Source organism: Leptonychotes weddellii, chromosome 3 (genome assembly GCF_054177405.1).
Source record: "Leptonychotes weddellii isolate Sample4059 chromosome 3, ASM5417740v2, whole genome shotgun sequence".
NCBI classification, from domain to species: domain Eukaryota; kingdom Metazoa; phylum Chordata; class Mammalia; order Carnivora; family Phocidae; genus Leptonychotes; species Leptonychotes weddellii.
Genome location: NC_138371.1, coordinates 165,310,257 through 165,382,345, shown reverse-complemented (window position 1 = coordinate 165,382,345; position 72,089 = coordinate 165,310,257). Strand labels below are relative to the sequence as shown.

The window sequence follows — 72,089 nt, the reverse complement described above, 5'->3', positions numbered from 1 at the left end:
ACCTATGGAAGATTTGGAATTAAACAGAAAAAAATGCTTTATCCTCTGAGACTGAGAAAAGGAAATTGGCTATAGAAATTTTATAGATTGGCTGATGTTGGGGGAGGCATGTTTGAGGTCACCTAAACGGCTTTAATTTTCTTTCTTTTTAAAGATGTATTTATTTGTTTTAGAGAGACAGAAAGAGAGAGAAGCAGAGGGAGAGGGAGAAGCAGACTCCCTGCTGATCAAGGAGCCCGATGCGGAGCTCAGTCGCAGGACCCCGAAATCATGACCTGAGCCAAAGGCAGACACTTAACCAAATGAGCCACCCAGGTGCCCCTCAACAGCTTTTATTTTCTGAATGAAACAGGATGCCAGGTCATCCTTACAAGAGGGAGGGGTCTGGAAACACAGAGGCTGGAATAGCGTTAAAGTTTTGAAATAGCGGTTGGGGTGCATCGGTTAGAATCAAGTCAGGAGACAAAACCACAGCAATAACTTGAAAAAAGAGAATTAAATATAAAGAATTGTTAACCTACTTCATGATAACCCCAAGATACCACAGAGGAGCCAGCTACCACCTCTCGGGCTAGACAAACAAAGGGAAATGCCTGGAATAATTAAAACATTACAACTTAGAGGAGTGGTCCCATGGGACTGGGACCCAGTAGTCAGAGGAGGGGATGCTGGCCGGTTGGTGATGGTCAGGAGCGATGTGTTGCAGGTCTGCAAGTGTTGGACCACCTGGAAACTGGATTCGGCTGCTACTGCAGGAAGGCACTGCCTCTCCTGGGGGAAGAGGCATTGCTGGGGTGTTGCTCAGAGGAATCACAGGCAGAAAGGAGGTCACTGTGCCCTCCTTCTTCCTCCAGGCTTGCAGCCTTCCTGCAGCACCCCGAACTGGAAGAGCCCAATGCGTGGTTTGCGGGGTCTCAATCTAGCACCACAAAGCCAAGTAGAGAGGCATGGGTTTGGAACTGAGAGACAATGATGGTCATGGGCCACCTCTCAACCATGTGAGTGACATTTAGGGACTAAATACACTTGTGGGTCTGTATACTGGCTGAATTTCTTTACTCCCTTGTCTGCAAATCATTTCTTGTTCTCCTTTGCCATGTTGGAGATTTCTTCTCATTCCAGGGGTCAGCCCCTGATTCCCTTGGTTGCTTAACCTCTTCCAGAAAAGTCTTGATGGACCATCTGGTTCAAAAGGAACCAAAGGGTTACCCCATCAACCCAACAAATGGAAAAACAAAATGTGGTATATACATGTGATGGGCTATTATTCAGTCATAAAAATGAAGGAAATTCTGACACGTGCTACAAAGTGGATGAACCATGAGGGCATTATAGAAGTCAGTCCTAAAAAGACAAATACTGTATGATTCTGCTTATATGGGGCACCTAGAGTAGTCAAATTTATAAAGACAGAAAATAGAATGCGGTTGGCAGGGCATGGTGGGGTGGGGAAATGGGAAGTCCGTGTTGAATGGGTACAGAGTTTCAGTTTTGCAAGATGAAGAATGTTCTCTAGATGGAGGGTGGTGATGGTTGCTCAACAATATGAATATACTTGATGCCACTGAATGTGCACTGAAAAAATGATTAAGATGGTGAATTTTATATTGTGTGTATTTTACCACAATGAAAAAAAAATTTTTAAAGATCAAAAACAAGGTTACAGCTGGAGGGAATAGGTGGGTGGGTGTGACCTGGTGGGTCACATGTCTCTATTTTGTGGTTCATTCCTCAACTCAACTTCATGAGTGGCATTTTCCAGGCCTTGCTTCATAAGTTCCAATGAGCTTATGTCCTCATTTCCTTGGCTGCACACATACCCCAGATGTATAAGCGTAGAAACAGCCCTCTCTCCTTGTACCAGGGGATGATACTACTACCTAATATATGTTTTTAACCCAAATTGTCTTTTTCTTTTCTTAGCATTTCTTTCCAAAGATTTTATTTTGCAGTAATCTCTACACCCAACGTGGGGCTCGAACTCACAACCCCAAGATGAGGAGCCGCACACTCCACCAACTGAGCCAGCCAGGCGCCCCACTAATAGCTAATATTAACTGAGTATTTACAATATGCCAGTCACGTGTACTAATCAGAACAAACTTCCTTTGCAGACACTCTTCTCATCTCCGTATTACAGATGAGGAAACCAAAGCTTAGGTTGTGACTAGCCTCAGGTCGCCTAACTGCGAAGGGGAGAAGCCAGGACTGAGCGTGCGCCCCAACCGCTGTACTCTACCGCCCCCTAGTGGGCCCTGGTCTCGCGGCGTTTCCCCGACACTGCACTCCGGGAGGAGCACCCCGGTGTCCCTCCCACTGGGCAAGAAGTCATTTTGCAGTCGTTATATTGTGCTTTCAGGGAGGTCCAGAGACCCCCTCCTCCCAGCCCTGGCACCACACTGGCTGTGTAGGGCAAGGGACAGCAGTGGCTGAGTTTGGCGCATGCCTAAGCAAAGCTCCTCTGGTGCTCAACCCCCAGGAGCAGCCCTGGTGGGGGGATTGTCCTGTGTGGGTTACAGTGTTCCGTCGCTCCCTGCAGGAACCTCTCTGATAGATGTGACCGTTTTCCTAAGCCTCTCTGTTTGTACGGATGCTTGGAGCCATAAAGAAACTCCTGGATTTCTAGATCCCAGCTATACAAAGTGTTTTCTAAAGTCAGCAACTCTCCAAGTGTCTCTCCCGATCTGAGTGGGCTGCGTGGGGTTGTGAGTGGGGGATCTACCCCTTGAGAAGTGCCTTTCCCACAGCACACGGGCCCCTGGGGGTGCCTTCGGCATTTCTGGCCGGTAAGGGTCCCGGTCTATCAGGTGAGCAGATACCGTCTGTTGTTTGATCCAGGATTCCCACATTGCATTGGGTGGTTATGTGTGTTTAGTCTCTTCTAATCTACAGTAATCCTCCCTCCCACCTGATAGTTTATTGTTTTGTCTCGTGGAACTCTTTGGAAGAGTCTGGGTGAGTCGTTTCAGATGGTCTCCGATGCGGAATTTGTCTAATAGTTTCTTCATGATTGGATTCAGGTTAAATATTTTTGGCAAGAATACTTTGTAGATGATGTTTTGTACTTACTGTCTCACATTACAAGGCAGAAAAAACCTCCTTTGGGAATTACACACTCAACAAATACATATTGATAGCATGTTGCATGTTGAGTTGCGAACTCTGCTATGCAATGAGGATGCGTGGGTGCCGTTGATAGATTGTGAGGTGAGAGGTTTAAACAGAACCAAACAAAACCACAACAGCAGGCTTAGCAATTGGCAATCGGTTTGGCTGCACATAACAGAAAATTCAACTCACAGTAGCTAAACCAAATAGAGGTTCAGGTTTTGGTTTCGGTTTTAATTTTGTATTTTGCACAGCTGCAAGTCCAGTGCTGATATGATAGCTTCACCATATTCTCTTTCTCTCTTTCTATCTGCCATCATTAGGGGATTGCTTTAGTTCCCACGGACCCATGACTTCTGCCCTTCAGACGTTTGACCTCCTGCCGGGCAGGAAGGAGAAAAAGGGCATGCCTACTGACTGCTGTGCTTTGAAGGAGTTTTCCCAAAAGCAGCTCGGAGTGATTCTGCTCATGTCTCATTGGTTAGGATTGTGTCACATGGTCAACGGCATATGCAAGGTTGTGTGGGAACACTGCTACCCTTAACAAAAACAGGGCTCCTGGCCCGGTGGCTCAGTTGGTTAAGTGTCTGACTTTGGCTCAGGTCATGATCCTGTCCTGGGACCGAGTCCCACATCAGGATCCTTGCTCAGCGGGGAGCCTGCTTCTCCCTTTGCCTCTGCCCCTCCCACCCATGCGTGTTCTTTCTCTCTCTCAAATAAATAAGATCTTTAAAAACAAAAAACAAAAAACAAAAACAGGACTCTATTAGTAAGGAAGAAGGCGAGAATAGGTATTAGGTAGGCAATTGGCAGTCTTGGCCATGGAGGATAACAAAGACCTTTAATGGCTGGGGAGACAGCTACACAGATTAAACATGAAAATTGGAAAGTTCCCACCAACTTAGGGAAAACCTGATTGTTCTGTAGCCATGGTAACAAGTAGCCACTAGAACTGGTTTTATATCCATTCAATCGATCGATGACAACTTGCCCCAGTGAACATATCTTTACAGGCTAAACAATTAGTTCAACCCCTATCTTATGAAAATAAGCCAGAGATTGGCTCACTTTATTTATTTATTTATTTTAAAGATTTTATTTATTCATTTGAGACACAGAGATACAGAAAGAGAGAGGGCATGAGCAGGGAGAGGGGCAGAGGGAGAGGGAGAAACAGGCCTCCCGCTAAGCGAGGAGCCCGATGCGGGGCTCGATCCCAGGACCCTGGGATCATGACCTGAGCCGAAGGCAGACGCTTAACCATCTGAGCCACCCAGGTGCCCCTTGAGATTGGCTCACTTTAATAAACACACCTGAGTGCCTACCAATCAACAATAGCTCGGCCAGCAACTACACTTCTACAGATGACGTTAACCCACTTATGCCTCCGAAAGTCTCCCAATTCCTGAGCTCATGTTCCCAAAACCCTATGTAAGTGAACACTGTACTCCACACAGAGAGACTGAGTCTGGCCAGCATAGCTCTCCCTTACTAGATAAGCAATGCGTTCAGCTTTGTTTTCTTATTTCAGGTATCAAGTGTGGTCCTGTTATAATAAAACCAGAATCGTATTTTTTAATTTGTTTGTATCCTCCATGGAGGACGCATTCCCCAAGCACAGTCTTCAAACATCTCCCTCCGTAGCCTTAGTGGACAAGGCTCCAGAGCACGCAGAGATGTCTGCAAGCATCCAGCAGCACAGGATGATGGAGAAAGGCAAGACAAAGACCCAGAGCACCTGGCATAGGGGAACCATCCAGATGTAGACAGTTATAGGTGATCTGTCTGTTTAGAGCAGACCTCTTGCTTACTGTTCAAAAATAGAGGATAGAGGCAGGACACTAACTCAACAGTTTAGGGCAGGAGTAGGAACACTAGGGTCTGTGGGCCAGTCTGCCTCCCCTCCTACGCACCTGCACCCCGCCCCCAGCCTTGTATTTAATATTTTTAAGTGGTTACATTTGGGGAAGGGAAATAGCCTTTTTGTTGTGGTGCTGGTGGTAGTAAATTATATCTAACACAAAATTTACCATTTTAACTATTTTTATGTGTACAATTCAGTGTATGTTCTCAATGCTGTGTAACAATTACCACTATCCATTTCCAGAACTTTTTCATCACTCAACAGAACTCGGTCCCCATTAAACAATAACTCTCCATTCCTCACTCCCTCCAGCCTCTGGTAACCACTGTTCTCCCTTCTACCTTCTGTCTCTACAAATTCGCCTATTTTAAGTACCTCATATAAGTGGAATAACACAATACTTGTCTTTTTGTGTCTGGCTTATGACCCTTGTAAAATATTATTTCGAGATTTATCCATGTTGTAGCAGGTGTCAGACTTTCCTTCCTCTTAAGCTGCATAATATTCAATTGTATGGATATGCCTCACTTTGTTTATCCTTTTGCCTTACTGGGGAACACTTGGGTTGTTTTCACCTTTTGGCTACTGTGACTAATGCTGCTAGAACACTGCTACCCAAGCAGAAGTGTTAGTTTTAAATTTATATGAGCAACTACACAATATTCTCTCTCTCTTGCCTCTTGGCATTCCAAGTCTAACATCGCTACTATCTGGCACTCCGCAGGAAAAGTTTGCCAACCCCTAGTTTAAGGGATGGGCTCAGGACAGAGAGTGATCCTGGCAGAAGTCCATTCATATTGGCTTGTTGAATGAGGAGGAGAGAAGAGAAGAGTTGGTATTTGCTGGGAATGAACACGTGGGGCTTGCATTTGTTTGCTAGGACCGCCATAACAAAGTACCACAGACTGGGTGGTGGGAAACTACAAAAATTTATTTCCTCACAGTCTGGAGGCTGGAAGTCCAAGATCAAGGGGTCAGCAGGGTTGGTTTCTTTGGGGGCCCCTCCCTGGTTTGTAGATGGCTGTGTTCTCCTTGTATCTTCACATGGTCTTCCCTGTGTGTGTGTGTGTCCGTGTCCTCATCTCCTGTTCTGAGAGGGACACCAATCATCCCATTAAGGTGGGATTAGGGCCCACCTGAATGACCTTATTCAGCCTTAATTACATCTCTGAAAGCCCTATCTCCAAACACAGTCACATTCTGAGCTGCTGGATGGAGGTTAGAGCTTCAACCCCAAAATTTTGAGGGAACACAATTCCGCCTCTACCAGAGTCCACACTCCACCCAGGAGATACCAGGCCTTTAAAAGACCAACAAATTCTTAACGCAACCTGGTAGCGACGGTGTTGGAAGTGAGGAAATACACTGATGTGCTCCCGCCCTCATAAATATTGGCTCAGAAACTGGGTAGGTCTGAGTCGGCTGGTGGAGAGAGCTCACTGCCATAGGGTTTGCCGAGGACAAGAGCAAAGGACTTCCTTTTTGACAGAATGTATTTTTGTAGCATTTCCTAGATTTTTTTTTCTTGTGACGATAGAGAGTATCGAAAAAAAAGAGAGAAAGAAAAGCCATTATAATTTTAGCAGCAATTAACCTGAATTCGGGTAGGAGTGCTTCGGCCCTGCTGCGAGCCGGTTACAGCAAAGTTGTCCAGCCCAGGTTTTCCGTTGGGAATCCTGCTCCCACACCCCTCTCTGCCCTGAGGACATCATTACCACACTCACTCCAGTCCACAGTTCTCTCTTCTCTATTTCAAAAAAAGTTATGACTAGAGGACACTTTAAAGGAACATGACCAGATAGACTTTGGGGCGCAGAAGTGATCTGCCACTCAGTGGAGGCAGCTGGGGCCAAACTCATGTCACATTTTTCTTTCTTCTCTTTGGCTCAGAGGCAGAAAATACTACAGTTTCTGACCTCTGACATGAAAAGAAAAGAAAAAAGAAAAGAAACCCAGCCCATAAGTCCCCATACATCAACCCCCCACTAACAGAGCAAGAATAGACACTTTGAAATGTTTAGAACAAAAACTTTCACACAGACTGACCTTGGTGCATTTGAGGACACCGGAGCGGATTCCAGATGAATTCGAAGCAGCAGCGGCAATAAATGATCCAGTTGCAAGAACTATCATAAGACAATCCTTTTGAAATGCTGTGAAGCCAGCAAATATTTCTAGTGCCCCCAAAACCGGTTTGGAAAATGTAGAATGGTTTGTTTAAGGTAGTGGTTCTTGACAGAATAGAAGAAGCTACTTACTTCCAAACTAGATTTAAGTACAGTGGATTGGATATTAAAAATAAAAGATTCAGGGGGCGCCTGGGTGGCTCAGTCGTTAAGCGTCTGCCTTCGGCTCAGGTCATGATCTCCAGGTCCTGGGATTGAGCCCCGCATCAGGCTCCCTGCTCAGCGGGGAGTCTGCTTCTCCCTCTCCCTCTGCCTCTCCCCACTGCTCCTACTCTCTCTCTCTCTCTCTCTGTATCTCTCTGTCTCAAATAAATAAATTAAAAAAAAAATTCTAAAAAAAAATAAATAAATAAAAGATTCAGGGGCGCCTGGCTGGCTCAGTCGGAAGGGCATGTGACTCTTGATCTCTGGGTCCCGAGTTCAAGCCCATACTGGGTGTAGAGATTACCTAAATAAATCAATACAAATAACCTTAAAAAAATAAAACATGAAAGACTCAGGCAACCAGTGTATAATTTCAGACACCCAATGCCGTTAGCATACTGTGTGTTCTCCTTAGATGTACAATGCCCTCCTCTCCAGAATATTCTCTATTCTTTGTCCCCTGGGACTGCTGTTTTCAGCAGCATTTTCTTCGAATACATTTCCTTGAACCCTCCTGTTCCCACCAGTTTTTCCCTGTGTGGACCTCATTTGCTTCTCTCAACTTCCAGATTCTATATCGTCTCCTATTTGGACCTCACATTGCCTGTGGAAGGAAGTACTAATGCCTCCAAAACTGAGTCCTAGACTTAGAAGCTGGTGCGTCGCCGTGGCTGATCTAGGTCCGACCCACGGGGGAGGTCGCTCCCGTTGTCAGGTGCCTTTATACAGTGTCCGGCACGTAGTTTGGATCTGTGCTCAGTAAGGTTAGATTCCATTATTGTGGAGACAGGCTAGACCTAGCAAGACTTTAGAGGGTGGCAGTGGAGATGAACGGGTAACTAAACACGGAATAGAAATAGAAACAAGCTCTAATACCACCATGGCTTCCCCTTTGTCCTCAAGGCTCATGGTCCATTCCCTTTACATACGGGATCCCAAAGAGAGAATGCTTCTGGCTTGTCTTCTTATGTCGTCCCAGCCAATTTCCCACCATCAGGTTCCTCCTGGACACCTTGGCCTCTCTGCAATTACACCTAGAAGAAAAGGCCTCTTTTTCTCGCACAGGACCTCCCTCCTGATTCTAGTTTCTGGTCTGAAAGAGTTACCTGCCTCCGAGGTATTTGACTCCATGGAAGGATGCATCTCCTTTCCCTGCCTTCCATTCTCAGGTGTGGTTCCTAAGTGTAGAGGCGGTTGGCTTCAGCGCTAGCAGTCGTGCAGTTGTGTGAGATCTTGCCCACGTGGCACACTTGGGGCATCCATGTAGTCACCTATGCCATGAAAGAAGGTGGCTCCGTTACAACCAGGACTCACGCTTTGCCATTTGAAGGGTAATATTAATACCTACCTTCCTGGTTGATTTGAATTGGTTTGAGAAGATGTCTACTAACTTGTCCCAAGGACTTCAAATTCATGGAGTCACACAATGGTAGAGGGAAGAGAGACCTGGACATTCCAAATTAGAATCTCAACTATGGAACTGAAGTAAAGTGTCAAGGCTCCCCCAAAGGGAGTCTTTTGAATTTGCTAACTTCTTCTACTTCAGTGTGATGGATTCATTAACTGAGATTAGACTGTGAAGCTTGAGTCTGGGGAGAGAAACTGAAAAGAAGGGAAAGGAGAGAGGACCATAAGGACAAAGGAATAATCAAAAGGCAGCTTCTGGAAACAACGTATCTGCTTCCTAATTTGTCTTCATCCCTGTCCTAAGACACCAGGGATGGTTTTGATAGCTTCCCCATCACCAATATCCTGACCTTAATTAAGATCATGTAAGTCTGTGTGCTCTATTCTCTTGCATAAAGACTGCTGCCCACCCAGTCTTGGTATGACTGCCATTGCATGAATAATATCAGTTTACAATTCTCACACTCTTACCTCAGGCCGACTCCTTCACTGTTGAACTCTATCTCCTCATCTTCAACTATTCAAGAATAGATGCAATTCTTAATAGTCTCTCCTGAAACAACTATTTTCACTTCTTATTAGATGCTTAAAAAATATTTTGTTCAAAAATATATATCTTTTTATATATATATACTATTTTTCTGTTCCCCATTACGAAGACTCTCAGACTGGCTGGTACTTGCTGTGCTCATTTCCTCACCTCCCATTCTTTCTTCCACCCAATCCAGGTGGGCTTTGGACCCATGACTCACTGAAATTGTTCTCAGTAGGCTCATCAGGGACATCTACCTGGCAAGAGCCAACGGTCAGTCCTTTGTCCTTAGCACAGTCAACCTCTCAGCAACTTTGGACATTCATTCCCATCTTTTTAAAAAAAAATTATTATGACATCTTTCATGCATTCAGAAGATATAAAGATTAATATAATAAACACCAGTGTACCCACCAGTCAGCTTAAAGAGGAGGAGGAGGGTGGGAGGGATGGGGTGGCTAGGTGATGGACATTGGTGAGGGTATGTGCTATGGTGAGCGCTGTGAATTGTGTAAGACTGATGAATCACAGACTTGTACCCCTGAAACAAATAATTCATTATATGTTAATAAAAAAATAAATAAAAAATAAAATAGGAAAAAAAAAAGAGTTATGGCTGGGACCCAAATGCAATTAGGAATAAAATAACTATCTTTTGCCAGAGACCATGACTAACCTGATATTTTAAACTGTTTCCTACCTATTGTTAATGCTCAATAAATATTAAATATTAGAGAAAAAAAAAGAACATTTCTGCTAGAAACTCTGGTGTGTCTTTCTCCGATTGCTTGTCACTTGCTACCTCCTGGATGAACCACTCTCCTTTTGCGTTTATTAGTTCCTTGCTTTCTTACATTGTTTCACTACATATGTGTATATCTCTCACTACATATGTGTATCAGTTTTAGTTTTATGAACTTTACATATGGTTACTTAATGCACATATTTCTGTGCTTAGCTTTTTTTCTCACAACATTTTTTTAAAGATTTTATTTATTATTTGAGAGAGAGCATAAGAGGGGGAAGGATCAGAGGGAGAAGCAGACTCCCTGCTGAGCAGGGAGCCTGATGCAGGACTCGATCCTGGGACTCCAGGGTCATGACCCGAGCCAAAGGCAGTCGCTTAACCAACTGAGCCACCCAGGCGCCCTCTCAACATCATTTTTATGAGATTTATTCATGATGCTACTTGTAAGCATAGCTTGTTTACACTGCTATGCAGTGTTCCGATGCATACTGTATTAGTTATCTATTACTGTGTGACAAATTACTCCAAAATTTAGCATCTCGAAACAACAATAAACAGTTTCTATAAGTCAGGAATTTAGGAGAAGTTTAGCTGAGTTATTCTAGCTCAGGGTGTCCCATGAGGTAGCAGTCAAGATACTGGCTATGTATGTAGTTATCTGCAGGCTTGATGTGGGCTGGAGAAGTCATTTCCAAGATGGCACACTCGCAAGACTGAGAGTTGGTGCTGGTTATTGGAAAGAAGCCTCAGCTCCTTGTCATGTGGATATCTCCATAGGGTTGCTTGAGTATCCTTATAACATAGCAGCTGGCTTCCTCCAGAGGGAATGAACCAAGAAAGCAAGGCAGAAGTCACAATGACTTTGATCATTTCTGAAATATCCCATTGGTTATATAGGTCAGCTCTATTCAGTGTGGGAGGCAAGTACACTTGAATAGAAAGCACATGAATACCAGGAAGTGACACTGGAGGCCATCCTGGAAGCTGGCTACCACAATGAATGAATTAATCTAATTTTAGAATTAATCTATTGTTAATGGCATTAATGTTATTTCCATTTTATTTTATTTTATTTGTTTGCTATTATAAACACAATTATTATGATCATTCTTGTTCAGGATTCCTGGTGCACATGGGCAATAGTTTCTCTAGAGGGAGATTGCTGCACCATAGGGTATGTGCATCTTTAAATCTATAAGAAAATACCAAAATTGCTCCAAAATTGCCCAAAAGTAGTTTACCAATTTATACTCCCACCAGCAGTAAATAATATTTCCCATGCTCCATATACTTGTCAATACTTGGTATTGTCAGATTTTTAAATTTATGCCAGTCTGATTAAAATTTGCATTTTTCTAAATTACTAATGAGGTTGAACATCTTTTCATATGTTTATTGCTCATTTAGGCTTCCTCTAATGAGAAATGCCTATTTATGTCACCTGGTCATTTTTCTGTTGGGTTATATGTCTTTCTCTTACTAATCTGTAGGAGTTTGTATATATATATATATATACACACACACACACGCATATATATACACACACGCATATATATATATACATATTCTGAGTTACATATATACACACACACATATATATATACATATTCTGAATTATTAAGAAGCTTTTGGTGATTATATGTGCTGGAAATATCTCCTCCCAGTTTATGCTTTGTCTTTTTACTTTAAAAAAAGATTTGGGGGCGCCTGGGTGGCTCAGATGGTTGAGCATCTGCCTTCGGCTCAGGTCATGATCCCAGGGTCCTGGGATCGAGCCCCGCATCGAGCTCCCTGCTTGGCAGGGAGCCTGCTTCTCCCTCTCCCTCTACTGTTCCCCCTGCTTGTGCTCTCTCACTCTCTGTATCAAATAAATAAATAAAATCTTTAAAAAAAAAAGATTTTATTTATTTATTTGAGAGAAAGAGAGAGAGTGAACAGGAGAGAGAGGGAGAGAGAATCTGAAGCAGACTCTGCTGAGTGCAGAGCTGGATGTGGGGCTCGATCCCATGACCACGAGATCATGACCTGAGCCAAAACCAAGAGTCAGACACTCAACTGATTGCACCACCCAGGCACCCCTGTCTTTTTACTTTTTAATACTGGTTTTCAATGAATAGAAATTTAAAATTTGTTCATGTTTTCCCCTCTGTGGTATGTGCTATTTATGTCTTTTTAAAAGACATTCTTCCATTGACTGAGGTCATAAAAATATTTGTCTATACTTTCTTTGAAAAGGTTTTCAGGTTTGCTCTTCACATGTAGATCTCTAATCCAAGTGGAACCTGTTTTTCTGTTAGGAATTTAATTATAATGTTTGTTTCTGTATAGATAACCACTCGCTCAGTTTCTTTCTTAAAACCCTTTCTTCACTTGGCTTCTGGGACATCACACACTCCCTGTCTTCCTTCCCCCTGACCCATCGCTTCTTCTTGGTCTTCACTGCTGCCTCTTCTTCCTCTTTGCGGCCTCTAACTGATGGAGTGACCTGGGAGTGTCCTTCTTGTCTATCTCGATTTCTCTCAACATTCTCTCTCTAGATAATCTCCTCCAAGTCCATGGCTATAAATAACATCTGGATGTTGAACACTCCTAAGTTCTTATCTTTACCCTCTTCATATCTCCACATGGCTCACTCCTTGTCATCTCTCGGGGTTCCCATCAATGTCACCTCCTTAAAGACCATACGATGCAAAATACCAGTACCTGTAACTCTCTGCACACTTACCTTGCTTTATTTTATATCGAAACATCATCAGTCACCTCCTGACCTTGTCTTAGAAATCTGTCCTATATTGTTTGTCCAACACTCAAATATATATGGCATGGACTTTGAATTGTTTGCTGATGCATCTAAATGACTAAGCACAGTGGCTGGTGTATCCTAGAAGCACAATAAACATTTGTAGTAAAAGAAGCAATGATAACCATCATTTAATATAACACTTGACCGCCTGTGGAGATCATTTATATGCATGTTTCTCCTAGCATCAATTTAATCTTCAGAGGATGATTTTTTAAAAGATTTTACTTATTTGAGAGAGAGCACACACACACACACACACATGCTCGTGTGAGCATGAGTGGGAGAGGGAGAGGGAGAAGCAGGCTCCCCGCTGAGCAAGGAGCCCGACGCGGGGCTCGATCCCAGGACCCTGAGATCATGACCTGAGCCGAAGGCAGACACTTAACTGACTGAGCCACCCAGGCGCCCTCTCAGAGGCATGATTTTGCCTATGTTTGTGAATATCAGCAATAATACTTCTGCCTTTGGAGGTCTCTTAAAATGTTTTACCCAGAACACTTGTTATTCCCAGTTCTATGCAGTATTAGGTGTGTGACTGTCACTTGAGAAGACTGAACTGTAACATCTCTTAGATGACTTCAGGCCTTGACCTCTGTCATTCAGTTTTTCACATAAAAGGGATATAGTTGTGAGAAAGCAATTCAAATGAGTGCACCTTCAACAGTGTTTGAATGTCAAATCTCAAAAAAACCCAGGACTGTTAGATTAGTGGTTCTCAATCACTTTTCAGCCAGAATACAAGCCCATGGGCTACTCTTTTATACAACCCTAAACATTTTTGCTGGAAGCAAAATACTACAGTATTGGAATAATCCTACAAAACATTTTTATTCACCACACTGCCAGAGTCACATTCCCCATTTACGCACAGGGTTATCTAACAGACATGGTCTTGCTTCAAAGCCCCTCCAGGAGACGTACAGACATTATCCAGACCTCTACCCACCTTACATTATTGCTAAGCCAGTGAATCTATGTAGCTGAACCATAAAAATACACATTTGGCAAGTTTGAGCAGCCAGAGAAATTTATTCACTTCCTATGTCTACTGAGGGTTTTTGAACCTAATACACCAGAATTTGGTCTCTGCGTTCAAATTACTAGCACTCTGACTCATTCCACAACACAGATAGAATGAATTGGCGCATATCTCTCCCTGAGGACACAAAAAGGGAACTTGAGGCTGATATTAAAATAGATTCCTCATTCTCTGAGAACTCAGTGGGCTGTTTATGTTATCGAAAGTTCTGGCACTGTGGGTCAGGCTCTACTGGGTGCTGACAGCTCACCATCTCAAAGGACACGTTCAAGACAATGTGGGAAAGATCCCGGCACTTTGCAGAGAGGCAGGGGGGCCCTTAGGCCTGTTGACAGAGCTGTTGAAGGCGGGTGGCAACTGTAAAGCAGGAGCCCTGAACAGTCAAAGCTTCTTATCAGCGACGCAGCTAACTGTCCTCACAGAAATCTGCAGAGGTGGCTGGACTTAATGACACTGACAGATGGTGAAACAGAAACTGAATCAAGAGGAGTGCTTTGCCCCAGGGGGCTACAAAAGCACAACACTAATCTTAAATAAATCCAAAAACAGTAGCTGTGTCTAGTGCTCTAGATATTTAGGGTTTAAAGATTTTATTTATTTATTTGAGAGAGAGTGAGAGAGCGAGAAGCAGAGGGAGAAGCAGGCTCCCCGCTGAGCAGGGAGCCCAACTCGGGGCCAGATCCCGGGACTCCAGGATCATGACCTGAGCCAAAGGCAGCCGCTCAACCGAATGAGCCTCCCAGGCGCCCTGTTATTCAGGGTTTAGACACGAGAATCCAAAGTCCCAGGAACTTCATCAGAGTCTAAGAGGTATGATGTACATTAGTCCGGAGAGGCTCACTGCCATATCATGCAATAGCCAAATCTAACTGGCTTAACCAAAAAAGAGTCACAATCCAAGATGGCAGGTGTGGGGCAAGGAGCTCTGCTCCACATGGTCACTCAGGGACTCAGGCTTCACTTACCTGGTGGCCCTTCCGTCTTCTGGAGCCCTAGACTCCTCTGAAGATTCTCTGCATCCAACCAACAGACAAGGGGAGAGGGACTCTTGGAAAATCCAAGGAGAGATTAGGGACCACATTCTACTGGCCAAGACTAGTTACATGACCACCTCTGTACAGCAGGGACTTGGGAGGTGCAGTCTAGCTGTGTGACTGGGAAGGAAAGGATAGCTTGATATTGGTGAGCACTAGCAGCCTCTGTTGCAAGCATTTGATGAATGAAAAGAATGAAACCAGTTTTGAAAACAAACTTGTTAGGGTCGCCTGGGTGGTTCAGTCAGTTAAGTGTCTGACTCTTGATTTCAGCTCAGGTCATGATCTCAGGGTCGTGAGATGGAGCCCCAAGTCGGGCCCTGCACTCAGCACAGAGTCAGCTTCTCCCTCTCCCTCTGCCTGCCGCTCCCACTGCTTGTGCTCTCTCTCTCTCTCAAAAAAAAAATTAATAAAATCTTAAAAAAAAAAAGAAAATGTCTTCAATTGCTTAGATTTTACATAGTCAGAAAGCATAAATAATTCTCTGCAAGGTGTGAATGAATAAAGATAGATTAATCTTCCCAGAATTAATCTGTATTCTTTGCAGAGTGATGTCAGCTATGTGGTGGAAAAGTCTTCTACTATCTTCCCCAGAAGGAACACCAATTTTGACAGTTGCCCACGGATGAGCGTGCTTTTGGGGAGGTCCAGGAGTTTAGCAGAGAAGCTCCAGCACATCATTGAAGGAAAAAAATCAGGAGTGGACACATGAAGATGGTAAGAGGAACAGTTTTATTTTACCCACATTGCTCCTCTTCCAAAGTGGAACAGCTCAGTGTCAAGACAGACCTTGTCAGCTGGCTGGCAACTTCTCCCATAGGGGAAAGTGAAAGTATGTGAGTGAACGCTTGGCTTCCCCAGCTGTGTGGAGAGACCCACTTCTTTCTCAGTCCATCCAGAATACTGAGGTGAGCTGCATGACTGGGGGGAGGGGCTGGGAGAACAGCAGCCTGGGCTCTTGGAGGGCAGCAGAGGGACATGGATCCTACTAAGCTACTAACTGCTTCTAGAAGTCCATCAGGAATCCCACCCAGGAGCCACTGGGGACACCTCACCTGCAGATCCATACAGATACAGCAGTAAGGGCAAGATCTCTTAAAGTACTACCAGCCTGCAAAAAACACTGGACTTCAAGGCTGAAAACCAAGGGTTGGCTCTGTCCTAAGGCGAGCTAGTGCCCACACCTGTGGAATGAAAGCTAACCATTTTGCTTTATTTCAACACAGCAGAAGCAGAATGCTTGTAGATCATTCATCCTAAAACTTCTTCAAGCCATGTTCTTTCATGTACATGCACCTTCAAGGGGTCCCTTTCCCTCAGAATCTGAGATGTTTATGCTCTGGCCCCAATCAGCTTTTCCAGGTTGACCTCCAAGAACTCTCCTGCCATGTTTTGTGTTCCAAATACACCTGATACTCTGTTCCTGCACTCACTCCTCACCCTCTGCCTCTGTGCCCTCCCTCCTCCCTCCTCGGAGAATGAACCCTCTTTCATATTCACCGGTGGAAATCCCATCAAGGTCCAGGAAAAAGGCCTTTTCCTCTGAAATTTCCCCTCATCTATCTGAATCTCCACAACACTTGGGGACCCTCTCTTCTGTCAAGTACTTCATTACTTATGTTCATTGTTTCCTCTCTATCCCTAGAAGAAGTGATGTTTCTCTCAATGGTGTATGTATCTCCTTCAACTTTCTGTTCCCCCATACAGCCTAGTAAGATGACTTTCACCTAGGAAAAATACACGAAACATTTATTACATGTTTCATGGACTTAAAATGAAGCACATTAATGATATCAATATTTGTCAACAAAAAACAACTTTCAGTTACGACACTTAACTGTGTGTCTGTCTTAAGAACTTTTCATGTATTATATCATGTAATCGTCATGTAGATATTTCTATATAAATAATATTTATATTTATTTTCAGTTTGCTTGACTATTTTATAACTATTTTATATTTGGCTACTTTATGTATAACTTAATAACTCACTAACTTGTAATGTAGTAGTTCCAAAATTAAAATTAATCATTAGAGCAAATACAATATAAACTTTCCCATTTAGGTAGACTCATGTTTAGGAATTTCATATTTTTTTGTTAAAAAAGGCTTTTTAAAAAAGATTTTATTTATTTATTTTGAGAGAGAGAGAGAGAGCAGACAAGCAGGGGGAGGGAGAGAGAGAATCCCAAGCAGAATCCATGCTGAGTGCAGGGCCAATGCAGGGCCGATCCCACAACTCTGAGATCATGACTTGAGCTGAAATCAAGAGTCAGATGCTTAACCAAGTGAGCCACCCAGGCTTCCCTGATTAAAAAGGCTTTGATTTAAAGTACATTGGTAGTGGGGCACCTGGCTGGCTCAGTGGGTAGAGCATGCAACTCTTAATCTTGGGGTCAGAGTACGAGCCCCATGTTGGGTGTAGAGTTTACTTAAAAAAAAAAAAGTAAATTGGTAGTTAAAAGAATCAGTGTATATTAATCAAATGATAACACATAGGAAAGTGGTGACAATTAATAAAGAAATGGATTGTTTGTAGATTGTGCCCATAACAACAAAAAAACCCAGTATTTTTTCTCATTAGATCATGATTATCCACTATTTTTTGAAGTGGCTTTTAAGGAGAAATTGTAGTGAATTCCTGCTCTGTGAGAAGAATTCTTTTCCTGCCCTATGATTCCCATTGCTAACATAGAGCACAGGCCAAATTTTTGACCTCTTGCTCTTGAAAGCATTCTCTTAATCACATTCTTAGTTATTCTGTCAGCAAGTCAGAAAATGGATTTATATTTAACATGCAATCCACGGTAGTACTCCTTGAAACTGTTAATTTTTATAGTCAGTCAGGCCTAATCACCAAGTTCACTGTCTGGTCATTGCCAAAGAGGTTGCTCACTCCTTCCTCCCCTTGCTCACTCATTATAGCTAGGTTTCTCTTTCTTTTATTGTGGTATAATATATTTAACATAAAACTTATCATTTTAACCATTTTTAGGTATACAATTTAGTGGCAGTAAGTACATTGGCGGATGGTTCTGCAATCATCACCATCATCCATCCCTATGACATTTTCATCAGCCCAAACTCTGTACCCATTAAACAATAACTCTGCATTTCTCCCTCCCACTGGGGAACAACCTGGCAACCACCATTCAATTTTCTGTCTCTGTGAATTTGACTATTTTAGGTACCTCATGTAAGTAGAATCAAGCACTGAATATTTTTAAATCGTCTCCTTCCTTAAAACAAAAACAAAAACAAAAAACCCTCCCAAAAAACTAAAAAACTCATGTATTATATAATAAGCATTTTTGATTAAACAAATTGGTTGAGTTTATTGAAAAAACTAAATAAATCCCCTCCACCCTGGGGCTCCTGGGTGGCTCAGTTGGTTGAGCATCCAGCTCTTGGTTTCGGCTCAGGTCCTGATCTCATGGGTCATGGGATCAAGCCCCACATCGGGCTCCATGCTCAGCAGGAGTCTGCTTGGATATTCTCTCTCCCTCTGCCCCTTCTCCAGCGCACGCTCTCTCTCTAATAAATAAATAAAATCTTTTTTTTTTTTTTAAATCCCCTCCATCCCTCAAAAAAAGATTGCAGATGAGGGATTATTTGACCTGTATGTGTACCAAAGCTTCATCAACATAGGCTAGCACCACTTAGAGTTTCTAGAAAAGTTTCACTCCCTGGTCATAGGGGAGATATCCCAAGAATTCTGGGATTTCCCCAATCTCTAGGAAAGAAGATTATGCTTTTTGATTGTGAAAGTAAAAGGTTTTGGTTTTGTTTTTTCCCATCCCTATCAATTTAGGAGAATATTTGCTGAGGGGAACACATTTTTTTTTTTCCCCACATCAAATCAAATGACTAAAGCTAACTGGTTAAAAATTTCAGTGGTTTTTTTTTTAGAGGTAGTCCAGTTTTACTAAAAATGAATGATTGGTTTTTAGTTGGCCTCAAAAATGTCATCAGAAAATGCACAGATATTTCCTTTATTTTATGTAACAATTGTTGGCATACGGGCTTCCTTTTAGTTTCTAAATGTAAATGTAGACAAAGGGAGCTATTTATTTTGGTTCAAACACCTTTTTTTTTTTTTCCCTTCAGTGTTGAAAAAGGAAGTCTACTATGTGGTTATCTCATGATACCTCATGAGCTTGGCCTGACATCTCAGCTGCCCTTTGACCCCTGCAACCATTGCAACAGAAACCACCTGGCCTCCCTCAGGTGAGAACTGGCAGCCCCCTGCCGCAGCTCCTCCCAGCGCTTCTCCTTTTCTGCCCTGAAAATGTCTCCTTGGCACTCACGTATGTGCAACCTGGAAGTATGGGGGGAGGGGGGCGCCAGCGGTCATTTTCTATGTCAGTTTGGTGGGACACAGTAGTCCCCGATACTTGATCAAACATTATTCCGAAGGTTTCTGGGAAGGTGCTGTTTGATGCGATGAACATTTAAATCAGTGGACTTTGAGTAAAGCATCCAATCAGCTGAAGCTTTCAAGGGAAAAAGACAGACTCTCCTCCCCACAAGAAGGAATTCTGCCCGCTGGTGGTCCTGTAGATTTATACCACAACTCTTCCCGAGTCTCCAGCCTGCCAGCCTACCGCACCAGCTTTCAGATTTGCTAAGTCTCCACAATCACGTGAGCCAGCTCCTTAAAATAAATCTGTCTATCGTCCAGCTAGCTAGCTAGCTCCTGTTGTTTCTGTTTCCTGGAGAATCCTTAGAAAGCTGGGGAAGAGAAGTTAGTACCTCATGGGACATCCCTTGATCCAATGGGAAACAGGAGCCTTGGATAAACGCTTCCCCCTTATAAATGACTCTCAGGTGCTCAATATGGCTCCTTAGAAGGTCTCAGCGGGATCCAGCCTCAGTTGGTCACTAATGTGACCAATAAAACATCTTCCAGTTGGTTCTGCCTTCTCCCTGATTTCTCTCTTCTTAGCTGCTTGCTCTTGCCTGGGGATCACTTCCCAAGACAACCTACCCTCACACAAACCCTTGCAGAGATAATGTCAGCCATGTCTCTCTGTGCTTCTTTGTGTCTCTGTCTCTCCCTCTTTGTCTCTCACACACGCACCAATTGAACTGTCCACTCCACTTTTCTCTGTGTTGGTTTTGCTCTTCAGTAGGTTAAGCTTACCTCAACTGGAGTCAAGACACCCACAATTTCAGGCTTGTGTCTTACTAACTTAGCAAGCCCAGGGAAGAAGAGCATGTTTCCCCCAGTAGTGCTAGCAAAACTCCTGGCCTGATGCTTCCTGATTCTGATTCCCCGGGCCTAGGTAGTGGCCCAGCTCTGAACCAATCATTGGCTTCAGTCAGGAGCCTGGTGGTGAGGTCAGCCCCACCCAACCCATGTACTTTGAGAGCAGGAAAGGTATGCCCATCCAAAGGGGGTCCATATAGGAAAGCAAATCCACAGACTGAGGAGACTTAATTCCTCTTCGACCTCATCTCTGCCTAAATTCATTCCCTCTTGGGGCGCCTGGGTGGCTCAGATGGTTAAGCGTCTGCCTTCGGCTCAGGTCATGATCCCAGGGTCCTGGGATCGAGTCCCACATCGGGCTCCCTGCTCCTTGGGAGACTGCTTCTCCCTCTGCCTCTCTCTCTCTGTCTCTCATGAATAAATAAATAAAATCTAAAAAAAATAAAAAATAAAAAAAAATAAATTCATTCCCTCTTCCCCTCAAGACAGCCAGGAAGCAGTTTCTATTCCTTTCCTGATTACCTCCTGACTTAGCGCCAGGAGCCGGAGGACACTGGATGTGTGGGCAGACCTCCCACCTAAGTAGTAAGTGTAGGACTTCCTCAAAATGACTCCTTCCCCTTCATTGCCTTACAAGCATAGGACTTCAGAACGATGGTGCCCCACTCAGGTCTCCCTGCCTCGTGATCTACCTCACCTCTCTCTTCCTCTGACCCTTTCAGTTTCCCAACACCAACTGAGTGTCCTACAGTTCAATTCATTTCTGACACTAACTACCCAGCGTTAGCACAGACCCCACACGTTAGGAAGGGCTCAGTCCTACAAGACTGCTCCCGCTTCAGACACCAGCTTGAGGTCTTGGGGGCCACTTGAACTTCTGTCCAACTCAGCTGCAAATTCAGGGGTTCTCACAATGCCCCCCTCATGTTTGATAATTCACTGGAACAACTCACAGAACCCAGGAAAGTACTAGACTTGTAATTATCATTTGGTATAAAGGATTCAAATAAACAGCCAGATGAATGGGGTATATAGGGTGAAGTCTGGAGGGGTCCAGAGTGCAGGAGCTTCTGTTCCTATAGGGTTGGGTTATTCCACCCAACAGGTACATAAATTGCTCACCATCCAGGAAGCTCTTCTAAACCTTCGTGTTCAGGGTTTTTTAAATCAAGGTTTCATTATACAGGCATGATTGATTACATCATTGGCTTAAACTCAATCACCAGCCCCTCTCCCCTCCCAGCCATTAAGGGTAGGGCTGAAAGTTCTAACCCTCTAATCCTATAATTGGGTTTTCCAGGCGGCTGCCCCCATCCGGAAGCTGTCTAGCTCCCACACCCACCCCAGTCACATCATTAGCATAGCAAAGGCACGCCTAGCTCTCAGGAAATTCCAAAAGTTTTTGACGCTCTGTGCCAGAAAACAGGGACAAAGACCAAATCTTATTTTTATTATACCACACTCTTCTTTCAGGACTGCCTGCCTAGTGACCCACCACTTGCCATCTGGAGGAAGATTCTGGCTGCAGAGCAATGGAGATGGTGGGCTCCGGACTCGTGTATTGGGAACTCCATCTTCGACCAATGATCAATGTAATTGATTTCCTTTTCTTTTTTTTTAAGATTTTATTTATTTATTCATGAGAGACAGAGAGAGAGAGAGGCAGAGGGAGAAGCAGGCTCCCAAGGAGCAGAGAGCCTGATGCGGGACTCAATCCCAGGACCCTGGGATCATGACCTGAGCTGAAGGCAGACGCTTAACCATCTGAGCCACCCAGGCGCCCTTGATTTCCTTTTTTAAAGTGAATAAGCAGACACACTCATCAAAGTAAGCATTAGTCTTAGAAGCAGAAAAATGTTCACCTTTAGCCCAAAAGGCTGACCTATAACCTGCATAGTTTTCGATAAGGATTAAGTAAGTGCTGGTTGCTACATTCTTAAAGGATCTCATGATGTCCTGCACGTCTCATCGATAGTTAATGTCAAACTGAACGATAAGTTCCAGAGAAATCTTGTGGAAGTGGTTTTATGAGTAGAAATTTGAAGAAACATTTATGATCTAATACTCCATGCCTGTTCCCTCGCCCTTGAGCACTAAGCAGAAGACCACCAGCTTCACACAGCAGAAGTGCGGCTCTTTCGCCCCTGGGTCCTGTCCCCGTGCTACTTAAACTTATTAAATTGCACCGTGAAATGTCTCAAGAATTCTTGACTGTCGCACTCAGTGATCCCACAACATTACTAACTTTATTAGGTTCATAAAAGAGAAGTATATTCTCATCAATGTGACTTTGAGCTTGGTTACCCCTTTGTGCTAGATATGGAGAGTCAGATCCTCCTTCCACCACTTCAAGGAATTTTAGATTGAAGAGCTTCAAAGTTTAGGGTAAGATTCCCAGATGTGGGAAGCAGAGTCAGCAAGCAGCTGACTCTGTTCTATTAGAGTCTGTCTCCAATGCAGAGGGTCACCTCACCTCACTTGGGGTCATGCACTTCCTGGGCAGCTTACAGCCAGTGATGAGTAATGAAGGCCCAGTCATTTCAACTCAATGCAAGACAACTCTAATGGGCAGCATTCACTCCAGAGCCACCTGTCTGGTTGGCCAACGCCAAGGTTTTGATGGGTCTACACTGCATTTCAACTTCTTCCTTCCTTTCTGCCTGACCCGATTTTTTCTCCTCTGAACAGGTGTCATAAATATCTTGTCCCCCGAACTCCATCTCATATCTTCTTCTAGAGTACTGACCCTGTGACACCTTTGTAAAACCCTACACCTGGTGTATTTGTGCATCCTTCCCAACACTGGTTTCAACAGTAAGTGAAATAACTAGGATGGCCCTATCCTCCCTATCTGGTATTGGTGATCTCAGCTCCAGTTAGAGTCCTTTTGACCCCCAATTTTCTCCTTGGTTAGGATTAAACCACTCAAGATTTATTGCGATTCTCTTTAACAAGGATAATCTTAAGTGGTTTTTCTTCCTTTGAATGGCTCTCCTTCCTTTTCCTACTCAATGTGGAGTTGCTTGTGAGGAAATTGGATTCTTTTTGTTTGTTTGTTTTTAAATAATTGATCAATTTAAAGGATTATAGTCTCCTCACAAACAAAAGTTTTTGGGGGACTGTTTTCCTCAGAGACCTTCACTTCCTTGGTTTCCCCTCTCACCTAAACACAGAAGCTCTTCATCTAAAACTCTTGTCCTGGGGCACCTGGGAGGCTTAGTTGGTTAAGCATCTGACTCTTGATTTTGGCTCAGGTCATGATCTCAGGGTTGTGAGATCGAGCCCTGTGTTGACTCTGGGCTCAGCAGGGAGTCGGCTTGAAATTCTCTCTCTCCTTCTGCCCTTCCCCTATCTCATAAATAAATAAATAAATCGGTAAATAAATAAATCTCTTACCCTAAACTTTGAGGCTCTTCAATCTAAAACTCTTGCCCTAATCTTTCTCTTGATAGGCAGTTAGCCTATTAATCAAGGTCCATCTCCAACGTCATCACCTGTTGTACATGCACATAAATTCTGTGTTCCAGCCAAGTCCGTCTATTTAATCTTTGAGCATTAGGCCCATTTCTAAAAACCTATATCCATGCTCTCCTCCTCAGGCTGCTTCTCTGCCTGGGTGTACTCCCCTGTCTTTTCATTCCCACTTCTAGTCCCCCCTCCTCCATGAAGACTCCCAGCTTTCACTTATTTCTTTGGGCCCTGAACACCTATATTTAGGAGTCATGTGCTACCTTGAACTCTCTCTTACTCTTTTATGTAAATGTCCTTTCTCCCCATCTCGACTGCATACGTACTCCTGTCTTCTGGAGAGTCTTATGCTCTCCATGAGTTTGCCACTTTCTCTGACCCCCTATATCACCCGCATGGCAGATGTGTCCGTCATTATTGCTGCATAGTGAGCCATCCACTGTCCTGTGGTTTGACTGAGCTCAGCTGAAAGTTCTCACATAAGGGCTTTCATGCAGTTGCAATCAGATAATGAGCTGAGGTCTCAGCCATCTGTGGTCCCCATTCCCCATCTCACCTGAATTGCAACCTTCAGGGGATCCCTTGCTTGGTCTGCCTGAAGTAGGGCTTGCTGCTCCTGTTCATCACTGTGTAGTCACATGGCTACTGTCATACTTGGTCTCACTTCAAATACCAGCATATTTGATCAGCATATCAGGAAGTAAAATAGGCTTCATGAGAACAACCAGGGACCAGGCAGAGTTGGTAATTTACCTTCATCATTGAACCCAGCTCTTAGTTGGCAGCTGCTGTTCCTCATGTCCAATAATGCTGTGCACTAATTTTACTGTCAAAGGGATGCATGAAAAAAGACAGATTAAAAAGCTCTCAGAGATTGGCTTAAATTCCAAGAGGAGGTCATTCTATATAACATTGTTTTCTTCCTCTCAATAACATTTTCTTTCCATTGTATGCCAACACCCATCATGTGGCATAGAGGTGTTAATCATCTGTGTGGAATTATGTTTTCAAAGTCTCTGAAAAAAACCAGCCCTCTCCCCTGCCCCCACCAACTGAGCTCACAGACTATGGCCCTCTGGACATGTACAAACCAGTCTGATTTTTTTTTGCTATTGGGTTACCAGCCAAGTTGCTAAAGTGACTTGACTTGTTGGTTAAATACCTGTGGATTCAGGGAAAACTAGTCAATCTCATTTAAATCAATCCTAGACACAGAGATGTTTCTCCAGGGATTGCATAGTGAGTGCTGAAGTCCCCAGCAGAGAGGACAAGCAGTCGCTGGGTGAGGTGATGACATTGCAAGTGTTATGTTTGCACTCTTGGTCTCTAAGTCACTACCTGTGAAAATATGCGGAGTCGTAATGACTGTTTCAGACATGCCAAGTATAGAGTTTGACTCAGCATTTCACTTTGATGGGAAGAACCTCAAAAGACAATGAACGGACAAGACCTGAATGTATATCACGTTACGAAACCAGGCATGTAGAAGCATGTTTCCAAAACAGGTTAGAGACTTGCTCCCTCTAAAATTTTGTCCATCTCAGTATGTGGCATCACTGTCCATCTAGTTATTCAGGCCAAAGCCTCAGAGTCAACATCTCTTTCCCTCACCATACCCACCCCACTCCACCCTCCCTGCCATGTTTGCTATATCAGCCAAGCTCTAGCCTCACAATCCCTACATTCTCAAACCTACCACTCATCACCACATCCACCAACATCACTCCAGCCCAAGCCAGCTGGCCCTTCTACTTGTACAACTGCAATAGTCTTCTACCTTATTCATAGATTCAACCAAAAAATATTTTTTTAATTTCCGCAAGACAAAAAAATACCATAATAAAATCAACGACAAATGACTAAACAGGAAAAATCCCTCTCCCCCCTCCACAAAACCAAGTTTAGATTCCTTAATATATAGTTAATAGAGTTTATTATTATTATTTTTTTTTTTTAAGATTTTATTTATTTATTCATGAGAGGCAGAGGGAGAAGCAGGCTCCCAAGGAGCAGGGAGCCCGATATGGGACTCGATCCCAGGACCCTGAGATCATGACCTGAGCCGAAGGCAGATGCTTAACCATCTGAGCCACCCAGGTGCCCCTATTACTATTATTTTAAAATACAGTTCATTATTTAAAAGTAAATATTTAAATAGAAAAATGGGCAAATTATTTGAGCACTTTGTAATAAAGGAAATATAAATAATTCATAAATAAATGATAAGATGCTCAGTCACACCCTAACAAGAAAAATGAAATTCAAAGTTTAATGAGATCCTGTTGATACTTATAAGATTGGAAAAATTCACAAAATTTAATAATGCCCTGAGGCTGATGGAGGAACTGATGGTGGTGGGAGGGTAAATTGGCCCATTCTCTTTGGAGGACAATTTAAAAAGTGATAGCAGATTGTCACATGCATTTACTTTTTTTTGACCTGGCAATGCTACATCTAGAATTTTATTTTACAGATATATTTGCACAATATAAATGCAAATACATATTGAAGGAACAAAAAAACCCAGCCAAATGCCCACTGGTAGGGAACTAGTTAAATAAGTTGTGGTCTATCCATGGAGTGAAATTCTATGCAGCTGTGAAAAAGAATAAAACAAAATGACTTGGTATTGGTAAGAGAAAATTTCCTAGAAGTATTATTAAATTGTAAAAAGCAAGATGCAGAAGAGCATACATAATATGCTATCATGTCTTAAAATATGGGTGTGGAAATATACATATTTTCTTGCATATGTATTGACTGTTTCTGGAAGAATATACAAGACAGTGGTAACAGTGGTTGCCTCTGGAAATATGATCAGAGAATTAGGGGTAAGGAAGAGGAGACTTGCTTTTTACTATATTTCCTTTATGACATTCGAATTTATACTACATTAGAGGATTACCTATTTTTCAAAAAACCATAATGTATCATTTAAAATTTTTTTCCCATAAAAGTTTAAATGATAATTTTATTTTGGTAATATAAAGTTAAATTCTGAAAGATAAAGAGAAAAAACAAGTTTTATCTTGTTATTTTAAAGGAAAGCATTAGCAATGTTTTCTGGAAAAGTGTGAGATTTTACTTAAAGAAATAATAAGAAATTTCACTTCTATTATGTCTTTCTGTTTTCAGAATTACTACATATAAACTAATACTTCAGACAAAATAATAGCTAAATTAATAGTGTTTACTGTGAGCAATACTGTGTGAAATGCTTCAAAATTATAGTACTGTTTTCATCTCCCTGTTATAGATAAGGAAGGAAAGCTCAGAGAGATGAATTAACTTCCCTAAGGTCACAGAGCTAGGAAGTTACAGAGCCGATGGAAACTTACGCAGCCTGACACCAGAGCCCACATTCTTAACCACTGTACAGTTTATTTATTGTGTTATTAATGACTCATTTGTTTCACACAAAACAACACTTAAGGGTACATAATTTCCAATTCAAAACAAATACTTATCAGAAAAAAGCATCTAACTTGACCATAGGAAATAAAAACACAAGTGTTGTAAATTCTTAAGTCCCATAAATAAAGCCATGATACTGTTTCTGATTTTATGGTCAGTGATTCAGAAAAATAAAAATATCGTATTTTAAGACACTTGAATAACAATTGGGAAATATGACAGCTGGGTTATACATATAGTACACATGATCCTTTGTTTATATTCTTTTTTTTTTTTAAGATTTTATTTATTTATTTGAGACAGAGAAATCGAGAGACAGAGCACGAGCAGAGGGGGAGGGGCAGAAGGAGAGGGAGAAGCAGACTCCCAGATGAGCAGGGATCCCAGGACCCTGGGATCATGACCTGAGCTGAAGGCAGACATTTAACCCACTGAGCCACCCAGGTGCCCCTGTGTTTATATTCTTGACCTTCATGAAATCGTTTGTTTTTATTTTAATTTGAGTTAATATTAGTTTATATCAATGTAATATTTGTTTCAGGTTTACAATATGGTGATTCAACAATTCTATGCATTACCTGGTGCTCATCACAAGTTCACTCCTTCATCCCCATCATCTGTTTCACCCATCCCCCACACCCCTGCCCTCTGGTAACCATCAGTTTGTTCTCTACAGTTAAGAGTCAGTTTCTTGGTTTGTTTCTCTTTGTCTCTTCTTCCCCCTTTGCTCATTTGTTTTGTTTCTCATGAAATCTTAAAGTAACAAAGAAAATGCTTTAGGTCAGTGTTAAGGATTGAATTGTGCTCCCCCCACCCCCCATGCAAGATATGTGAAGTCCTAACTTCCTATTATAGGTTGATTTGTGTTCCCTCAAAATTCTTATATTGAAGTCCTAATTCCTATTACCTCAGAATGTGACAGTATATGGAGAAAGGGTCTTTACAGAGATAATCAAATTAGGGTGGGCCCGAATCCAATATGACTAGTATCCTTAAAAAAAGAGGAAATAGGACCCAGACACAGACATGCACAGAGGGGAGATGGTATGAAAGGACACAGGGAGAAGACAGCCATCTACAAGCCCAAGACAGAGGCCTGAAACTAATTCTTCCTTCAGGGCCCTAAACAAACACTAGCCTCCCCGACCCATGAATGTGACCAAATTTGGAAACAGGGCCTTTGTGGATACAGTCAAGTAAAAATGAGGCCATACTAATTAGGGTCCCAATCCAACATGAGTGGTGTCCTTATAGGAACAAGAGATGACACAGACACAGGAGAACCCCATGTGAAGACAGAGGTGGAGACTGGAGTGATGTGTTTACGAACCAAAGACTGCCGAGGATTGCTAGCAACCCCAGAAGCAAAGAGAGAGGTGTGGAACAGATTCTCTCCTAGACCCTTCTGAGGGAGCCTCACCCTGCCTGGCTCCTTGGACTGCAGACTTCTGGCCTGCAGAACTGTGAAAGAACTCACTTCTGTTGTAGGAAGTGCTCCTATGAGACCATTAATGGAGGGTGAGGGGAGCAGACCCGGAAGAGGACGCAGAGTGCTTGGCTCAGTTCCACAGGCAGTGATGTCACCTGGCCCCTGGGGGACTCTGGACTGTAAACGATGGCTGGGGCTGAGCTCACCCTAGACAAGGGGGCTAGAGTTCCTGCACCAGCACCCTACCAGTCACAGGTTACAGACCACCCCCAGGGACTTCACCTGCAGGCAAGTGGGATCCAGGAACTACAAGGGAGTTCTCCATAAAAGCACAGCACATGTTGCTTGTTGAAATCAAAAGCACCCCCAAAGAGGGGAAGAAAAAAATGGTAAACAGGAATTCCAAGGGATCCAGGAAGAGCAACAGCATCATCCAACCTGTCGAATTATCTACCCGTGATATCTGGAGTCCAGAAAGCCGGATGCTGATGTCCAGTCCTGCTATCCACTTGGGTAACTTTGGGGCATACATTTGCATCTTGGATCTTAGCTGACTTTTCTGTTAAAAGGAGATAATGTTAATGCTTTTACAATTTGTTTTTTCATAAAATGTTTGCTCTTTGGGGTTGATATTCAGATGGTATAACTATGTATTGGTTGCTAAAACATAAATGGTTCTGTATTGGGGGATAAATAGCCACTCCCCTTACTACTTTGGTCCCCTCCCTGGAACCCCTTGCATTTCCCTACAACCCAGCAATGAAAATGCTGGGCACAGCTGGGCATCTCCCTAACATTAGGGCCAGTGTTCTTTCTAATTAGTTGGCTGTTAAAGATTTTGACTATCATCCCCAGATCAAGCATGTGCTGTGTGTCTAATCCAGTGATCACAACTGTGAGGAACAGAAAAGAATTAGACCGTCTCTGCCTTCGAAAAGTTTAAACTTGGGGTGCCTGGCTGGCTCAGTTGGAAGAGCATGCGACTGTTGATCTTAGAGATCACTTAAAAATAAAATCTTAAAAAAAAAAAAAAGGTTACACTTTAATTGAGGTGGGGACAAACACAGTTTAAATAATTAGGAATAATTATGCGCTAAACTCTGTGTTTTAGTCCACGTGGGCTGCTGTAACAAAAATACAATTGACTGGGTGGCTTAAACAACTATTTCTCATAATTCTAGAGACTGGAAAGTTCAAGGTCAAGACCTCAGCAGATCCAGAGACTGGTGAGAACCCTCTTCCAGGTTAATAGAAGGCTGTTTTCTCACTGTGTCCCCGCACGGCAGAAAGGGTGGGGTTGCCCTGGGTGAGTGGGTGGGGGTCCTTTTATAGGGGCACTAATCCTAATCCTGAGGGCTGAGCCTTCACCTCCCTAAGGTCCTACGTCTTAAAGCCATCACATTGGGCATCTGAACGTCAACATATGAATTTTGGACAGGCACATTCAGTCCATAGTATTCTGCAATTCTAACACTAAAAAGTGAACATTTTCTGGAAGAAAAAATTGTCAAAACATAATGCAAGGGCACGGTATTAATCTCCAACTTTCCTGACTGGTTGAGTCCAGCCATGACCCTCAGGTTTCAGTAAGGCTCCAGGATATTCAAATTAAAAATTCATCAGTCAGTGGTTTTGTTAATGCAACTTCCATCACTTTATTACATTTTTCACAAATTAATGAGCTCTTTTCACATTGTGTATACTGATACAACTAAACTGAATACACAAGGAACCTGTAAAGTTCTCTAACCAATATTTTCTGTAATAGGCATGTTACTTTCTAGCAAAAAGAAGCTTTCTCAGGGGAAAAACAAAATAGCTAGTGCAAAGACACCTATGATTTCTTTCAGTGTATTCCAGGCCACATGGGTGCAAAAGGGAAAAGGAGATGAAAGAAGATCCACCATCTTCCCAGTGCAAGGCTTTGAAATGCAAATGCATTTCCACTTGACCACAGACCAAGAAGATGAGTGTTTGATGACACCACATTGATTGACCATCTGGGTTGTGTTTGGTCCAAGTCCTCATCTCAGTTTCTGTTTCCTGAGATACAAAATATGACCCAAACCTACCCATGAATTTTGCCTAACTGGTAGTGTTCTCAAGGCCTAGTGAGAACCAAAGATGGCAATTAGAGCCAGAGAGTGATGAGTTAGAATCCAGGACCCTTCAGGAGAAGCAACAGGCATTGGGGAAAACTTCTGTTCTTCTTCCTGGTATTTTGGATAGGGTTTGGAAAATAATTTGAGAAAACTATGAGCCTCTTCACATAATTTCATGTTTACATCTAATTGTTTTCATCATAAATTTGACATTTCTAGAATATTAAAAATACTGAATATTAAAATCTTAAAATAGTCTTAAACCATCACATCACTCATTTGAATAAACCTAATGGAATCTAAATGCCATAGCAATCTAATAATCACATCGTTCATTTAAAAACACAGATCATCTTTACAGTTGGACAGTTCTCGTTTCTTGCTTCCCTTCAAACTTCTATTTCTTTTCTACCTCTTCCTTAGTAGTTTATCTTAGTGTAATTTTTTTTCTTTTTTTTTTTTAAAGATTTTATTTATTCACTTGAGAGAGAGAATGAGAGAGAGAGAGCATGAGAGGGGGAGGGTCAGAGGGAGAAGCAGACTCCCTGCCGAGCAGAGAGCCCGACGCGGGACTCGATCCCGGGACTCCAGGATCATGACCTGAGCCGAAGGCAGTCGCTTAACCAACTGAGCCACCCAGGCGCCCTTAGTGTAATTTTTTTAAAAAAGATTTTATTTACTTATTCATTTTAGAGAGAGAGAGCACGAGCATGAGTGGGGGGTGGCGGGGAGAGAAGCAGGGCGGGGCAGAAGGAGAGGAAGAGAGAATCTGAAGCAGACTCTGCACTGAGTGTGGAGCCTGATGCGGGGCTCCATCCCAGGACCCAGGCAGATCACAACCTGAGTGGAAACCAAGAGTCAGATGCTTAACTGACTGAGCCACCCAGGTGCCCCTTAATGTAATTTTTTACGCTTGAAAGTTTTTCTATTGCTCACCCTTTCATGATGCTTTGCAATAAAAATCTATAAGTTTATTTATTTATGTATTTATTTTATTTATTTTTGAGAGAGAGAGATTGAACTGCACAGGGGTGGGGAGGGGAGGGCAGGGGCAGAGGGAGAGGGAGAGAGAATCTTAAGCAGGTTTCACACTCAGCTCGGAACCCACTTCGGCGCTCAGTCTCACAACCCTAAGATCATGACCTGAGCTGAAATTAAGAGTCAAATGCTTAACCAACTGGGTCATCCAGGCGCCCCCGTATATAAATTTAACTTTCTGTCACCATAAAATTGAAAGTGATAAAAATTTCTTTTGTATTGAGTTGATATTATAATTACTCTTAGTCCACAATTGATTAATAGAACAAAAATATATTACAGACTTTGATAAATGATAATTACAGTTTTATTGAAAATGTTGCCAAAAACCAGAAACAGCCTAGATGACCATTTATAGAAGAATGGATAAACCAACTGTAGTGTATTTATACAGTGAAATCTTGCTTAGGAATAGAAAGGGACGAACTACTTATACATGAAACAACACAGATGCCTCTTGAAAGCCTTATTCTAAGAGAATCTAGACACAGAAGAGCACATGTTATATGATTCCCATTTATATGAAGTTCTAAAACAGGCAGAACTAATCTACCATCGAGGAGCATCAGAACAGTGGTTGCCTCTGGGGCAGATTTGGGGCAGGGATGGGCAAGAAAATGATGTCAGGGAATTTCTGGGTGATTGTAATGCTCTGTATCTTGACAGGATTTGAGTGACACATGTGTATACGTTTGTCGAAACCCACAGAATTGTTCCCTTAAGATCTGAGCATCTCATTGTATGTTTATTTCCTCAAAAAAAAAAAAAAAGGAAACGACTGGCAACAAATGTTGAATTCTAACCAATGACATGTATGCCGAAGTATTTCGGGTGAGAATTTACTGATGCCTGCAATTTACTTTGAAACATACCTGGATTGATAAATGGATAGAGGGAAGGACAGATGGATAGAGCAAAATAATTCTAGAATCGAGGCAATGGGTATATGTACGTTTACTGCAAAATTCTTTCAACTTTTCTATATGTTTGAAGATTTTTGTAACAAAATATTGGAAAAAATTAATTGAAAATGCACCTCTTACTGAGATGGGTGAAATATCTTCAGCCATCTATTTCCCTTCATGTATCCAGGGAATATTAACTGTTGCTAGAATTAACGCTAGGTTTAGCATCTGCTTCATGCATATTTTCCTCTTTTTTAAAAGATTTTATTTATTTATTTTGAGAGAGAGAGTGAGCGAGAGAGAGAGAGCACATGAGCAGGGGCAGAGGGAGAGGGAGAAGGAGACTCCCCTTCTGAACATGGAGAGCCCAACACACGGCTCGATCCCAGGACCCCAAGATCATGACCTGAGCTGAAGGCAGATGCTTAACTGACTGAGCCACCCAGGCGCCCCCATATTTTCCTCTTTTTAAAATGTAAGCACTATGAAAACATGTAAGTAGATGGGGAAATGGAGGCAGGTGGAGAGAAGGTATCCAGTTGAGAGAGAAGAGGGTCTGACCAGTGTTGGTGGTGTGGAAGGGGGACCCTGATATTAGAGACACTGCAGAGGTAGAGTCAAATGGACTTAGGGCCGAGAGAATGATCCAGAATCAACAACCAAGTGCCTGTTTAGGGAGAGAAGGCAAAGCTATTTCAGAGCTTTCTAACCCCAGAGACAGTCAAGTTGAAGATCCCATCAATGAAAATCGGAAACCCATTCTGGGAGCAGAGAGAAGTCATCTCTGAACATTTTTATCTTCAGGCACCAGAGGGATACCCAGAGGGAGAGTCCGAGCAGGAATTCAGAAGCGTGTGTATGAAGTTCAGAAGCAGGTTCAGGGACAAAGAAGTTGATTTGCACGATGGCTATGTAGTGGGTGTCATTGTTCCAGGGACCCAGCCGGTGCTCACGCGGTAGCTTCGCAACATCACCTGTGGGCCCAGGAGTGAGGTGCTGTGGGGGACCAGCCACGGAGTCGGGGGAAATCAGCAAAACATGGAGAGAGTCTAGGACTCTACCTACCTGAGGGATGACTGACAAAGAGTGGACAGTGGAGAGGAGAAGAATCGGGGGAATAAAGCCTCAGTGATGCTGAGAGAAGGGAGAGTTTCCAAAAGGAAGGAATGGTCAGATGACGATGTTAAAGCTGCACAGGTTAAGTAGGATGAGTGCTGAAATGGGGCCGCCGCACACTACCAAGAGAGCGGCCGTTCTCAACCTGGGCAGTTTGTCCCTCACGCCTGGGAGGATGGTGCTCCCGGCATCTCATGGGGGGGACCCAGGGAAGCCTCTGAACATCCTATGATGCACAGGACAGCCCTTCCCACGACAGACTCGTTCTGCCCCAAATGTCGACAGTGCAGAGGGGGAAAACCCTCCCGATACAGCCCTGGTTCCTGGATTTTCTGGGCTAAATCCATTTTCAGACATTCACATCAGAGCATATGTCTCAAATACGGGTTTAGCAGATGTGTTCCCCAGTGTCGGGAACCTTGAGGGGAACCATCCCTCAAATTTTAGCCAGAGGGTTGAGATCTGCGTTCTATTTTATTTTGGAGCTGGTATCCTATTGGCTGCCTCTTCTCTACTCTCATTTTTTAGACTCTTAGACTAATGCTCCCGAATGATTCTTAATCTTCCATGATCTCCAGGGAACCATGCTTCATCTTGCCTTCTACCTTTGGACAAAAACTCTCATGTAGGGGCACCTGGGTGGCTCAGTCGTTAAGCGTCTGCCTTCGGCTCAGGTCATGATCCCAGGGTCCTGGGATCGAGCCCCGCATCGGGCTCCCTGCTCAGCAGGAGGTCTGCTTCTCCCTCTCCCACTCCCCCTGCTTGTGTTCCTGTTCTCGCTGTATCTCCCTCTGTCAAATAAATAAATAAAATCTTTTTAAAAAAAACAAAAAAACCCTTTAAAAAAAAAAACTCACGTACATACCTACACACACACACACACACACACACACCCGCAGGTGTGCGCCATTTTGCACACATCCTATCCTCCCCGACATATCTAATTTCTCCACTCATTGGGCTGGTCTATTTGTTGCCACTTCTCTGCTCCTCCCCGCCCCGCACTCTACACTCAAGAGCCTTTGGTGTCCCACATACTCTAAGGTTTGAAAATTATGTGCCGGCCTGACTCCTGGATGAGAATTAGAGTTGACGGTTTTCTGGAAAACAAACAAAATTTGTTCCTTCTCACCTGGTCCTCCGTATCTCCTCCCCATAGAATTTTCCAATGAATTTGTAAATTGGTTAAAATCTACTTGACTCAAATCCATATTGTTCATTCACAGTGCTGATTTTTCTCTTTCCTGTCACAGAATTCCACTTCCCTGCTTTGGCTATGAGACCAGAGGGTCACACAGCAATTTTTAAAATGCAAGACTTACATTAAATAGCTCTCCTGTCTTACTACACTCCATGGCACTTCTTCATTTCCCCTCTTCCTCCACCCACCTGTTCGTATTGGGCCAGAAAAGCAGCAAGAGAGGGAACACAAGCAGGGGGAGTGGGAGAGGGAGAAGCAGGCTTCCCACCGAGCAGGGAGCCCGATACGGGGCTCGATCCCAGGACCCTGGGACCATGACCCGAGCCAAAGGCAGATGCTTAACCGACTGAGCCACCCAGGTGTCCCTCTTGGAGATTTTTTATATGTTACAGTTTACCAAATCTATTCTCTTCCTTTGAAAATGCTCTAGAAAATAAAACAACAATAAACACTGATTTTTTTCCAAATTTCTTTTTGAAACATCAATCTGTTACTTGTAAGTTTGCTTCCTACTCCTCTTAATACTTTAATGAGTTGTGTTAATCAGATCAGTAAGGGCCACACTTTTAATGATGGATATTTTATCGCTGGTCTCCTAGTGTGGTCAGCTTTAATTTTTAATCTACTAGTTTATTTATTTAGACATTGGCTGTTTGATCATTTGTATATTTGGTCTGTGACTCATTTCTCTAAGGCTGATTTCTTGTAAAATGCTGAAGCACAAATAAGGACAGTTATGTAATCAAATGATGCTTTGATAACAGGCACAATGGGCATCAGCAATGAAATATGCATTCAGAGATCCGATAGCAAGAAAGGGAAAAAGTAGACTGAAAAAAAAGCGTGCAGAGCTTCAGGGACCTGTGGGACAATAACTGTCTAACATTCGTGTCACTGGAGTCCCCAGCCTCTGACCAGGGAGAGACAGAACACCAAGGGGAACCGGAGGGGAAATTTTGCTCCTTCCAGAAGCCTTTCTGAGATGTAGCAGTTTATACCTCCTGTCTGCACACATCCTGCAAGACCAGTCTTTCCACTCGTGCTTTTCATGAAGCTGTAGCTAGCTCTGCATGAGCCCCTTTGTGACCACTCTCTCTCCAGCCTGCCTCGTCCTGCTTCCCTCCCCACGGCTGCCTGGGGCGGGCACTCTCATCAACACATCAACACAGAAGGTTTGATTCTGTTTTCTAGCAAATCCCTATCTTTTTATCCTTCTGGAATCCTGTTATTTATATGTTATTTCTCCTAGTTAATGTCTTTCAAGTTTATTTTTCTCTCTCACAATTTCCATTTCTTTGTAGATTTTCTCTGTCTTTTAAGCTTTTTTTAAAAATTTTTTTAAAGTTTTTATGTATTATTTGACAGAGAGAGACAAAGTGAGAGAAGGAACACAAGCAGGGGGAGTGGGAGAGGGAGAAGCAGACTCCCCGCTGAGCAGGGAGCCCGATGTGGGGCTCGATCCCAGGACCTGGGATCATGACCTGAACCAAAGGCAGATGCTTAATGACTGAGCCACCCAGGCGCCCCAGCTTTTTTCTTTCTTTCTTTTTTTTAGAGAGAGAGAGCGTGCGCGTGCACATGTGGAGGAGGGGAAGGAGCGGGCGGGAGAGAATCTTAAGCAGGCTCCATGCCCAGCCCAGAACCCAACCCGGGGCTCGATCTCACCACCCTGAGATCATGACCTGAGCCTAAATCAAGAGTCGGACACTTAACCAACTGAGCCACCCAGGGGCCCCTAAGCTTTTTTTCTATTTGCCTTCCAAGTTGGGTCTTAATAGAGACTATTTTATCATTTATTTATTTATTTATTTATTTATGAATGATTTATTTATTTGAGAGAGAGAGAGCATGAGTGGGTGGCGCAGAGGGAGAGAGAGAGAGAATCTCAGGCAGACTCCCCGCTGAGCCCAGAGCCTGACACGGGGCTTGATCCCATGACCCCGAGATCACGACCTGAGCTGAAACCAAAAGTCAGCACTCAACCGACTGTGCCACCCAGGTGCCCAACAGTGACTATTTTAGCTTTTAATATTTTAGTTAAAAATGTTTTTAGTTCCAAAGAGTTTGTGTCTGTGTGTGTATGCATTGTGATGCGCGGAATCTTCTTATGTGTTCTTTCTGTATTTTAATTCAGCTTTTGTCTGACTCCTCCAACAATTTTGTTTCTCTAAAACCTATTACTAGTATTTTTTTTTAAAGATTTACTTATTTATTTGAGAGAGAGAGTGCATGAGCAGGGGGAGGGGCAGAAGGAAAGGGAGAGAGAGAATCTCAAGCAGACTCCCCACTGAGCATGGAGCCAGACACAGGGCTCCATCTCACAATGCTGCAATCATGACCTGACCTGAAATCAAGAGTCAGACACTTACCCGACTGAGCCACCCAGGGGCCCCCCTATTACGAGTGTTCTGATGGTTGTTTCCCTGTGGCCACCCAGTCCCTTTAAGGTACTGTATTAGCTTCTTACTGTTGCTGTAGCAAATTACCACATTACCATGTGGCTTGACATGACACAGATGTATTTATTCTCTTACAGTTCAGGAGCTCAGAAGTCCTAAATCAAGATGTCAGCAGAACGTCATTCCTTCTGGAGGCTCTAGGGAAAAATTCATTTCCATGTTTCTTGCTTCTTGAGCTGCCTGCATTCCTTGACCTGTGGTCCCATCCTCCATCTTCTGTGATCATGTTACCTTCTCTGGCTCTGGCCCCCTGCCTCCCTCTTATAAGGGTTTTTCTGATTATATTGGACCCACTTGGATAAACCGAGATCACCCCCCCTCAAGATCCTTCACCACGTCTGCAAAGTCCCCTTTGCCATGTAAGGTAATGTATATCCCCAGGTTCCAGGGACTAGGATGTGCATGTCTTTGGAGGGATATTATTCTGCCTACCACCTTACTTAAACGGAAGCCGCTCCGTGAATGATGAAAACGAGATGGTGCCTGCCCCCGTGGCCCTGCTGGGTGGCAGCTGATGTGTCATTAGTTCTCTGTTATAACACAGGGCGGAGGGCTCCCTGACCCCTCATCTTCTCAGCTAATCGGGCTTATATGTTCTAGCCTTAGCATAAAAGACACATTTGCCTCCCTTCCTCCTCCTCCAGCTTCTTGGAATTCAGGAAGACCAGTAGGTTCCTACCAAAGTGCCGTAAGGGACCAGAATTACCCTTCCTCTTGGGGTTCTACGATAGTTAATTGTATGTGCCACCCTGGCTAGGCCATGGTACCCTCACATTTGATTAAACTCCAGTCTAGAAGTTGATATGAAAGTATTTTTCAGGTGAAATTTACATTTAAAATAAGTAGACTTTGAGTGAAGCAAAGTACCTTCTATAACGTGGGTGGGCCTCATCTAATCTGCTGAAGGCCTTAAGAGCAAAAGACTGAGGTCCCTCAAGAAAGAGGAAATTCTGCCTTCAGACTGCCTTCAGACTCAAGCTGCAGCATCAGCTCTTCCCGAGGGTCTTCAGCTTGCTGGCCTGCCCTGCAGATTTTGGATTTACCAGACCCCACAGTTGCGTGAGCCAATTCCTTAAAATGAATCGGTCAATTAATCAATCTCTTTCTCTATATGCACACACACATACACACACACACACACCTTATTGGTTCCATTTCTCTGAAGAACTCTGACTAATACAGGTCCATAGATCTCCACAGGCCAAGCCCTCTCCAAGAAGGCTTCTCCAATCTTATTGTAGGACTTGGCTGTGGGTCCCACAGCACCTCTCCGATCCCGGTGTGGGAGGTCCCTGGGCCAACTCTAAGAGAATGGTGGCAGAGCCCAGGGCCCTCCTTCCACCTTCTAGGTTCCCCTGGAATTGTTTGGAGTTAGGAGAGGAGCAGACCATGGGGATATTTAAGACAACATTTTCCCAAAATTTTGTCAAGATTCTTTTTTAGCCTCATTTGATATCCAGACTTCTGTTAGCTTCCCAGAATTTTATCATTCTCTTATTGGATAACTATGCATCTTTTGTCTTGATCCAAGATATTGATAAAAACATAAAACAGATAAGAGCCAAAGATACCCATCCCAGAAACCCTCTCTGGAGGATCCAATTATTTTTTCATTCAATCCTTCATTTTCCTAAGACTCTGTTTTTAGAAATTAAATTATTTTTGTTCTCATTTTCATGTGGGGAGCTTGGTGACCTTCGTATCAGAGGTCCCAAGTTTAAAAGAGACGGTACCTCCCTCCCTTCTTAGGAATCAATGTTTTTCTTCCTGGGGATTACTCGTAGCGTGGCCTGCCACATCCCCTGCCTTTACACCTGCCCTCCAACCCCACCTCTCAATGGACTAACATGCCTTCCCTAAGCTCAGTAAACAACTTCAAACCCCCCCTCTCAGCTCTGGGGCCAACCCCGCGTCTGGCTGCGGGGCATTTCAAAAGCTTCCGTTAGTAGATCAAGTGAGTCGTGATCAAGTCTGCCATGTTGCTGGGTGTTCTTGACTTGGCTCTAGTTCTAGAGGCTAAGCTCCCTGCTGCTACCTAGAACTCAGTTCCAGTCTCTCTCTCTTTTTAAAAAAGATTTATTTATTTATTTTAGAGAGAGCGAGTACGGGGAGGAGGAGGGGCAGAGGGAGAGAGAGAGAGAGAGAAACTTACGCAGACTCCACGCTGAGCGCAGGCTCGATCCCACGACCCTGAGACCACCAGCCTACACCAAGAGTCTGAAGCTTAACCCACTGCACCACCCAGGCACCCCTCCTGGGTCTGTTGACTCCTTAGTTTATTTTTGTAGCCTGACAACCAGTAGTTCCTTCAACCAGTCGGCAGCTGGTGGACTTGCCAGACGTTACTGCTCGTCTGTTTGGATCATCGCGTATGACCCTCTCCCGGTTGCCATGCCTCAGTGATCTGCACAACACCTGCATTTGACTTCTTTCTGGACTTCTGAGGTGCTAATCCCTGCCCGGGCCGTTGCCAGCCACAGTACTCTTGGCAGGTGATGTTCTGCCTGCTCATGGATCCCCTTCCTCCCAGCATCTGTCTTTGCCCCATGAGCGGGTCTACACTTCTGGTGCAGGCCCCTCCTGGGCTGTCCTGTCCCATCCACTCCATCTCTGAGCTCCTGTTCTGGTAGAAAAGATATGGAATTCGGAGACTTCCCAGCAGGGCAGCTTCTTGGAGGTGGGAGCCGGGGTGGGTCTGGGGGGAAACCTCATTTTGCCTGTGCTCAACTATATTAAACTCTTAGTTGTTATGAAAAAAAAAATCTGATTTTGCTCAATCATATTAGACTCTTAGTTGTTATGGACAAAACGTGATTTTCACATTCTCATTTTACCTCCCCAAATATATAATACCATTAAATTGCCCTTTACCAATGGTTCTTCTATAGCTCATTAACCACAAGGTTTTGTTCTCTTATAAAACTGTATCAGAAAGACTTGAGAGCGTGAGGCTGTGACGAAACCCCATGTTAGCCTGAGCCCAGGAGGAGAGTGGTCAGGAACATTTTCTTCCAGCTCTTCCCAGACAGCCAAGGAGCCTTCAGCACGTTCTTTTTACACTTTCGTGACTCATTTCCTCACTTGTAACACAGAAATCCTGATGCAGTGCCAACCAGCTATAACATGGTGCTATGAAAATTCCAGTCATGGAGTAATTAAAACTTTATTTCATATATGATTTTGACGTTATGCATTTATAATACAATACTCTAGGGTTTGAAGAGCTGACATTATTTCTGGCTCTGCTTGTTGTGACTAGAAACTGTGAACTCTATCGACCAGGATGGAAAATCACTCCCTGCAGAGCATCCCAGACCGTGGTGTCCATAAAAGGCAATGTGCTGGCTCGAGAAATTGCATGATTTCATAACTAACCTGTGAGCCTAGCTGCCCCCTTCACATCTAAAAGCACGCTTGCACAGAGGGGAGAAAATCTCTTTTTTTTCACATGTTTTCATCTCATAGCTCCTTTCCCAAGTCTTGTAGTTAAAAAGACATTTATTTCTCCCTAGGCATATTATCGCTCCTGGAGGAAGAATCTTTCATAGTCATACAGTGTAGCCTCTCTCCTAATGCAGAAATCCCATCTACAAAATTGATAGATGACCTGCCAAGGATTAATTTATTAATTCAGGCATCGACTGCTTACTGCGTTGCTAGACATTGAGCCAGGACCCCCTCACTGGCAAAGACTGAGATAACCATCCACGTGCAAGTAGTTTATTTGAGAGAGGGTCCTAGGAGATACAGGACATGGGGACTGTGTGACAAGGAAGGGGAGGAAGGCGACAAAGCCTCCATTACCGAGCAAGTGACCACTCTGGGCAAACAGAGCTCAGTCCCACCAAGGAACTTGAAAACCATGGCTTAGAATTCACCCAACCAAGGGGCAAGGGAGCTGGGATATTTATTTGCCAGGTCTCCATTTGTCATTGTCTCCGGGTGCTTTCAGGGAAATTAATTGTCCAACACTTCTGACTTCCCTGTGCACACTTTCCCAAGGCCAGAAAAACCTTCAAGTGGATAGTTTCAGGAGTCAGTGGTAAGTAGCGTTTGACTTCGGAAGTGAATGCCGAGGGGTTTGGCGTGGGGGACACCCAGAGCTTCTGCTTCGTACATGAAGACAGATTTAAGATCCCCTTTTTACCTCCCTCCTTTTGACCTGAAGGAGGGAACAGGACATGCACTCCTTGAACCCAGTGGCCCAGGGTAGGGAGGGCTACAAGAAAATAGGGGAAAACACCAGAGTAATGGGTGTGACAAGTCTAAGGGAACATATGCAAAACCTGAGTCAAACTGGGGTGAAGATGAGTAGTGAGAAGAGCAACAGCTCTAGATGACATCAGGCCTTGACTAGTCACCGGTAGCCCAAAGGATGAGGCTGGAATGACATGGAAATACTAGCCTTCCCACAAGCGTCAGGCGGTGCCCCGGGGGAGAAAAACCTGATACAGAGTGAAATCTTGGGCAAAGGGGTTGGAAGGAAGCAGGTGAGCTGGCCAGGGCTTCCAGCTCTTCCTTCATCCCTAGGGAGAGCGAGCTGCAAACATGAGCGTCGAGGGGCCAGGCAGGAGGGCCGGCAGGGCAGGCTCACCGGGGGCATGAAAGGTGCAAAACTGGATGGCAGCGCTCTCACTGGACCTGCACCGTCTCCTGCCAGTTACCTGGGCCAATGCAGGGAATGCCAAGACTGGCCCAAGCCCACCGGCTTGCTGGGAGGACTCACTAAAATCCAGCAGGGTTGTAAGCTGTTTTGGCTGTGAGACATGGGAAGGGTGCTGGGCCAAGTGGGGTTGACCTTCCAAGGTAAGGCAGCTTGGAGTGAAGCTTGGAGTGAAGCACTCTCATTTTTAGGATGTTTTTCTCTGGGTTGGACTGAAATTTACCTCCCTTGAACTTTTCCCTGGTCCTAGTGCTCCCCTTTGGAATTCTTTGATCAGTCCCAAGAAAGTTTGTGTCAACATAGTACTGGGCTCATGGCAGCCAATAAAAACTCCCCTTTGGGCAGGTGCTTATGCATTGTGAGATATTAGGAAGTTTATGGCAAAAACATGCCTAATATCCCTTCTCCTGGTTTCAGCTAGGCTGTTCTGTTCCAGATATTTCCAGAGAATGCAACCCTGCCGTGGACGCACGTAGGGTCTGTAGTGCTTTACTGCCAAGCTCCTCATCCCCAACCTTCTATGTCCCTTCTCCAGCTCACAATTCAAGGCACCACCTCAAACAGCAGTGTCTTTCTCCTTTCCTTTGGTCTGCCCTTACAAACCCATCACTGGGATTTCTCTCCATTGTGATGTGCATCTTCTTACAGAATTTTAAACAGACTGAACATTTGTTTGGGTCATCTCTCTTTGAAAGAAATGTATCTTGCTACCCTATGAACCCGCCATGTGGATCAAGAAGGGCTTTAATTTATTTTATGTGAACTGAAACTTAAAGCATAAGGAACTTTTAGATGGAAATGCTCTCTATGATAGGTGACAAGGCACGGTAACAATAAATAAAGGTGCCATCTCATTCAACCCAAACCAAAAGAAAAACAAACAAACAAAATAACTGTCATTGTTTTAACCAGAGCAGCATCTTTAAGAATGAATAACAAAGATGCACACATATTGTCAGTCTGCCTGTGGTCACTTTGGCAAATTTGTATAAAGGAGACTCTTACATCCTAATTGGGATTTGAAACATGGCTCCTTTTAAAACTGACATAAGCCTTTTATTGTTCACTTTATGGTACCACTCAACTACAGACAGGGGACAATTAGAATAACCTAGAAGTTATGGAAGGAAATTGGAAAGTTTGGCTAAAAGAGCTTGTGTCTTTTGAGCCAAACATTTCCTGTGTCATTTTAGTTGCATATTTATGGATATCTGAGAAATTAAAAATAATGTGCTCTTATTACAGCAGACACCCACACCAAAGAGAAAGGACAAGCCACACCAAAGAGAAGAAGAGCAAGAATGAAAATTGCACAAAAAAGAACTCAGAGGGAGGGGTCGGATTACTTTTCCTGCCCAACCAAAAAGGATCAGAAGAAATGGGGTTCTCTCAGTCTAGAGAATAATCCCCCCCTTTTTTTTTCAGTTCACAGGTGGTTATCACCAATTCTCCTCATTTTACTAGAATTTCTAATCGCATTAAATATCTCAGCAGCGGGGCACCTGGGTGGCTCAGTCAGTTTAGCATCTGCCTTTGGCTCAGGTCATGGTCCCAGGGTCCTGGGATGGAGCCCTGCTTTGGGCTCCCTGCTCAGCGGGGAGCCTATTTCTCCCTCTCCCTCCACCCTGCCCAACCCCTCATGCTCTCTCTCAAATAAATAAATAAAATCTTAAAAAAAAAAATCTCAGCAGTGCATTTCCAATCATAGTTACCATTAACAGTATAGTTTAAAAACTTCTACCTGGAGAATTTCTATACACACACTTTCTCCAAGTTTAAGTGTATATAATTTTTATATATTATACAGTGTAAATATAAACAGGAATATATATATTTGACAAATACTTTCTTTTTCCTTGATATTACTGATGCTCTGACTATATGTTCATTTAATGTGAATATATTTCTTTTACAAACACCATTTCTTCTTTTCCCATTTTACCTGGGAACTCCATTTCCATTAATTCCCATTCTACCAAAAAATAAACCATTTTTAAAGTTAGGCTAAACATATTTTTTCTTTTGATCCTCTTAATAACTGACATACAAGTAGGTTATGTCCTACTTCCAGAAGACAGCCTGTGCGTGCTAAAGAATACACAGAAGGGAGTTGACTTAAAAAAAGTTCTTTGTCATTCTCTATTTTTTAAAGTATTGAAAGTATTGAAAATATTAAAAATTGTTGCCTACACATGATTTTGCTTCTTCCAGAATAAATAAATGTGGATTTATGGTGAAACCTAAGTCCCAGAGGAAAGGTAATGACAAGTTAAAAGGAAAAACAAGTTTCTCAAAACAAAAACAGAGTGAACTATGGTAGATTTATAAGTGAGGTCAAAAGAGAAACATCTGTTGCTAATATTCCTTTAATGCACATAGTAAACATTTCCAAATTCAGTAAGTCTAAATTTTAAAAACTTGTTTTCTGAACTTTCATTGATAGAGGGGAAAGAGATCAGAAATCTCAGCAAACCATTCCTGTCTCATATTTTTCTCATTCTTTTTGAGTAAGGTAAGATTTTTCTTTGACTTTCACAACACTGTCAAATAAATCTTACCTAGATTTTCTAAAGCAGAAGTTTGGCATGGATTGAGTCCTGGAATGGAAGCATCTGGGAGCTTGCAGGAATGTTAATTGCATCAATTAACTCTAAATGTCTCTGAGATATTACTTTCTTAATTCTTCTGAACAATCCTATAAAGCAGGTATTTTTCTCCCCATTTTACAGAAAAGGAAAAGTGAGTCTTCAAGAGATTCAGCAACTTGCTGAAAGTGGAACTGGAATTCAGAGGTTCGCTTGTCTCTAAAGCTAAAATACCAAATGACTCCCATGTGGGGTTGAACAAGCTGATAGAAAGGTGGAGAACCTGATGAGAAAATAGGGCTAAAAATGGGGACTTTCCCTTGGAGGTGTGAATGCATTTGGGAGTTAAAATTTGAAGTAGGTGTTAGGTTGAGAATTGCGGTAATCATTAGGTTAGGATTCGATTCAGGGCTGGCGTTGGAGTTAGGATTTTATGGAGTTTCGAGGTGAGGATGGCCCCTGTATTTGCGGTTGAGAAAGAGGTTAGCTTCAGAGTGAAATCTGCATTCAGCACCGGGAAGGGATTGGAACATGGCATTGTTACTTAAACTTCCCTGATGACGAGAATCACCTGCGCAATTGTTGGAAATACAAATACCTGGTCCTTCTCAGGCCTGCTGAATCCCTGTCTCCCAGAGGAAACAATACGGCTCACAGAGAAACCCAGGGGAGTCTGATGATCAGAGAAGCAGAGAAACGCTGGGCACTGGTCACAATTCTGGCTTCCCATCAGAATCATATGGAGAGAGGCGCCTGGCTGGCTTGGTGGGTAGAACATGCAACAACTCTTGATCTCGGGGTGGTGAGTTCAAGCTCCATGTTGGGTGTAGAGATTGCTTAAAAATAAAATCTTTTAAAAAAAATAAAGAATCATATATAAAAAAAAGAAAGCACCATATGAAGAGCTCTTTGTGAATACTAATGCCTGGGCCCCCCTCCTCAATTAAATCAAAATCTGGGGCAAGGGTAGGGTATAGGAGAGTGAATTATTATGCTTAAAAAGTTCCCCCAAGTGATTCCAATGGGAAGTCAGGGTGTGGGCACCTGGCTGGCTCAGTCCGAAGAGCGTGCAACTCTTGATCCTCGGGGGGTGAGTTCGAGCCCCATGTTGGGTGTAGAGATTACTTAAATAGATAAAAAACTTAAAAAAAAAAAAAAAGGAAGTCAGGGTTGCAATCACAGATACATGGTTAGAGATGAAAATAGATACTTCTCTTTTCTGGATTCATAAAGCTCATCAACGAACTTCTTTTACAGCAATTTTTGCATACTACTTGATTTGTAAATATTTGCGTATCTGGTTTTGACAACGGCATTGTAGCCTTGAAGGGCAGACACTTATTAACTTTATCACCCACATACTTGGCACTGTGATATTGAATAAACATGTATTTGCTCTGTGCATATAGACGTTCAAAGGATATCCTTGACAACTCTGTTCAAGGACAAGAAATATATATCATGGACACTATGTGCAAATTCACCCAATGGGAACTTACTTCTCTATTTGTTTTATGAATCAACAAGAGTCAATGCTAGGCAGTTTGTTCTCCGCCTGGTGTCTGGGGAACTTTGGCCCTCTAGGTCATTGTCTTGACCAGTGCCAGGAATGGCTTGTGGGTCTTTCTGAGCAGCTCCCGCCTTGGCTTCCCCTGAGTCCAGGCTGGCCCTTTGTGGTTGCTTGATCAGTAGAATGTGGCATTTGGGGTCTTCCAGGGCTAGGTCTTGAGAATTCTTGCAGCTAGCTTCTGGAGCTCTGGAATCATTCAGGGAGCCCAACCACTATGAGACCACCATGCTCAAGAGAATGCAGGGAGAGTTCCTGAAATAACATGAAGAGACAGCTGGCCAGCCCCCAAAGCATCTCTAGACAAGAAGAATGCCAAAAGATTCAAAGCCCTCTTTAATTCGCCAAAGCACATCATTTCAAAAATGTCACTATGATGCCTTATCTATAATATAAAGAAAAATAAAACTTCTTTATAATAAAATAATATGTATTTCAGTGTTTAATGCTTCAGGTAAAGCACAAAACTGTAGGCAAAAGGAAGAATGGATGTGGATGTAAAATCACGGAAGAATACAAAACTGCAAATTCAGGCCCTCACAGGCATGTGGTGCTGGCAACCGAAATACCACAGGTAGGATTGCCTTTGGTGACCTTTGGAGAGAATAAAGACGGTTGTGTATAGTTCTAAACAAAATAAAGTGCAGTATCTCTTGATTTTTACATGTTAAGTGAATTCCTGGAAAATTCAGTATGTATTTAAAACAGTATTAAACCTGTCTTGTGTCTAGGAGTTCTGGTGTTGGGTAAATGGGATTGGGAAAGACCAGAATTTGAACTACCACCAAACTGCCAGTGAGTTTCCTATTTTTGCCCCTTCTAGGATATCCCTACCTGGACTCAAGGTAGTCTGAAACGTAGAAGTGGGCCCCGTAATGGACAGAAAGAGCTCCAGGAAAAACCTCTCTAGTTCTGGCTGAAGCAACTGGAAGGGGGATTCCGAAGAGTCAGAATTTGAGGGAGAAACACCCTGTTTTCCTTCTTTCTCAATTCCCTTGAGCCCCAGCCCTCAGGCAACCCCAGTCACCCAGCAGCAGTATGAGCCCGCAAGTATCTAACATCTAGGAGGGGGAGCCTTCCTCTTTAATCAGAGAAGCTAATTTCTCAGCTTTCAAAATGGAGGACCACAAACGGGAACCGCAGGGAACTAGAAAGTACAGGCATCATGGCGGGAAGGGAACACCTCAGGAAAGTTCGTGAACTCCTGGGCTTACCTCTGAGCTGCACAGGCATGGATCTGACCCTAAACATCGTACTAAAAACTTTGAGAACTGAACTATGGGGTAGAAATCACCTAGGTCCCAGACCGGCCACTAAGTGATGTATACATGGGACAGAATCCAAATAGCACAGCAAAGATTTTGTAAATGGAAACTGACATTGGAAAAACTTTGGAAACAGAAAAAGCAATGGAACAAAAAAGAGAGCTTATACTTAGACTCACATAAATATGGTCATTTTCAGCAAAGGAGCAAAGGAAAGTCAATGGAGAAAAGATAGTCTTTTTAGTAAGTGGTATTGGGCCAGTTGGTCAGCCCATATGCACAAGGAAACAGAAGAAGAAGAAGAAAGAAGAAAGAAAGAAAAAAGAAGAAAGAAGAATCTAACCCTCATAACTTATACAAAAATTAGCTCAAAATGGATTATAAATCTAAGTGTAAAACACAAACCTATGAAAAATCTTAGAAGTCAACGTAATCTTTGTGATCTGGAGTTAGGCAGAGTTATTTTATATGACGTCAAAAACATAATCCATTAAAGAAAAAATGGAGTAGATTAGACTTCATCAAAATTCTACAAAAGACCCTATTTAGAGAAGAAAAAAACCTGTAGACTTGGAGCAAATATTTTCAAATTGCACATCTAGTAAAGGACCTATATCCAGAATGTATAAAGAACTCTCAACACTCAACAGTGAGAAAATGAAAAACCCAGCTTACACATGCACCAAAGACTCGAACACTTCACTACAGAGGATATAAGCAGATGGCAAATGAGTAGATGAAAATCTATGTATGTGTTAAAATTATGCACCCCCCAAATCACATTAATGGTAATTTTAAAAATACTTTGCTGTTTATATGGAAAACAGAGTTAGAGTCTGGGCTTAGATAATTACAAACCTTGCCAAGTGCCTTTGTGTGGTACAAAAATTAACACCTACCTGGGGCAGCTCTGAATCTAGCACCCCTGGCTCCTAACTTCAAAATGCCAGTGACAGCCCCAATCCTCATGGCAAAACGTACAAACAAACTCACACTCCATAATTTCCCAAAGCATGGGAATTACTAAGTTAGAAAGCTATTCCTTGAACTAAATCATGATAAGCTTTTCTTTGGGCTACTTGCACTTTACCTGTGTGCAGTGCACTTTCAATAAATAGAGGTGGTCAATATAGCACTAGGAAACTGAGATGTCCTACAGGCAAATGACATCGCCTGAAGAAGTAAATAGCATCTCAGGCCAAGAGGAGCTAGTTTTGAAGAGGCGAGGAGGAGCAGGGGGAAGACTGTCCCACCCCTCTACAAATTCCATTACACGGCCTGTAGGGCTGGTTGTACATCTTTTTTTCTCCTCAATTTCAGAAGTGGCTAGAATCTATTATATACCGGCTTCAGAGGTCAACCCATCTGTGATGAGCTGCAGATAATTGAGTATTGGATGTACTGGGCCCCAGGGTTGATTTTAATCAAGTGTGTTTAAAGAGATAAAATATTTCTCTCTTTAATAAGTTCACTATAATAGCAACCCCAAATGAAGAAATCACAACCCTGTAAATGAATAATGGTAATGTACATGTAAAATACACATTTATTTATAATTATGTTTGTTACACACAATTATTTGTAATTGTATCTTGGACTCAAGCAGCACTTTTATTAGTTAAGCTGTAAGCGTTTTATGGAAGACTACATACCTTCTCTATTTACAAGATGGAACACTCCCTGAATAGCTGAATGTGAGTGTGGGAAAATATTCTGCTACAGGATTACCCTAAAGGACGTCCAACTCATTCATATCATTCATCATGCCTTAAAAAGGACACACTAGACCCAAATAGCAATAGAAACTACTGAATTGCACATCCCCCCACGTCAACATTTTTACAACTCTGAAATGCAATCTGTTTTAAAATTATTGACCAAGCGTTCACAGTGATGGTTATTGTCTTCAAATACCTGACCTTGGTTATTTCTAGTTGAATAACTGGACAACTGAAATCCATGATATTGAGTCTGTAAGCCATTTAAGGTTCATCTGCACGGGGAATATGAGTCCTGGTGTTACCAGAAAACATTCCATTGATACCACATCTTTTCAAGAAAGTGTCAGCAATGTCTGAGTGGAGTCAGTTTCTGAAATTTTCCTTTTATGTATCATACTTTTGATGTCAAGTATAAAAACTCTGTGCCTAGTCTTAGCTCCCAAAGATTTTCTCTCATGTTTTTTCTAAACTTTTAATAGTGCTATGTTTTCCATTTGAGTCTTTGATTCATTTTGAGTTAATTTTATACAAGGTATGAGACTGAGGAGGAGGTTCATTTTTGATGATGTCCAGTTGCTTGTTCTGGAATTATTTGTTGAAATACTATCTTTCCATTGAAGTGCTTTTGCACTTCCGTCAAAAGTCAGTTGGGCATGTTTGCATGGGTCTATTTCTGGGTTGACTCTACTCCATTGATCTTTTTGTCTATCTTTCCCCAATACTACAAAGTCTTGATTACTGTAGCTATGTAAGTCTGAAAATTGGGTAGCCTGATTCCTCCCATTTTATTCCTCTTTTTAAAAAATTGTTTTAGTTATTCTGGTTCCCCTGTATTTCTATTTAAATTCTAAAATAGAGGTACGTGGCTGGCTCAGTTGGTTAAGTGTGTCTGCCTTTGGCTCAGGTCATGATCCCAGGATCCTGGGATCAAGCACGGCGACAGGCTCCCTGCTCAGTGGGGAGTCTGCCTCTCCCTCTCCCTCTGCCCCTCCCCCCTGCTCATGCATGTGTGTGCTCTCTCTCTCTCTCTCTCAAATAAATAAAATCTTTAAAAAAATTAAAAATGAATTCTAAAATAATCTCATCTATAGGTACAAAAACTTTTGCTCGTTTTTAAATAGGAATTTTATTAACTGTGTATATCGATTTGAGGAGAATTGACATCTTTACTATATTTGATCTTCTAGTTCAGGAACACATTTATTGAGATAGTTCATTTCTTTCACCGGCCCTGTGTAGTTCAAGCAATTATAAGTAGTTTTATATTTTAGTTTTGGTATCTATGTTTTCATTGCAGGTATGCAGCAATATTGTGTATTTATCTTGTATTCTGAGACCTTACCAGACTTGCTTATTCTAAGAGTATATTTATAGATTCCTTGTGATTTTCTATGAAGACAATTATGCAATATGAAACATAGAGAGTTTTGCTTCTTCCTTTCTTATCTGTATGACTTTTATTTCCTTTTCTTGCTTTATTGCACTGGCTAGAGCAACCAGCTCCATGCTGAATGAGAGTGCTAAGAGTAGGCTTCCTTGCTTTGTTCCCAATTTTATTAGGAAAACATTCAGTCTTCCACCACAAAGCGTAATGCTAGCTGTAGCTTTTTTTGTAGATGGTCTTTATCAAGTTGAGGAAGTTCCCCTATATTCCTATTTTTCTGAGAGTTTTTATCATGAATGACTGTTGACTTCTGTCGCTTTTTTGGCATCAACTGGTACTATCCTGTGATTTTTTTCTTTTGTATCCTGTTAAAATGACAGATTCTATTGAACCAGTTTGCACCCTTGGAATAGACCTCACTTGGTCATGATGTCTCCGGATCTCTTTGCTAACATTTTTAAAGGTTTCTTACATCTATATTAATGAGAGATAGTGGTCTGTAATTTTTTTTTGTAATGTGTTTATCCGTCCTTGTGCCAATACCACACAGTCTAGTTTACTCTAGCTTTGTTGCTTTCAAGATTATTTTGGTTATCTTGGAGCCCTTGAATTTCCGTAAGAGTTTAGGTTTAGCTTGTCAATTTCTGCAAAAGCTGTAGCTGTAATTTAGATAAGTATTGTGTTGAAATCTGTACTGCCACCTGTTTTTACATGGCCAATAAACTTGGAGTGGATTTTATGTTTTGAAAAATTTTTTAAAGACTTTATTTATTTGAGAGCGAGAGCGAGAGCGAGCTAGCAAGAGAGAGCAGGAGCAGGGAGGAGGGGGAGAAGTAGGCTCCCTGCTGAGCAGGGAGCCCAACTCGGGGCTCATTCCCACGACCCTGTGTTCATGACCGGAGCAGAAATCAAGAGTCAGGGGCTCCTGCTTTAGACTACAGCAAAGACTGAATAATAATTATTGCCTTAAATTTCCCCAAAAATTGAGGCCTAGGACTATGACCATGGGTTGGGATTTCTCATTTCCAAGGGTTTTTGTTGAAACATGTCTACACCTGATGGAACTTGGTCTTTAATTTTTTTTTTCGTAATGTGATATGTAAATACAGAAAGTGAAAGGCCAAGCCCATAGGCAGAAAGGAAGAAAGAAAGAAAAAGAAAGGAAGGAAGAAAGAAAGAAAGAAAGAAAGGAAGAAAGAGAGAAAGATGAACATTGTGGGCATTAATAGAGCAATATAGGATTCAAATTTTGGAGCTGGAGGGACCTTAGCAATTCTCTCATTTTTACAAGTGAGGACAATGTGACTCAGGAAGTCTTCCCCCAAATTACACAGTGTCTGATTCATGCAAAAGACAGGGTGCTCATTTTTCTCCAGAAAGTGTTCAGAGCAGACTCAGGAGATATGTGGAAGCTTAAGGAGAGAATAATGTTCTTCCATGAGCCAACTCCCTTTTGAAAGGATCATTCCTGGCATTGAGAGTGTAATTCTATTTTGCATATGCTGAAAACTGTAATTATGAGGCATTGATAATGCACCTGACAGTCGGGCTGTTGCCTCATTTTGAAGCCTGCGGGCCGCTGAATCCTCAGTTTACTCTTGGGATTGCAGAGACAGGTGAGGAGCAAAGAGGGATCAAAGAATAGAGATCCGACTGGGGTTTTTGAAGTTGTATTGTTACTTTCATTGGTCACAATGTGTTCTTTCTTTGTGTGAACTAAAGGGCTTGGTCCATCGTTGGATTTCCACTGACTGCTACCTGCTGCCTCACATCATGTAGAAGTCGCTGCGGCAGCTTGGGGTCCGTGTGGTCCTGAGCTGAGACTCAGCACCCCGGGCAGATGACAGAGATTCGACAGCTGCCAAAGGAGGGCCTGAGCACAAGAAACCTTTCCATCGGGCTAATGAAACCTGTCAGTGACAGCAGGGACCCGATCGTGATCGCCCAGAATGCAAGAGGAGTGGAAGAGTAGCCAACTGTGGAGGAAGGAGGGGGAGGCATCGGAAGAAGCAAAGAATTCTTCATCACACCCAATTCTAGCAGGAGGAGCAAGAGTCTGGGCCGGCTGTCACGAAACGAGAGAAAATTAAAGTACGGTACAACAATTGGCCAGCTGCTGACTTTGTTGTCTGGGCATTACTTCTAGGGTATACCGTCTATAGGGACTGGGGACAGAAGTGGGTTTGCCTAGGTTTCAGGGCCCTGCTGTGCACTGCCCTTTCCAATGCCTTGGGAAGGCCCTAGCAAGGTGTTCATGTGGCCTTAAGTTTTTACAAAACTCATGGAAGGAGGAGCCTTTAACTGCAGTCCGTTAAGCCCACTGTCTCTCCACCTCGACTTCTTTCATGGACGGTTTTGGGATTTGCTAAGGGAAGGTTGAGCTAGGAAACACCATAGTAACTGCAATTTAGAGAGATGTTTTGGAACATTTCAATAAAAACACACAAGAAACTATAAACTCCTATTTAGATGTCTATAAAGGGTGGCTTATTTTACATTCTTTAAGTTCAAGTATTTGAAAAAGGAGAGGGCGCCTGGGTGGCTCAGTCAGTTGAGCGTCTGCCTTCGGCTCAGGTCATGATCACGGGGTCCTGGGATCGAGCCCCACATCTGCTTCTCCCTCTCCCTCTGCCCTTCTCCCCCTCCCCTGCTCATTCTCTCTCTCTTGCACTGTCTCTCTCTCTCTCAGATAAATAAATAGAATCTTTTTAAAAAAATAAAAATAAAAAAGAGAAAATTCAGCTAAACATTAATGGAATATGAAACTAAACATTTAAGAGGAGTGATTAAGTCAATAGAAGTTATTCTAACATCGAGAAGGAAAGCATAACACAAAACTTTCAGATCATGCTGAATCCAGTCATTTGCTATGACGAAGGGACATTCTATTAAGAGAAATAAATGGCATTTGGATTGTTTGGGAATCTGATTAATGAAGAGCCGTGCATTATATGAACTCATTGGAAAATAATTTTAAATTCTTATGTATTAAACATGAAATATTGACACTGATAAGGAGAACATTAAACTCTTAATACTCCAATACAAGGAGGACACTGATAACAGGCTGGCTATTGAAGACTACCAGTTCAAAGACCTTGACACAAAAAAACGTTAAAATACCCTAAAATCTTAAAGTGTGTGTATGAAAGAAACTCTTTAGTGCTTCCTCCAAATTTGATAAAATCCAAGAGAGTTCTAAGACATGACTAACAACTAATTACAAAGTTGAAAAAGACTCCTCTAAATTATCAATAGAGAATTTCAATGAAGGATACTTAAGAAAATACTGAATTTTCTTTCTATTCTCCTTATAAAATATATCACAAAGTCATTGTCTCTTGAAGAGACTATCCGAGTGTATGCAGACAAAAACTGTAGGACAAAAAGCATCTTAGAGATGCAGGAGGAAGTTCATTAAGTGGAAACACTGCTATTTTTCTGAATTTTGTGATGTTTGTGGCATTTAGTAGCTTTTAAAAATAGTAATTTGCATGATTTTTCCTTATACTAAATATCCACTTTTGTGCCTGACATGATATTCATTCATTCATTCATTCATTCATTCATTCATTCATTTATTATTTTTTACATTCTACTCTTTATTCTTTAGCACAGATTTTTTTTTTTGGTAATTAACGTATAATGTATTATTTGTTTCAGGAGCACAGGTCTGTGATTCATCGGTCTTACACAACACCCAGCGCTCACCACAACACATACCCTCCCCAATTTTTTGAAGATCTCTTTACCCATTTAGAGAGAGGGAGAGACAGAGAGAGAGAGCATGCGTGAGCAGGGAGGGGAGGAGCAGAGGGAAAGAGAGAGAGAGAGAATCCTCAAGTAGACTTGTCGCTGAGCACGGAGCCCCTCACGGGGCTCAACCCCAGGACCCGGAGATCACAACCCATGCCGAAACCAAGAGTCAGCCACTCAACTGACTGAGCCACCCAGGCACCCCCTGATATGATATTTATAATTTTTTATTCTTTTTCTAAAAAAGTACATCTATGAGCTTCCCATATATATTTTTTTTAAATTGTGGTAAGATATACATAACATAAAATGTACCATCTTCAACATTTTTAAACACACTGTTCAGTGGCATTAAGTGCATTCACACTGTTGTATAACCATCCCCAGAACTCTTTTCATCACTGCAAACGGAAACTCTGTACCATTAAACACTAACTCCTCATTCCTCCCTTCATCCAGCCCCCCGCAACTACCATTCTACTTCCTGTCTCTGTGAATTTGACTACACATCTCATAAAGGGGAATTATACAATATTGGTCTTTTTTTGGACTGGTTTATTTCACTTAACCTGATGTCCTCAAGGCTCATCCATGTTGCTACCTGTGTCAGAATTTCTTTCCTTTTTAAGGCTGAATTGTATGGATATAGCACATTTTATTGATCCCTTCATCTATCATTGGACACTTGAGTTGTTTCCACCTATTGGCTATTGTGGATAATACTGCTTTGTACCCATGGGGTACAAATACCTGTTTGAAACCCTGTTTTCAACGCTTTTGGATATAGACCCAGATGTGAAATTGCTGGATCGTAAGGTAGTTCTATTTTTAATTTTTCGAGGAACCACCGTACTATTTTCCACACAGCTGTACTAATCCCACCAACAGTACAATGAGGGTTCCGGTTTCCCACATCCTTGCCAACACCTGTTATTTTCTGTGTTTTAGACAGTAGCCTTCCTAATAGGTGTGAAGCCCTTGATATATGTTTAAGTTCTGGCTGGGATTTGGTTTTGCTGGGCAAACATTTCTACAGCATTATTGTTTCAGTTCTTTTCATGGCCACTGCCATGGTCATGGGTGGAACACAGCTTAGCCAAGCCTTTCAGGATTGCTATGCAGTGCTTCTGAATAGTATTGGTTTCTCCTTTTCTCTCTTTTGAAGTCCTTGGCATCAGTTTATTCAAACTTGCTTTTGGGTGATGTCATAGATCTCAGCATTGTGGGTTTATTGTTTATTTCTGTTTTAGAATTTACTGTATATACATGCATTTTTCTATCCCATGAGTCAAGAGGATCTATTATTTTTTTTAATTAACATATAATGTATTATTTGTTTTGGGGTACAGGTCTGTGATTCATCAGTCTTACACAACACACAGCGCTCACCACAACACATACCCTCCCCAGTGTCCATCACCCAGCCACCCCATCCCTCCCAACCCCCTCCACTCCAGCAACCCTCAGTTTGTTTCCTGAGATTAAGAGTCTCTTATGGTTTATCTCCCTCTCTGGTTTCATCTTGTTTCATTTATTCCTCTCTTCCCCTAGGATCCTCTGCTTTGTTTCTGAAATTCCACATATCAGTGAGATCATATGATAATTGTCTTTCTCTGATTGACTTATTTTGCTTAGCATAAAACCCTCTAGTTCTATCCACGTTGTTGCAAATGGCAAGATTTCATTTTTTTGTTGACTGAGTAGTATTCCATTGTGTGTATATATATATATAGATATATATATATATATCTATATATATATACCACATCTCCTTTATCCATTCATCTGTCGATGGACATCTGGGCTCTTTCCATAGTTTGGCTATTGTGGACATTGCTGCTATAAACATTGGGGTGCATGTACCCCTTTGGATCCCTACATTTGTATCTTTGGGGTAAATACCCAGTAGTGCAATTGCTGGGTTGTAGGGTAGCTCTATTTTCAACTTTTTGAGGAACCTCCATACTGTTTTCCAGAGTGGCTGCACCAGCTTGCATTCCCACCAACAGTGTAGGAGGGTTCCCCTTTCTCCGCATCAAGAAGATCTATTCTGTGTACTTATTCATTCTACCATGTGCTGGAAGACTTTAAAGTCAGTCTGTCTAGTGTCTGGCTGACATGAAAGCTGGTACAGCTGGAACTGAAGGACCTGTTGCTAAAGCACTGAGCTTTGTCTTTACTGGCTGATAAATAGCCACTGCCCAGTAACTCTGAGCCTATGCCTTGGGATCATCTAAAGGGTTAATGGCTGATGATGAAGGGGGGCCTCCAGGACTGTGCTTAGAAGGGCCCCTGGGCTCTTGAAATTCTTTTGGAACAAGAGGCTCCCCATTTTTATTTTCCACTGGGCTCTGCAAACTAGGTAGCCAGTCCTGAACAGAGTACATGGATGATGGCAAATTAGGTAGCCAGTCCTCAACAGAATCATTGCCCTTTTAGACCCTGAGGCTTTTTCCCAAGTGAAAAAGGGATTCTGCCTTAAGATTTCCTCCAGGTGTAACTCAGGGAATGCCACACCAGATTCCCTTTGGCTCTGCTCCTCCAATATTTATCCTGGCCAACATTCTTCCAGAGCCCAAACCTGAAAAAGGCATTTAGAGATCAACATTTTTCTGCTATGAGAAGTGGTATATTTTTAAGAGACATAATCCTTTTCTAAGCCCCATTTTCCCCCTGATTCTCACTTATTTTGTTGTTGAAGATGTCCTCTCCCCCAAACTGTTTAAACTCTGTATTTTTATTCTTTTTTTTTTAAGAATTGTGTAAATTGTGCTAAATTAATCTTTTTCAAGGGAAACTGGCTTTTGGATCCTATTTCAACTGGTCAATTCAGGTAGACTTTTTAACATTAAGCAGAATTCCTGCCTGATTTCTACCTTATTGGCTCATTGAAAAGCCTTCTCTACAATGGAGATAATTGAAGACAATGCTCTAGTTATTTCCTCAGATATGGCCTTGATACACCAGTCCCTCACACCTTACCTGTTTGCAAAGATAAGTTACCTAGGAACACATCCCTATTTGTGTTTATACACTTCATCTGTGACATGAACTTTAACTTACTTATCTTGCAGGAATATTGTGGGAATTCATCTGATAAGGTCAGAATGGCTTCAACAACAGCACTTTTAAACCAAACTAATAGTTATGCATTCACTGTTATTATATATGATCATTATGTGATTATATCTACTATGCCACTAATAGGTTGTTGATAGTAAATGATATTAAAGACAATTTTCCCTCAACATCGGTCACCGACTCTCTTTTATTAAATGATGAGGTGAAGAGCTTAGGCTTTGTAATACAAGCCCTACAGAGTGTTAATGGTATTCTGGACTACATGTTACAGACCAAGAATGAAATGAACAAACAATTTGTTCCTTTGGTGTCACTTAGTCTTTGTAAGTTGCCGACAATGTTCACAAATAAAAGCAAAACTGCTGGTGATGGCAGTTACTAGAGGATAAAAATCTGAGGCTAATCCAAAGAGAAAAAGAGAGAGAAGTTGGTGATGGAATATCTCCTGGGCCTTGGGGTAGGTAGATCCATCTCACAATCTAGACCCTCTCTGTGTGTATAGCAAACAGCTCTGACAACAATTCCTTGAAACACTTCCTAAGTATTTAATAGCTAATAATTATTGATCATTTAGCCCCTCCCTTGCTTTTTTTTATTACCTTAGTACTTGCCTTACCAAATATTCTTCCTTTTGCTTACTTGACTTCCATATTGACTGTCTCCTGCACTAGAATAGAAGCTCCACAAGGGCAGAAATCATGTTATCTATTCAGTGCTTAGAATTGCACCTAGCATATAGTAGGTGCTCAATAAATATTTGTCGACTGAATAAATTTGTGTCAGTTAATAAAAGATGAGGGTAAATGTAATGTTCTACAGAAATAGTTATTTCCTAGTGCTATCTCTAATTATCATTTTAAGACTATTTCATACACATGACAATGAAAAGAGTAAACAATTTGTATTTTGATGTTAGAAAATGGCAGATCATTCTAAATGATCTAAGCAATATTTCAATGATGCAGAAAAGATTAAAAAGTCAAAATAGGCTGAAAGCAAAAAATCTGAATGAAGACATCCCACAAGGTTGCCCCTTTCTCTCACAATCTATAGAAGTTGATAGACTCATTTTACTAATTCCTTACATTTTGTTTTTGTATTATAGCTCAACTCTCCTTCACCTTTAATGATAAATTTTCATTTATTCAAAAGGGATGTTGATGCAGCTGGAATTTTTCCTCTGTTGGGTGGCAGAAATGTTGGGATTGGGGTGTCAAGGTAAGTGAGGAGAAGGTGCTGGCTAAACTTCCAGCAACCTGTAGTTTTGTGGAGAGAATAGGCTAGGACAAGAAATTCGGTTACGACACCGGTAGTTCAGTGAGTATTTTACTTTTTCCATTCCCTCACAATGCAACATAATGGGGAAGAATTTGTGGGTTTAAAATTTTATAAAGAGAGAAACTACAGGAGGTGCCAAAGCTGTCACTGGGTCTACTGTTGGGTAAACTAATGTGTTGAATGAAACTACTTTATAATAAATGTTTTAAACATTAAAAAATGCAAGTGGTGGGGTGCCTGGCTGGCTCTTGGGGTTCAAGAGCCCCACGTGGGGTGTAGAGATTACTTAAAAATAAAATCTTAGGGGCACCAGGGTGGCACAGTTGGTTAAGCATCTGACTCTTGGTTTTGGCTCAGGTCGTGATCTCAGGGTCATCAGATCGAGCCCTGCATCGGGCTCCAAGCTCAGTGTGGAGTCTGCTTGAGATTCTCTCTCCTTCTCCTTCTGCCCCTCCTGCTTGTGCGCACTCTCTCTCTCTCTAAAATAAATAAATATTTTAAAATAAAGTAAAATAAATCTTAAAGAAATACAAGTGGTAAGATAAAAATATTTGGTTATATTTTCTTTCAGGGTAACATCACCGTACTTACCATAGTTACTGAGGTCACTCTATGCAACCAGCTCTATACAAATATTTGGTTGCAAATGGACACAGTCTGGAGAGTTTGACAAATACAACTCTAGTAGTCAGACTGGTCTGTGCAAGGTTCTTTTCCCCATCCCTTACGTAAAATATTTGTATTTTCTCATTTAATATATGGAAATATCTTTTCACACTTTCTTCCATCTTCCTTAGTGTTTTCCCACAGTTTATCCTTTGCACTAGTGGACAAAATTGACCCAAACCCACAACCCTGAATGTCTTCGAAGAGCTAGGAAGCCCCATGTTTCATTGAACTCCAGCGTGCAAAAAGCTGCAGCTTTGATATTTACCGGTTTTTGCAGTCTGTGAAGGGTTCCCACCCTGGAATAATGAACACAGAGTAGGGCACACATCCAGGCCCCCAGCTCGGTGAGGCTTCCTCACCAGTCAGACCAGCCTCAGAGGTTCAGAAATGAGACAAATTCACTCTAGTGGAATTCTTTACTATCCACCACTCCCAGGAACATGAGGTACAGTAAATTTGGAGGAGCTGATAATGAACTGTGACTTCTTTTCTTCTGAGTTCATTTGCCTACCCAAGGTCAGAACTATTTTGTTTCAGGAGAGAAGAGGAAATTCTAAGCATTTCAGAACAAGGTCTCTACACTGGATTCATTTCTGGTTGTTTATTATGAAGGTGGAGGGTAGGATCTGGGACTTTCCTCACAATCTCAGGGTAATAAATGGTTAAACTTAGGAAAAGCCATAGTTTGATGCACTATTCTGTAAAGAGTGTTATAGAATATTTTAGGGATTTAGAAGGAAGTCAGACAATATCATCTCTTGAAAGGATTTCTGCAAACTTTTTAAAAAAAATACAATTTGGATTCCTTGTCCTAGAAAGATAATGGCAAACTATTGAAGCTGCCCTTCATTTTATTTTTAAAGATTTATTTATTTTAGAGAGAACACACACACACACACACACACAAGTGGGGGGAGAGGCAGAGGGAGTGAATCTCAAGCAGACTCTCAGCTGAGCGTGAAGCCTGAGATGGGGCTCGAAGAAGGGATTGGTGCAGGGCTCTGCCCAGAGCTCCATCTCACCACCCATGAGATCATGATTCATGAGATCATGACCTGAGTGGAAATCACAAGTCAGACCCTTAACTGACTGAGCCACTCAGGTGCCCCTTGATGCTGTCCTTTAAAGAAAGGTGAATAGAATGAATCTGGCTGGTAACAAATTCTATTTTAAAAACAGGTGTCTTTTCTTTTTTCTAGCTAATTTAATAGCCCCTCACCGTTACTTTATTATTAGTCTTGTAGCAAAGACTATTTACTATAAAAAGAGTAGTTCAAACATGAAACAATGTTCTATGCTATAGTCTAAAACAGTTGAATTACAAATATTAATGATTATAAGAAATACAGGAGACAACTGGATATGGTAATAATGACTTCATATTTCAAAGGATATTGAATGATATTCTTTTAAGTGTACACTATGTACATTTTACCACAATAAAAAACTCAGTCTCTATTCACCATCAGATTGTAAGAAACTGCAGAATTTTATTGTTATAAATATTGATCTCTAGTAGTGCTTTGTATACAGCAGAGTTCAACATAGTTTTTGTAAAATAAAGGACCCAACTTTTGTATAAAAAAAAGTACAACAATAATAGACGCTTATTTTTAAAAACTCAATTGATGCAAGGATAAAATAAAAAGTGAAAGCTCCTTTCACACGTCTCTGGATGCTACAATCTGCAGGACTGGCTAGTCTTTACAGCTTACTTTTTATTTATACTAAAACCAGATATGCTTCTTCAAGATTTACCTGGAAAAGATTTTAAACTAATTATGTATCATTAAGATACATACGAATCCTAAAAGCAAACCTAACAAGGAAATGATGCAGTAAGAGGTTATCATTAAAACATGGATGATGCTTGAATTATAAGTATTTGGGTGTGGTAGTCATTCATATGCAAATTTTCAAAACCGGCTGCAATTACATCTCATTTCTACTATCTACTAGTATCATCCTCAACAGAAAGGAAAACTCTCTTCCTATGGTTTCGGAAAAACAAAGGTGGGTTACTCCCTCAAGCTAAAATAGATGGATGTCTCTTCCACCACACCTAAAATACCATGCATCTCCATTCCATGCAGTAGCCTTGCCTGGAGGTGATGATCATCCTTCTATAAAGGTGTGACTCCTCTCTCATGAGAGCTGATGCAGTAGTAAAAACTTAGACAATTCTAGGTCCGCTCTGGTGGGGATTTAAAAAAATAGCCTTTGGTAAGTGTATTTATATCCAAGGACGGCTGTAATAAAGTACCACAAAGTGGGTAGCTTAGAACAACAAAATGTATTCTCTCACAGATCTGGAGGCTAGGAATCTAAAATCAAGGTGTCAGCAGGGCCATGCTCTGTCCAAAGGCTCAAAGGAAGAATCCTTCTTTGTCCCACCCAGCTTCTGGTGGTTGCCAATAATCCTTGGTATTCCTTGGCTTGTCGATGCATCATTCCAATCTCTGCCTCTGTTGTCACAGAGCTTTCTCCTTATGTGTCTGTGTCTCTCCTCAGAAGAACATCAGTCACTTTGGTCCAGTATGACCTCATTTTATTTATTTATTAAATTTTTTTTTTTTTTTTTTTTAGCGATCTCTACACCTAGCGTGGGGCTCAAACTCACAACCCTGAGATCAGGAATCATATGGCCCACTGACTGAGCCAGCCAGGTGCCCCCAGTATGACCTCATTTTAACTTGATGACATCTGCACAGATCCTATTTGCAAATTAAGATCATATTCACAGGTATCAGGGTTAGGATTCCCATATGTCTTTTTAGGAGACACAATTAAACCCATAACAGTAAGGAACAACTTTCTGCTCAAACTTAAACATGAGGAATGTCCCATTTATTAACAACACACTTCACCAGGAAAAAAAAAAAAGCTCAGCTTTGGGTTGCTGGGAAAATCCATACTCCTGGGCTTAGTTCACATATTCCATGCCTCCTTCTTTGACTATAAGAACTTGAGGGGCACCTGGCTGGCTCTGTCAATAGAACACGTGACTTTTTTTTTTTTTTTTAAGATTCTATTTATTCATTTGAGAGAGAGCTCACGAGTGAGCAAGCAAGAGGTTACAAGGGGCAGAGGGAGACGAAGAGGGAGAAGCAGGCTCCCCGCTGAGCAGGGAGCCCCATGGAGGCTGATTCCAGGACCCTGGGATCATGACCTGACCAGAAGGCAGACACTTAACTGACTGAGCCACCCAGGCACCCCAAGCATGTGACTCTTGATCTCAGCGTTGTAGGTTTGAGCCCCATGTTGGGCACACAGATTAATTAAAAATAAAATCCTAAAAGAAAAAAAAGAACTTGCACTTTAAGATTAGACATTGTTAGTAATGGGGTGCCTGGGTGGATCAGTCAGTTAAGCAGCTGCCTTCAGCTCAGGTCATGATCCCAGGGATCAAGTCCCATATCAGTCTCTGCTCAGTGGGGAGACTGCTTCTCCTTCTCCCTCTGCTGCTCCCCCATGCTTGTGCTCTCTCTCTCTAATAAATAAAAAAAATAAAGAAGACATTGTCAGGAACTACTGTCAGCACCTTACACATCATCCTCTGCTTCCTAAATGAAAATCTGCCCATTCTAGAACTAATGAGTTGGCAAGCAAGCATGGAATTTAGAACTGGTAGAGACATGGGTGAAATTAGGAGGTTTGGGGAAACCCTTCACTTTCCGGATATATGTGCTCTTTTTTTTTTTTTTTTTAAATTTATGTTTCTTAAAACAAAAAGGGTAAGAAAAAAAGAAAACCTCACAACCTGTATGCTTTTGCTATTGTTTTTAATTAAAAAAATACATAATCTGTTTGCCTTCTATGGAAGTAGATATGGTTTAGAGAGCCAAGGTAACACAATGGGGTAAAGGTTTGTGCTGTCTGGGACTACTTCGGGAGTTCGAATCCCAAAGGGAAATCTTAATTTAGGATTCGCAGACTAGGATCTAACAGTTTAGGTAAGGCAGTGACGTACCCCAGGGTGGCCCAGAGGTGTAAATGTGGGATGCGTGTGGTCATACAAAACAGCGCCAAGTTCCCCTGAAGGGCAGGGAGATAGGGACCTGCATCTGCCTCACCGTGTGGGGGTCACCCATTTCTACTCCTGGAACAGGTGAGGACTGGGACATGTCTAGGCTATTCCCTTAAATCGCAGAGGAGGAAATGGGTTAGTGTGAATTGTTTTTATCATACATGACTTGTTTTGTGTATCTTCAAACCTGCCAGGCTCACTCAAGAGCCACATCCTGCATTCCAACCTACTAGGAAAACAATCCAACCCAACAAGCGTCTATTGAGCGCTAACTGCACGCCTAACCTCCGGTCTTATTATATGCCAGACCTGCCCATTAAGTCCTGAACCGTGGTGTTTTGCTTTCTGCACGAGATTGGTAGTTTCCCCTACCACTTTAAGATTCCGAGCTAGGCCAGTGTTTGGCTTTCTGGTGGGGTAGGTCGCAATGAACGGCCTCCTTCCTTCCGCGGACGAAGGCTTCAACGCCTCGGGGAACTTGAGCTAAAGCGGTGGCGGCGACTCGTCCGAAGGCCTGCTTCAAGCTACCACCTCGCGCGGCGGAATCCGACCAGGCAGGTAAGGAGCTGCCCATCAGCAGGCAGGGGGCGTGGCCTGCGCAGACCGACCAATCATCGGAGTCCCCTTTAAGAAGGGCTCCCCGCCCCGGGAACCCGCCCAAACCCAAACGACTGAGCATGCGCCCGGGGCTCAGCGCAAATCCCTCCCCCCTCACGGTACGCCCTCTTCCCGGCCCTGTCGGAGTTAGGCTGCTCAGGGTTTCCTCAGAAAAGAGGGGCACAGGAGACAGGGTGGTGGGACCCCTTAGGGATGGGAAAGTGGGAAAGGCTGTGTGAGGAAGTTCCTCAGATCGGTGGCTGTCGCTAGCAGCCGCCAGCTCCTGGGTTGCGTTGGGCTCCCAGGCCCGCGCTTCTGGGTTTCCCGGGCTGCGAACCTTGCGGTCCCGCCCGGCCGCGGAGGGGCGGCAGGAAGGCATGTGGTGTCACTTCAGCCTCGGGCAGGTTACTGTTTTTCCTCAGTTTATAGAAGAGGTAGGCGAGGCTCAGAAGTTTCGATCCCGCCCAAGGTGACGCGGCAGGTCGCCGTTGCGGGCCGGGGTCTGCGTGACTCGCAGCGACTGTCCCGGCCTGCGCCGCCCCTCACCCGGGGACGTTCCCTTCGGCTCCCTGAAGCTCCCCACCGTTCGCGCTACGCCCCTGGGGGGCGGAATGGGGGTTTTAGGCCGAGAAGCGCCGCTGCGAGTGCGTGTGGCTCTCCAGCCCGGCTCCCAGGCAGGGCGCTCCATCCGGCTCCGCACGGCCGCTTCTTCCCAGCGGCTCTGTGCTCTCTCGGTGCCGCATAAAGTCCACCTTCCTGGAACCTCAGAGGCCCCGGGCGCACGGGGGGCGTGGTGCCGCCGAGCCCGCTCCTGGCCGCTGACCGTGGGGTCCCACTGTACAGGCGCCGGTTTCGGGGACTTGGTTCCCGCTCCAGCCTCGGATTGTGCGCCCTGTCGGCGGCGGGCGCGGCCCTCACCTCGGGTCTTCGGACTTGCGGCCCGGGGAAGCAGTGGGGCCGGAGCGGAGGCGCCCCCACCTGTCCGGTAGCCCGCGTCCTGCCACCTCGCTCCGGTGCCTAGCGGCGTCGGCCCGGCCGACCTGCCGGGCCCGCCGTCCCGCCGCGCCGGCCCCTCCTCCGCCCGCCCCGCCCCGCCCCGCGCCGCGCCGGACACCCCGCCCCGAGGAGGCGGCCCGGCGAGCGGCTGCCGAGGGACGCTGGTGGCATGGGGGTGCCGCCGCCACACTCACGGTCGCCCCTAGCGAGCCCGGGCGCTGCTCTGAGTGCGGGGGACCGCGGACGCCTCGCGGGGCGCCTCGGGGCGTGACACGGTGCGGAGGGCGCGGCCCGAGTTGCGCCGCTAGGACGCGCGGCGGGCGGCAGGGGGAGCGGGCGGGCGGCGGCGCCGGGAGCTGCGGGCGGGCCAGGCCGGGCGCCCAGGGCGCACCTGGCGGCGGCGCGGCGGGGCCGGACCGCGGGAGCAGGCGCCGCGGCGGCAGTGACGGCGAGGATGTCGCAGCCGCCGCTGCTCCCTGCCTCGGCGGAGACTCGGAAGTTCACCCGGGCGCTGAGTAAGCCAGGCACGGCGGCCGAGCTGCGGCAGAGCGTGTCGGAGGTGGTGCGCGGCTCCGTGCTTCTGGTGAGTGCGGGACGACGGACGGTGGGAGGCAGGCGGGCGGGCGGCCACCTCCTCCCCTACGCTCCTCTAAGTCGGTCGGGCCCAGGCCGGGTTGCACGACTCTGCTGGGTCTGCAGGATTAAGAGGTGGTGGATGCGGGACAGGAGAGAAGGGACGATCCTGGAGGGCAGCAACTTCCATATCCCCACTCCGAGTCTGGGGGTCCTCTCCCCACTGTTGCCCCTTCCCTCCTGGGAAATTTCCTGGAAGTGAGATCGTCATCTCCCTCAACTGCCCTCCCTCCCCCCCCCCCCAAGTTTACCTTCCTCTGCCAATTGGGGCTTTACACTCCTTTGCCCCCATTCCTCCCGCAGTCCCCTGCCCTTCCGGTATTCTGGAGGGTCTTGGCACCTGTGGCCTGGAGAGCTGCACCGGAGTGGAGGTGGGGGCTTCTTTTTCCAGTCGGTAACCCAGGGTAAGAGGTGGCCCTGCGCACTCTTTGGGTGGGCTGAGCTCCAGAAGGGAAGCGGTCCCGCCCCCTCCCCTTAAACTGGCTTCCTGAGGTTTGGCCTCCTCTTACGCAGGGTTAGGGGGCGTGATAGCAACCCTTGGTAATTTCAGCATTTGTGCAAATTACTACGAAGTTTGGGGATTTGAAGCAAGTGAAGCAAGCAGTCCCAAGATTAATCTGGTCGTAGCAGAACATCTTTAAGAATGGGCCCCTGGGTGTAGGAAGATGAAGTTTTAAATCGACTTTTCCATAGCCAGGGCTCGTCCTGCTATATTTGGAAACACAGTACGTCCAGATCACTTGGAGGGTGCGGGAGAGGAGCGACTTTTGACGGCAGCATGTTCTCCCAGGCAGCTGGAAACTTTTGCTCCTCCTTGCATTGTTGTTGGCATTTGTTTTCTGGAAAGGGGCTTGTTTGTGGGAGGGTGATTTGTGGTGTTTGTTGGAACGGTGCAAGAAGATGGGCCTTGGAAGTGATTCTCTGTGCTTTGTGGTGCTGTGTGTGGGGTATTGTCCCGTTGAGTGCGGGGGCCCTTAACACAGGAGCCGGGGCATCTTTCTGGTGGCAGATAGATGCCCTTCCTGAGCAGACACAGGATGACATGAATGATGTTTGTGGAGATTGGAGATGAAGCTTTGCTAATTTCCATATCCAGCTTGCTTAGTTTGATTTTTCTCACAGTTGACAGCTCTGCCAACTCACCCCAGATTCCTCAAACTCCAATCAGTCTGCCAGTAATGAACAGGGATTTTATTTTTTCTTTTCTATTGAACTTGATCAGTTGATGGTAAGAGTAGAGCAGAGTCGGAAATAGACCAGAACCTGGCTTCTCCTCCAAAACCGAAACTGACTTCTCTTCCTTTAGTCTAAGGGAGGACTCCCTGCATCTTCTTGACTTTTGCCATTGTGCGTATGTTAAGGATAAAGCCTGCAACATCTTTGGCATTTTTTCTGTTCTCACCTGAAATTTAGTTTTTTTTAACCGGGGGCTACTGTCTTCATCAGGGATTTGAGGCAAAAGAAGAGTAAGTAAAACATGACTGTGCCATGATTTCCAAAGTTCTGGCAGACCTGAACTGAAGAGGAGGTACTGGTTTAATAACCATTAGGTTGAGCACAGAAGTTCCAAAATAGGCCCAACAGTGCAACAGCTGTAATGTGCAACATTCCTTGAGTACCTGCCCTTCCTATTGGAGGGTGGCCTACTGATAGTGACCTGGTAGTGTCCATTCCCATGTATGACACACTTCCGTGTTACCTCATGACACTTTAATAGTACATCTGTTTTTCTTAGACACCCTCCCACGAACAGTCAGATGCCTGGCTGGTGTCTCAGCTCTTAGTGTTGTCTATCAGTGGTCACTGTCTGATGAAACAAACAAAAAAATTGTAGGAAAGCAGGTGTCATCACTGGGGCGTTTGAGGGGCTCCCTGGCTGAGTGGGAAGTGCGTTGCAATGGTTCTGCATTGCAGAAGGAGGAATTTGAGATAGCATACATATACTAAAAATTACCCATAAGCCTCACTCCCTTCACCTCCTGCCAGGTACTCTGCCACCACCTGCTGCTTCTTGCTGCTCCCTAGTGTCCGTCAGGAAGCCACAGCAGGTGCACCTGCCACATACGTTCTGGTTTGGCTTTATTCTAGGAGGATATAGGGAGGTCCCCCTGATCCTTGCAGGAGGCTGAACAGCAACCAAGCCAGGGTTTGGAATCCCTGTGGTCTACTGATCCCTGTTTGGATGGAAGTATTGCTCTGCTCTTTGATGACTTGGGTCAGCGCTAATACAATGCCTACAGCATAATAAACACTCAATAAATACTCTTTTTTTTTTAAGATTTTTTTAAATTTATTTATTTGACAGAGAGAGACATAGTGAGAGAGGGAACACAAGCAGGGGGAGTGGGAGAGGGAGAAGCAGGCTTCCCGCGGAGCAGAGAGCCCGATGCGGGGCTCGATCCCAGGACCCTGGGATCATGACCTGAGCCGAAGGCAGACGCTTAACGACTGAGCCACCCAGGCGCCTCAATAAATACTCTTAACTACCTGACCAATTAAGCAATTTTGCAGATGGACTAAAATTAAAAATGAATAGGGTATGGATTTAACTGGCTCTTGCCATGCTTCTAACATTGGTGAGTGGCTGGTAGTGAGATCAGAAACAACAAAATTAGATAGTTCAGTGGGTGATAAAGGCTGCCACTTAAACTTTAAAAATGAGACATGCTCATAAATTTTTCATTGTTTGATAGCTTCATTTTTCATAGGCTCAGGTTTGTGGGCCTTTAAAAATGATTTTGTATTAATTTGAAGAGCTTGAAAATAAACATATAAAAAAGTGGAGAGAATAGTATAATGAGCCCTTGTAATCCATCACACAGATTCAATAATTATCAAGATTTTACCCAACTTTGTTTTAAGTGTCCGGTGTGTGTGTGTGTGTGTGTGTGTGTGAAAGAGAGAGAGAGATTGTGAATTCCAGGCCTCTTGTCCTTTCACTCCATATACCTAGTGTGTGTTGTTAAAAATAGGGATATTTTGTACAGAAGTATAATGCCATTATGATAAAATTAACAAATTATCTGTTGATATACTCTTTAGGTTTCCCAGATTGCTTAAAAAACATCTTTGATAGGTAGTTTGTTCTAATCAGAAATTAAACAAGGTTTGCAGAACCTTTTGAATGTGGTTCACACTTTGGTGAGGCTTAGAATTATCTGTAATAGAGAAGACCCTCTCTGAGGTCAGGAGTCCTGGGTTTTAATCCTAGGGATTTAGTAGTTTAGACTATGGGCTCTGGAGTCAGAGCACGTGGATTATAAGTCAAGCTCTGCCCCTTACCCACTGGGCAGTCTTAGGCACATAACTTAGCCTTGCTGTGCCTCAGTTTCCTCATCTGTGGAATGGAGATAATTCTGTACTTATTTTTTTAGGGTTGGTTGGGAGGATTAAATGAGTAATATAGATAAAGCTCTTTGACAGTGCCTGGCATATATTCTACCAGCTACTTAAGTCATGCTGGGCTGTCGCTTAACTTCTCTGAACTTCAAAGTTCTATTATATGTGTGTGTGTGTATATATTAAGATTTATTTATTTATTTTAGAGAGTGTGCAGATAAGGGGCGGGGCAGAGGGAAAGAAGAGAGAGAGAGAAGCAGACTCCCCACTGAACGCGGAGGAGCCTAACACGGGGCTTGATCTCACGATCCTGAGATCATGACCTGAGTCGAAATCAAGAGTCAGATGCTTAACCAGATGAGCCACCCTGGCACCCCAGAGCTATATTATATTAAATGAGGGGCTCTACTAGATTGTTCCTAGAGTCCCTTTCCTTATCAGCATGCTTGAATTCTAAGATGCTTTTATGAGTAGTAAAGATACTGCTACTAATATTCTTTTTTTTTTTTTTTAAGATTTTATTTATTTGAGAGAGAGAATGAGATAGAGGGAGCATGACGGGGGGAGGGTCAGAGAGAGAAGCAGACTCCCCGCCGAGCAGGGAGCCCGATGTGGGACTCGATCCCGGGACTCCAGGATCATGACCTGAGCCGAAGGCAGTCGCTTAACCAACTGAGCCACCCAGGCGTCCCATTATTATATTCTTGACTGTAGGAAAGGATATTTATGATTTGGGGTAGTGAAAGAAGAATCCCCGCATTTCCAGAATTAGCTTTCCATGATTTAGAATAGTCAGGAGGACAGCACATTCAAAATATATGCAAGCTCAGAAGAAAAACTTCCCTGAGCAGGGTAGAGTTGTGATTGCTTTTGGAGCTCCCAAAGCATTTTACCTTGGGTCTTTCAGATTTATTAAAGATAGCATCATAATGGCCTAGATCTAACAGAGTATGCCACCCAAGGCCTAAAAATATCATTTCTCTAAAAGATTTGTGTAAATATTATGACACAGGCCTTTGCATGGGTTTGCCAGCTGTATGCACTTGGGCACTAATGCCTAAGTCACCTAGCTTCCAACTTCCTTACTGATCTTCTCTTATTATGTTCAGCTTCAAAGTCTCCTTCCATGTTCCTTGGAGATCCAGCAGTATGAAATGAAATGAAACCAAGTTGGGTTACTCAGTTTCCCTTTGTGTTACTGGACGGGAATGGACAGAAGGTATGGGATGATATTCTCCTGGAGTACATGCTTGGGGCCTTCTCACCCTCCTAAGTCAGTCAATTCAAGGTTCCAGTATTATCTGACGTAATGTGAGACCTGAGTGGTGGTGTTCTTTGAAATCCTCGGGTAAGGTAAAACCTCATTTTGGCTGTAATTTTAAATCAGGTATGTTAGTAAATCGACAACTGAGCTGGCCTGAGCATCACCTCACTGTCTTTCTCCACCCTCTGGTGGAGGCCCAACAAACAGCAATGTCCCAAAACACAGGAAGTAGGGTGGAGGCCCATCTCCAAGTAGATAATCAATAACAGGCTCTATTTCTTTGGTTTCTAGTCCATTTGAATATTAGGAGACAGGAGGGCATTAGTAATGCCTTGAATTTGAAAAGGGAGGGAGGGAATTGTGAAATCTTTATCCACATGGATTGAGGGCCTTCTCTGTGCTAGGACTCTTTGCTGGGTGCTGAGGATGAGCAAGCCTTTGCCTTGAGGGTTTATGATCTAAACAGGTGGACAGGTGAGTAGTTTTCAAAAAGGTGGGTCACAATACAAAGGAGAACATTTAAAGGGTCAAATGGCTGGCTCCACACATAGAGAAAGATGAAATGACAGAGAACTGGTGTACTTGGGAAAGTGTTACGAAGAACTGAATTGGATCTGGAAGATGCAGAGATAAGGGGGACTTTTTTTTTTTCCAGAAAAGAATGAGAGATTGAACTAATGCTTAGAATGCCCCGGTAAGCCAAGAAGGAGCAGAACAGCTTGGGCAAAGACGGATAAGTTTTAGGAGGAAGGGAAAGAAGTTTTGAGAGGTACATTTGTTAATTTGGGGAACAATTTCAATGAGTGGCTGAGAGTACATCACAAAATAATTTTTTTTCTTGTCTTTTTTTTTTTTTTTTTTTGAGAGGGAGGGAGAAAGAGAGGGAGAGACTCTTCAGCAGGCTCTACGCCTAGTGAGGAGCCCGACTCGGGGCTTGATCTCACAACCCCGAGATCATGACCTGAGCCAAATTCAAGAGTCAGATACTTAACTGACTGAGCCACCCAGGGACCCCTTCCTTGTCTCTTTGAAACCTATTTTAGGAAAGAGGTTCATAGCAGTCTATGAATATATGCTTCTTAGAGACATCTTCTCCTAAGGGTAATCTTGGGGGTAAATAATATGATGAGTTTGTGTCATGCAGGCCCAGAGACAGGGAGAAAGGTCTGTGGCATGAAAAGAAAACTCCGAAACAGGCCTCAGTGTGTAAACATTTAGGCTATCATGGGAGGAGTAGTCCAACATGGGGGGTGCACACCATTCAGTAAATGCTGCTGCAGAAAACCAGTGTTGGATCCCACCTTTTATACTAAAATAAATTATAACTAAATATAAGAGCTGCATGTGAAATAAATAAAAAGAGTGGAAGTGAATAATCACTTAAGGGTGGAAAGGGATTTTTAAAGTATTAAAGGGAAAAACCAGTTTGATCGGGGCTTAGAAAGGGAGCTGTGACTTTGCCACTGGTGAGCTGAGGCCTTGGAGTAGGTTACTTCACTGAAGCCTCAGTTTGCTCATCTGAGAGTTGGGATTATTAGATATTATTATCTTAGAGAGTTTTTAAAATGAAGATTAAATAGAGGAATGTATTTAAATCACTTAATAGTTTTTAGCAAATGTAAGGTCCTGATTATGTTAATAAAGGAAAAGATTGGTTATCTTGACTAAGTATATCTGGATCCAGGATTTATTGAGCACTTACTGTGTCCTAGGACATGTGTTGGGCTTCATACATGGGACAATAAGTCACCACAAGATGACACAGCTGTAAGTGGAGGGTCTGGGTCTTGAACCTGGGCATTGTGGCTTCAGACGACGCGTTCCTCACCATTCTGCTGATTGCCGTCCTATGTAAACACTCAAACCTCTGTTCTGTGTTTAACAAGTAGTACCATAAATTTAAAAGTCAGTAAACTTAGAAACACTAAGCACTCTATTAATCTATATCCATCTCAGTCACAGTATTAAGTTTTTAAAAATCTGTTGAGAGTTCTTACTAATCAATTCCAAAAAGAAAAACACTCCAGTGGAAAAATGGGAAAGGACGATAGGCAATTT

The 72,089-nt window shown here is 43.2% G+C and overlaps 1 protein-coding gene and 2 long non-coding RNA genes across 12 annotated transcripts in view; all 3 read left to right on the top strand.

Annotated features, from left to right (window-relative positions):
• LOC145720698 (uncharacterized) overlaps positions 1 to 8,341 on the top strand; it is a 17,398-nt gene extending 9,057 nt beyond the window's left edge. The window contains exons 5-6 of one of the 5 annotated variants that reach the window (XR_014143879.1): positions 855 to 998; positions 7,872 to 8,341. This is a non-coding gene — a long non-coding RNA (uncharacterized LOC145720698). Of the gene's footprint in view, positions 5,069 to 7,871 lie in introns of those variants that run through there. The other 4 variants (XR_014143880.1, XR_014143881.1, XR_014143878.1 and 1 more) reach the window with 4 other exon arrangements.
• Positions 8,342 to 15,386: 7,045 nt separating this feature from the next.
• LOC145720699 (uncharacterized) lies at positions 15,387 to 39,900 on the top strand. 2 transcript variants are annotated; one of them, XR_014143883.1, is made up of 5 exons: positions 15,387 to 15,582; positions 18,973 to 19,092; positions 21,548 to 22,459; positions 28,211 to 29,611; positions 37,284 to 39,900. It is a non-coding gene; the product is annotated as an uncharacterized LOC145720699 (long non-coding RNA). The 2 variants fall into 2 exon arrangements; XR_014143882.1 differs by lacking the exon at positions 37,284 to 39,900 and having other exon boundaries at positions 28,211 to 30,246.
• Positions 39,901 to 65,167: 25,267 nt separating this feature from the next.
• DOCK9 (dedicator of cytokinesis 9) overlaps positions 65,168 to 72,089 on the top strand; it is a 322,858-nt gene continuing 315,936 nt past the window's right edge. For 2 of the 5 annotated variants that reach the window (XM_081815151.1, XM_081815150.1), the window contains exon 1: positions 65,175 to 65,378. In XM_081815151.1, coding sequence (XP_081671277.1) covers positions 65,250 to 65,378 — 129 coding nt within the window. In that variant the 5' untranslated portion in view covers positions 65,175 to 65,249. Of the gene's footprint in view, positions 65,379 to 72,089 lie in introns of all 5 variants that reach the window. The other 3 variants (XM_081815144.1, XM_081815147.1, XM_081815149.1) reach the window with 3 other exon arrangements.